The sequence below is a fragment of the Musa acuminata genome, chromosome BXJ3-7 (genome assembly GCF_036884655.1).
Source record: "Musa acuminata AAA Group cultivar baxijiao chromosome BXJ3-7, Cavendish_Baxijiao_AAA, whole genome shotgun sequence".
NCBI classification, from domain to species: Eukaryota; Viridiplantae; Streptophyta; class Magnoliopsida; order Zingiberales; family Musaceae; genus Musa; species Musa acuminata.
In genome coordinates, this window is record NC_088355.1 from 39,307,634 (window position 1) to 39,376,059 (window position 68,426).

The 68,426-nt window shown below is 40.9% G+C and overlaps 10 protein-coding genes and 5 non-coding genes across 15 annotated transcripts in view; 5 read left to right on the plus strand and 10 right to left on the minus strand.

Moving 5' to 3' along the window:
• Nucleotides 1–2,034: 2,034 nt before the first annotated feature.
• LOC135643400 (CBS domain-containing protein CBSX6-like) lies at nt 2,035–6,316 on the minus strand. Its single transcript, XM_065160293.1, has 2 exons — nt 5,709–6,316; nt 2,035–3,156 (listed from the first exon to the last, which is right to left on the minus strand). Exons 1-2 carry the CDS (start codon nt 6,035–6,037, stop codon nt 2,283–2,285), a joined length of 1,203 nt encoding a protein of 400 aa, XP_065016365.1. The 5' UTR covers nt 6,038–6,316; the 3' UTR covers nt 2,035–2,282.
• Nucleotides 6,317–12,957: 6,641 nt separating this feature from the next.
• On the plus strand, nt 12,958–16,037 carry LOC103992993 (uncharacterized protein At3g27210). Its single transcript, XM_018828601.2, has 4 exons — nt 12,958–13,237; nt 13,328–13,541; nt 14,926–15,009; nt 15,120–16,037. The coding sequence occupies exons 2-4, from the start codon at nt 13,376–13,378 to the stop codon at nt 15,566–15,568; spliced, it is 699 nt and encodes a 232-aa protein (XP_018684146.2). The 5' UTR covers nt 12,958–13,237; nt 13,328–13,375; the 3' UTR covers nt 15,569–16,037.
• Nucleotides 16,038–16,264: 227 nt separating this feature from the next.
• On the minus strand, nt 16,265–16,337 carry TRNAR-ACG (transfer RNA arginine (anticodon ACG)). The gene has a single exon. It is a non-coding gene; the product is annotated as a tRNA-Arg (tRNA).
• A 2,044-nt stretch (nt 16,338–18,381) lies between these two features.
• On the minus strand, nt 18,382–20,602 carry LOC103975196 (triacylglycerol lipase 2-like). The gene is made up of 9 exons (XM_009390103.2): nt 20,429–20,602; nt 20,224–20,334; nt 19,968–20,108; nt 19,786–19,896; nt 19,508–19,651; nt 19,338–19,378; nt 19,099–19,178; nt 18,820–18,915; nt 18,382–18,712 (listed from the first exon to the last, which is right to left on the minus strand). The coding sequence occupies exons 1-9, from the start codon at nt 20,600–20,602 to the stop codon at nt 18,390–18,392; spliced, it is 1,221 nt and encodes a 406-aa protein (XP_009388378.2). The 3' UTR covers nt 18,382–18,389.
• Nucleotides 20,603–23,579: 2,977 nt separating this feature from the next.
• TRNAR-ACG (transfer RNA arginine (anticodon ACG)) lies at nt 23,580–23,652 on the plus strand. The gene has a single exon. It is a non-coding gene; the product is annotated as a tRNA-Arg (tRNA).
• Nucleotides 23,653–25,369: 1,717 nt separating this feature from the next.
• On the minus strand, nt 25,370–27,478 carry LOC135642951 (triacylglycerol lipase 2-like). Its single transcript, XM_065159431.1, has 9 exons — nt 27,299–27,478; nt 27,103–27,213; nt 26,859–26,999; nt 26,682–26,792; nt 26,404–26,547; nt 26,233–26,273; nt 26,069–26,148; nt 25,804–25,899; nt 25,370–25,695 (listed from the first exon to the last, which is right to left on the minus strand). The coding sequence occupies exons 1-9, from the start codon at nt 27,476–27,478 to the stop codon at nt 25,370–25,372; spliced, it is 1,230 nt and encodes a 409-aa protein (XP_065015503.1).
• Nucleotides 27,479–31,608: 4,130 nt separating this feature from the next.
• Nucleotides 31,609–33,906, minus strand: LOC135642952 (triacylglycerol lipase 2-like). The gene is made up of 9 exons (XM_065159432.1): nt 33,733–33,906; nt 33,528–33,638; nt 33,272–33,412; nt 33,090–33,200; nt 32,812–32,955; nt 32,642–32,682; nt 32,403–32,482; nt 32,124–32,219; nt 31,609–32,016 (listed from the first exon to the last, which is right to left on the minus strand). The coding sequence occupies exons 1-9, from the start codon at nt 33,904–33,906 to the stop codon at nt 31,694–31,696; spliced, it is 1,221 nt and encodes a 406-aa protein (XP_065015504.1). The 3' UTR covers nt 31,609–31,693.
• Nucleotides 33,907–36,883: 2,977 nt separating this feature from the next.
• Nucleotides 36,884–36,956, plus strand: TRNAR-ACG (transfer RNA arginine (anticodon ACG)). Its single transcript has one exon. It is a non-coding gene; the product is annotated as a tRNA-Arg (tRNA).
• Nucleotides 36,957–38,673: 1,717 nt separating this feature from the next.
• LOC135642953 (triacylglycerol lipase 2-like) lies at nt 38,674–40,782 on the minus strand. Its single transcript, XM_065159433.1, has 9 exons — nt 40,603–40,782; nt 40,407–40,517; nt 40,163–40,303; nt 39,986–40,096; nt 39,708–39,851; nt 39,537–39,577; nt 39,373–39,452; nt 39,108–39,203; nt 38,674–38,999 (listed from the first exon to the last, which is right to left on the minus strand). The coding sequence occupies exons 1-9, from the start codon at nt 40,780–40,782 to the stop codon at nt 38,674–38,676; spliced, it is 1,230 nt and encodes a 409-aa protein (XP_065015505.1).
• A 4,130-nt stretch (nt 40,783–44,912) lies between these two features.
• Nucleotides 44,913–47,210, minus strand: LOC135642954 (triacylglycerol lipase 2-like). Its single transcript, XM_065159435.1, has 9 exons — nt 47,037–47,210; nt 46,832–46,942; nt 46,576–46,716; nt 46,394–46,504; nt 46,116–46,259; nt 45,946–45,986; nt 45,707–45,786; nt 45,428–45,523; nt 44,913–45,320 (listed from the first exon to the last, which is right to left on the minus strand). Exons 1-9 carry the CDS (start codon nt 47,208–47,210, stop codon nt 44,998–45,000), a joined length of 1,221 nt encoding a protein of 406 aa, XP_065015507.1. The 3' UTR covers nt 44,913–44,997.
• A 2,977-nt stretch (nt 47,211–50,187) lies between these two features.
• On the plus strand, nt 50,188–50,260 carry TRNAR-ACG (transfer RNA arginine (anticodon ACG)). The gene has a single exon. It is a non-coding gene; the product is annotated as a tRNA-Arg (tRNA).
• A 1,717-nt stretch (nt 50,261–51,977) lies between these two features.
• Nucleotides 51,978–54,086, minus strand: LOC135642955 (triacylglycerol lipase 2-like). The gene is made up of 9 exons (XM_065159436.1): nt 53,907–54,086; nt 53,711–53,821; nt 53,467–53,607; nt 53,290–53,400; nt 53,012–53,155; nt 52,841–52,881; nt 52,677–52,756; nt 52,412–52,507; nt 51,978–52,303 (listed from the first exon to the last, which is right to left on the minus strand). Exons 1-9 carry the CDS (start codon nt 54,084–54,086, stop codon nt 51,978–51,980), a joined length of 1,230 nt encoding a protein of 409 aa, XP_065015508.1.
• Nucleotides 54,087–58,215: 4,129 nt separating this feature from the next.
• Nucleotides 58,216–60,505, minus strand: LOC135642956 (triacylglycerol lipase 2-like). The gene is made up of 9 exons (XM_065159437.1): nt 60,332–60,505; nt 60,135–60,245; nt 59,879–60,019; nt 59,697–59,807; nt 59,419–59,562; nt 59,249–59,289; nt 59,010–59,089; nt 58,731–58,826; nt 58,216–58,623 (listed from the first exon to the last, which is right to left on the minus strand). The coding sequence occupies exons 1-9, from the start codon at nt 60,503–60,505 to the stop codon at nt 58,301–58,303; spliced, it is 1,221 nt and encodes a 406-aa protein (XP_065015509.1). The 3' UTR covers nt 58,216–58,300.
• Nucleotides 60,506–64,610: 4,105 nt separating this feature from the next.
• Nucleotides 64,611–64,683, minus strand: TRNAR-ACG (transfer RNA arginine (anticodon ACG)). The gene has a single exon. It is a non-coding gene; the product is annotated as a tRNA-Arg (tRNA).
• Nucleotides 64,684–67,660: 2,977 nt separating this feature from the next.
• Nucleotides 67,661–68,426, plus strand: part of LOC135642957 (triacylglycerol lipase 2-like) — a 2,298-nt gene continuing 1,532 nt past the window's right edge. Inside the window, exons 1-4 of the mRNA XM_065159438.1 lie at nt 67,661–67,834; nt 67,929–68,039; nt 68,155–68,295; nt 68,367–68,426. The exon at nt 68,367–68,426 is cut by the window's right edge and continues 51 nt beyond it. Of these exons, the coding sequence (XP_065015510.1) occupies nt 67,661–67,834; nt 67,929–68,039; nt 68,155–68,295; nt 68,367–68,426 (486 nt within the window). The remainder of the gene's footprint in view (nt 67,835–67,928; nt 68,040–68,154; nt 68,296–68,366) is intronic.

Genomic DNA, 68,426 nt, shown 5'->3' on the forward strand with positions numbered 1-68,426 from the left:
CTTTCTTGCTTCTCCCTCTCTCTCTCTCTCTCACACACACACTTTCTCTTTCCATTACCTAAAGGTTTCCTTTATGTAGAGGACAATTGGAAACTTGGTACAATGAGAACTACTGAAAACCATGTCCAGTATTCGGCCACTTTTGAGTCCTTTGATGAATCCATGGACATTAAATGCTTGGAAAATGCCCTCCTCACGTTCCCCACAAGGGAGAACGTGAAGAAGAGTATGCAAGCATGGGAAGATATTTTCTTCGAACGAAATCCGATCTCTACTCTGTTCTCATGATGTCTCCACATGCAAAGCATGGCAAGAACTCCAGTGAAGATACTGGTTGAAATCTTGAGCAAGAAAAATGCTCCAAACAAAATGAGAGAGAGAGAGGCGTCAGGAAATTTCCAAGGACTCCATTCATGGAAAGTGACAAGCTAATAGATTGGGTCCAGCAATCACCTCCTTTGTCATTGCAAGAAGTTGTGTCCCCATATCAGCCATGAAGGGTATCGCTATTGTCACGGTTGCCGGCTGTATACTTTCGGACTTGATAGATCTAACATATGCACCACAAGAAACCATGCTGCTCATTTGATCATAATGGACAGTGTAAATTTTCTTAATTGAAACTCAGAGGAGCAGCAAGCCATCAGTGGTCTGCAAGCTAAGGAGATCTTGGTGGAGGAAGATTCTGCCACTGTTATGTTGTCTGATTGAAGAAGTTTTGTGGATTCATTCCAATATATGCTTCTGCAATCAGAGAAACACTTGGTGTTTTGAAGGAATTGTTGTGAGCTCTTAGGCTCCCCACCTTTCCCTCTCCAAAAAGGATGACAAAGATTAAGCATGAGAGATGGTCATGTGTTACCTAGAAAACAATTACAATGCCATTAAACATTAGTGCTTATAAATCTCAACTGATTAAATAGAAGCATGGACAAAATAAATACCAAAGGTTGAAATGAAGTGCCTTTTTTTTTTTCTTCCAGATTTGAGACATTTGTTGGTGAATGGCTAGGACATAAATCATGTGCCATTAATAAAATTGAACTTTAGTTCCTACTTTACCTACTTATGCATGAAATCAACTGGAGTTTTGACTTTGGCAGCCTTTTAGACAAGCATGTGTGTGACTGAGGGATTCAGTGAATCAAGCAAGGTGACTCACACAACAAGAATTGATCTAACTTGAGAGAGAGAGAGAGAGAGAGAGATGATGATGATGAGCAAGTCTGCTAACTTTCTAAGCAAGCCTTCTCTCCAATTTGCATCTCTTGCATTCCAAGTGAAGGCTGATAGTCAAGTCAGCTAAACTAAGAATCCTGCCTAACAATGCAGATAGTTCCAATTTGATTGACTCTTGGCAATTTATTGTCTGGGAAATGTACATGCAATGGGAGGATACCTTCCAGAAGATTTTATGGTTGCCCTCCAAAAGTAGAATCAGGAGTGGTTTAGCAGTTTTTGGTGCTTTGACCATTTGTTAGTGCCAAGTGGAACTTCCAACAAGAAAAGAGCCCCTATTTCCAATTTATTCACTTTTTTATTTATGATCCTTTCCACATATCTGTCCTCTCAAATTTTAAGACATCATATTTGCCATTTTCAAGTTTTAATATAGAATATGTATACATGATATGAAAATTATTGAGCTTGGAAGGAATATATCTGTAGTTGTACCCTTCTTAAACTACAAAGTCTCCTCTACACACCATTTGTCTTGTGTCACACAGTTTGGATAACCAAAAAGAACCTTCTAACTTTATAATTGCCTTTGTTACAACAACACTAAGCAGTTATTTGCTTTGTCATAAGCAAGATCTTGTGCCACCCAAATCCTTTGTTACAAGTAAAATCTTGGTCCATCATTTGCTTCACAGCAACCAAAGTCACAGTAGATTGGACAACTCCAGCTAATAATTTCTTCCAATGAAGTTAAACGTCACTCAGGTTTTGCAAAAGGAATCCAATGTTTTGTCTCACAATCAGCTGAACAATGTCAAAAGTAATAGTAGATGTAGAATGTTTGAACACAAGGAGTAAAACAGCAAGAGAGCAAAGATTTCCTCTCACGATAACAATTTCACTGAACATGTCATACTACAAATCAAAGGCAGAGGAAACAGTGAACAGATTAAAGAAAGCTTCAGTAGCAGTAATAAACAACTCAATTACATAAGTAGAATTCAAAAAAGAAGTGCTTGAAATCTTTCAAGAGGGCCAACTACATGCAAACTGTATACAAACACAAATATGACCAAACAACCACAAGGAGGGAGGAAACAGATTCAAGGTGGTGGGAACTTAGTGACTGCATTCAGAATGTCGGTGTACGAGACAATGCCGACCAGGATGTCATCCTCCATATCAGCATCCGTTACCCACACGTGGGTGGCCCTGTGGGACAGCATCTGGGCCATGATGGCAGCCAACGAACTTGTATGCTTGCATGTCAACGGTGCACTCCTCCCCCGGTACATGCTCCTCAGTCTGCCTACTGGCATCTGGTTCACCTGATTATTGAAGAACCCAATACTCCTGCTGCTGAACTTCCTAGGCCTTGAGGAGACTCCAGGTCCAGAACCATCTGTTGGTGAGTTGATAGGGAAATCAGGCACTGAAGCTCGTGTCGTGCCGTAGTCATCTGCTCCTATAACAAATTGCCCAGCTGACAAATTTGCCATAGCCCATGCAGCAGCCAAGTAATCACATTTCCATAACTTATATGCAGATATATCTCCAATTATCTTGTGAGTGCCATCAGAGTTTGTCTCTATAACTGCAATCGCACATGGGTCATGAGGAATCTTATAGATGGCTTCAAAGGCTGGCGAGGAGGCTTCGATAAAAGAGTAGGTTGTGCTGATGGCTCCGAGAGATGCAATAGAAGATAGAGGAAGGGGGGCTAGAGCACCAAGGCAGCCAATTATAAAACGTACTACATCTTCCCGAGAAAGGCAGCAAAACTTATTGTCAGGGAGAGCAGAAGATGATGGTTGATCACTGTTGCTTACTCCACCTAAGGATGAGCTCTGAATGTTCTTAAGCCATTTACCATTATAAAGGATGGAGAAACGCTTGCTGAAGCCTTTCCACATGATGCTTTTGCGCACAAGGAGGCATCTCACCCCTTGCTTCATCATCTCCAGTGCATCAATTAACCTACCAACAGGTCAAAGAAAGAATATAGAGCAGCAAGGTAGTTTTTGAACGGGAGATTAGAAAACAATGGAAATCAAAAGCGACAGATAGGGCAGCAAGGTAGTTTTTGACTCTTATCAGATTCCTCGTAACCTGGATTCTGTGAAAATCATATTCTAGAATCCTAGAAATTGCACTATTATTTAGGGCAATGCATCTTCAAGTTGAATGAAAGTATTGCTAGACAATCGGTAGCTTATAGTTTTCGAGTGCAGAAGAGCACCACAAACTTGTGTTCTTCAAAGAATTCTCTTGATGGCACAATGTGGGATATTGAAGAAAACATGAGATCAGTTAGTACCTAGCCATTAACCTAAACTAAAAAAAACACTGCCGAAACTATGGGTATGATTAAGTGAGTAGCTTAAAATTACAAGACAGGTACAAACTACTGCAAATCTTATTTGTAATTTAATTAATACCTTGGAGAAATGACATAAAAAAAGAATACTTAATCACTAATACTTACGGTGCATACTACATCTCGTTCTCTTCTTTTATATTCTTGCAAATCTTGTTTGACTTGTTTATATTTCAGTTCCAATCCTTAATTTTCAAGTCAAACAAGATTTGTTTGTAATTAATTTTCAAGGTACTAACTACTGAAAACTAAATTCATACTTACAGTGCCTAACACACCTCGTTCTCTTCTTTTATTTTCTTGCAAATCTTGTTTGACTTGTTTGTATTTCAGTTCCAATCCCTTGTCCTTTTGCTAACTCAATCAGAAATGCCAATGTTTCCTACAAAAAACTTAAGGCTTTTGTTTGACAAATGGTGTTTATTCGATTAACTCCAACTATATTTCAAGTGCAGGGAGCCCAATATGGTTGTATCCCGATGTGTAGTTATGTGGATCCAACTAGTTAAGATAACACTCGTATTTGTTTTCAATTGTCATGGCATCTGGAAAGGATGATTTGAGATATCCAAGGAACAGTGTGGTCTGCCCCCAAGTTTTGGAGAAAGGACAGGAAAGTGAATTCAGTGTCGATAGGTTCAAATGGTTTTGACATATGTAGGCGCTTATGTATGGATATTAGCAGCTTCTTCCAAGTTCTAATTTGTTTACCCTGGGATAAGCTGTGGAGGTTTAATGCTACAAAGACCAGCACATATACCTTTAAGTAGTTCAACCTAGTTTGGTTTTCAATTACCATATCAAGAGCATGGGTCTAACGGAACCTTCCTCATCTTCCTCACTATGGTGTGGAGAGTTTTCAACAGAGATTTTTCTTATTTTTTACCTTCAAGTAGTTCAACCTAGTAGGGTTTCAGTTACCCTATCAAAAGCTTGGGTTTAACTAAACCTTCCACATCCTCCTTGCTAATGTGATAGTTCTTATAGGTTATTGAGTTTTTCAATTGTCAACAAGTCTCCAATATACATCTGGTTGTGTACTAACACCCAAGGGAGATATTCTTCCTTAGGACATGCACCCTGCACTAAGAGTGATGATATGTTCAAATTATTGAACTTGTCTGACAAAGCAAAATATCTTTTAAACACACCTTTCACATGCAAACTTTTCATATTTTCACAATATTTTGTGGTAAAAGATCTGTCCTAAGAGATGTAAAATTTGCAGTTCGTTGCATTATTGCTGTGTGGGTTTTACAGTGTGAAATTTGTCTCTACATGAAATTTATGAAGTCAATTAGATACTATTTGTTGCTAAGAATTTTTTTTCTCTCTATCATTTTAAACTAATTTGTTTGATAATGAGAATACTGTAAAATCATATGAATACAATTTTATTTGACAATAGTCCGAATAAACATTCGCATCAAGTGATTGTTCACATCAATTTTCTTGTTGGTACAACTAACATTCAATACGAATATTTTTCTCTAAAAAAAAAAGGATGAACCCAGTGTGCGGGATCTGGGGAGGGTCGACGTATGCAACCTTGCCTTAAAATCAACTTATTTTCTTTCTCATCAAAAATAATATTGTGCATACTATTTTATAAGCTAACTTCTTATTAAGAGTTTTCACGAGCCAAAATTTTGGTTCAACCTCTTTCTTCTTCTGGACTTAGTTTTGCATTCCAAAAGAACACCACAGTCCACACTGTGTTATGTAGATTACGTGGTCCATTATGCACTCAATCATGTCTTGGACTTTTGTACAAAAGCCCTCTAATTTAAAAGGTAGTAGATAAAGAGAACATAACCAAATGGTCAATATGCCGTACCAGCAAAATTAGAGGACTGGAAGACAAATAAGTACATGGATTCTCTTCACCCAATCATCACGCCAGTAGTAGATGGGTACTTTTTCATCAGGATAGCATCAACAAAATATATAGGATTGGCTATAGCCCTAAATAATTTACCCCAAACAATTCCAATTGCAGCAGCGATCAGATTTTAGTCAAATAGCCCTAATATCCACCAGCAAGAAAGGATTCACGAGATGCCTAAATAAAGAACAAGATCGCCCAAAGTGTAGATTCAAGAAATCAATCAAACCCCCAATGAAGAGTAAAGACGCGGTTCAAGAGTCGTACCTTGTTCCGGGATCCACCTCCTTCAACAGGCCGGGGTTGGGCGTCACCACCTCCGCGACGGGCGTCCTCATGGCCTTCTCCGGGTCGGCGCCGGAAAGCGCGAGGAAGGCCACTACGTCCGACGAGTTCAGCATCCCGACGAACCGCTCGGCCGGAGGGCGCGCTGCCGCGGCGGCGGGCTTCGTCCGCCAGACAGTGATCGCGCCCTCGGCGGAGTTCCCGATGGCGCTGACGGCCGCCTCGACCGTCTCCGCCTCGGAGAACTCGACCAGCTCGGGCTTGCCGAGGGTGAGGTCGCCGACGACGTGATGGAGGAAGACTAGGGCCATCGATCGGACTAGTGGCGCGTGCCGGGGGTTAGGAAAGAGAGTGGAGGAGGGTGAGGTGGAGGCGGAGGAAGCCGACGATGGGCTTCGACCGGGTGCAGGGAAGCGGGCCGGCTACTGGTTCGGGGCGGGTACGAGCACCACCGGCCGATCTAGCGAAGGCGACGGCAGCGGCCATGGAAAGGAGGAAAAGCCCATCAAATATACAAAATAGGAGGAGGAGGAGGAGGAGGTGGTGGAGGTGGAGGCGCAGGCTGAGGCGGAGATGGAGGTGAAGGTGAAGAAGAGGACCGTCTCTCGATGAGAAAATGAACTAAAATAGAAGAATTATATTATATTATAAGGACGATTTCCTTATAAAAATATTTACTGTTGCCTTTTCTTTCTTTCTATCTACCTCTATATTTAAGTTTAGTATATATATGTAAAATTCAAAAACGCATGTATGTATATATATATATATATATATATATATATATATATATATATATATATATATAATTATGCAAGTGGTGGTAGGTACAAATAGTAAAATTGAATTATGAGAGCTGAAATGAATGATATAGACCGTTACCAACAACTTATAAATGAATATAACTATGTTTTTTAGAAATAATAAGATCAAATCTAAATTAGCAAAAAAAAAATGATAAAAAGACTCTTGATAGGACATATTTTGACATCGTCCACGTGGATCCAGGCAGACAAATATGACGATGCAGACGTGGAACCTCAAGTACGATGTGGCGCACAACACATACGTGGCGGGCAGTCGCTTGCTGCCCTCTCCGTACGAACGACATCATCACAGTACAATCATCCCGGAAAGCTCGAGATGGCGTCGCGCTGCGTCGATCCGTGCAGGTTGGTCGACGCTCATACAGAAGCCTAAGTTGGTCGCCCGAGGAGCCAATCGTAGTAAATTGACCCCGTACGATCAATTCATCCTCACATGTATAAAAACTAACCCTCCATAATAAGGAAGGATAGACACTTCGAACACTCAACTCTCTCTCATTCCATCAAAAGTTAACTTAAGCTTCGGAGGGATCGAGTCGGGAAATCTCCCTCTCGACCTCGACCTACGTGCATGAACCCAGCGACTGAGAAGCATGCCACTCGCCAAGAGAGAAGATGACACTCGGGGGACGAGACTTGAACCCGACTCGATCCGACGCTCGCCCTCGCTACTCGAGCATCCACATGGGTAACCTTGTACACCTTGGCCACGACGTAAAGGTTCATTAACTAACTCTAATTGATACTTTTGTCATGTCATGAAATCTAACCAAAAATTATTCTACTTGAGCGATGAGTTTCCTTATATAGATCAAGATTGAACCGAGACCGGACAATATCAAGCCCAATTTTATCATTAGGGCATGCTTCAAATGGTCGCCCTAGCAAAGATGTCCCACTTCCCACCTACGACACTTTTACTAGACTTGAACGACTGTTGATATGCTTGTTCTCCGGCCAAATGTCCCACTTCCCACCTACGACACCTTTACTAGACTCGAACGACTGTTGATATGCTTGTTCTCCGGCCAAACTCTGCTTCAACAGCGGTGGTTCTTCAATGACCTCAGTTTGGAAGTTTTTCTCGGCTTAACACAGTAGAGTAGGTTGACGCTGTATCCGAAATGATGCACTCTATCATTCCCTTCATCTCTCAATAACCTCAACGATAACCTCAACTGCCGATCACTATTGAAGTAACTCAATTGGAAGTCACACCCATTCCTATAGAATTCTTGTAGCCTTTCACACCTTCCGTCGTTGGTGGTGTCCCCCGTTCTCGTATGATTGAGGTCAGTGGACCTAGTCATTTACAATCGATCGATGACACTTGAATCGAAAGCCTAGTCGATGGATTTCACTAATCACATCGTACGAACACAGAAATAATAGATGGGTTAATAATGCTTAGAGAAAATGCATTGAGAATTTGATGGTAGCACTGATGTAAGCAACCTTCCATACTTAAATGGTTCTATATGACATATCCTATGCTTTGATGTGTCATTATTTCCTCTCATCTATAGTCGTTTAGTCTATTTTTCCTAACTAGCCAGAGAGTTGGAGCAACATATTGTCTCCAAGTTTGCTGATGAGGCCCAAGGGATCACTGGCACATCCTTTGGTGCTCATACAAGCCTTCATGTTTGGTGTAGGTTGAGAATCAATCCACCTCCTTCCCCGTAACGTGCAAATCAATAAAGTGTTATCCAAGTCCCCATCTCAAGATGAGGTGTGATAAGGGATAGAAAAAGATAATGGCCGAACCATTCAAACCGAACAACACATACTCCATGCTCGTCTTATCGGAGGGGGTCTAATCTATTGGGACCATCTCGACTACGAATAGACTTGACATTATACAATGCATCTCGAATTAGGGAGAAGTTACTACTACATTCGCAAAGCATGATAAAATGAAGTATCGTCGGTTTCATAGACATGACACGGAGGATTGCGTCGATCTAAATGAGCACATTGAGGAGCACGTTTCCCGTAGATCTATGAAAGAGGATGAATGAGGTCAATTGTCCTCTTCTCTAGATGTTTCTGTAAATTTAACCATAATGAATCTTGTCATATTGGATACTGGATCTCCATCCAACTACCTATTGGATTAGTGGATTTCTACCAAATAATCTTTCATTGGCTCTTATCCACAAAATCTAATAATTCATGAGCTTACTGGATATCCAAAAAGATAAGGGCTCGAATATCTTATATCTAAATCTCTACTCGTTACAACACCTACCATATGTATGTGACTCTCTAAGCCCGGCTCGAATATCTTATATCTAAATCTCTACTCGTTACAACACCTACCATATGTATGTGACTCTCTAAGCCCAATATTAAGCTGGTTATGAGTCATACCTATCAGAACATTTTTTGACTCAGTGAATTATTATCTCCATAATAATTCATTTGACTCATCGACTACGGATGTACTAGGCTACTACACCGTAGTCTCCAAATGATATAGGAGAATCTAATCTATTAGACCTGTTTATCCCTTAGTTACCATATGTTTATATTTCCTCATCCATCTAATATCTCAAAGACACTATGTCAGACATGATGTTATCAGGTATATACGGAATCTAGTCAAGTCTCGCTTTAATCAGATTCTCCTAGAGAACTCTTTCTCTCCCAATCCGAATGACTCTGATTAGGGATTTGCTTGAGCAAGAATACATAGAATCTTTCTCTCATGACACTGAAAGTAGATAGTCCTCTATCGACACTCAATTGTCCTCGTAAGATTGGCTGTTATGAAACCAACCACTTTCATCATATGGACGAGTATATAGTACACCAGTTTATTCGATTATCTCGATGTCCCTCTCAAGTAACTTACGATCAAGATTATTTATGATTTATGTTTAAAGACGAATCGATTTCATTATCGTGATCTTATTACGATCCAATTCTCACTTCGTAGATCCATGAACATTATAATATGTACAATAAGTAATCTAAAGTAAAAAATAATAATAATAAATTATAATAAATAAAATGAATGTCAATCATATAATATATGTCATTAGTGATTAACTTACAATATACCTATCAGTATCATTGTCACCCCATTTTGAAGGAATCATGCAGCTCGGTAAGAATAAAATTTTGACTCTCTCGTCTACTCGTAAATAAAATGAGGTCATTTCCTAACTTGAGGAGAAGAAGATCACTTAAAGATCCAAAAGACACGGAGCCTAGGAAGGTGGAGAGGCAAAGGACTCATGAAGGTTCTAAGCACATGTGAGGCTTCTTCTCCAATTCCCACTGAGACCCTTTATGGCTTGAGATTGACACTTCGTTTACCAAATGTCTTTTCACCTTTGTGTCCTTAGTTTTACTGTTCAATCGACCAATCCGCTCAAAGGCCATCATCTCATCCAAAGGTTGACTTGTGCTCCGATGGTTCACTAACTAGCACATGATTTTTTGACTCGATTGCCAAATCAGATCTTGTTATCGAGTCAATCGTCCAGATGAAGATGATTTGATACACTCTCTTTATTGAGTTTACTTTATGTGTCCTCCTTAGGTTAAACATCGAAGATCTAATAAATTAAATATGATTACTCTAATATTAATATCGATAATTAACTTGTTAGGCCAATGAAATTACTATCCTTTGAGATCCCTCCTAGAGAGTCTGAAGTATACTTTTGGAGGGTAAAGATAAATAATGAAAAAAATATTTATCTTCAATCGAAACTCTACGTATACCATCCAAATCAATTATTAAGTATAAAATGTTTCGACCAATATTCTCATCATGTCAATGAAATTCAAATATAATATTTTTTATTATAGAAAATGTTCTCTTAATCGTAAGCAACTGGAGGATCATATCGGGAACCTACTTTCAATATCAATCTTTGTGCAACAGAAATATGTCGAGACCAGACCATCTATAATAATCAAAAGGACCAGTTATACAAGAGGACCAGCTATAAAAAGCAAAATTAGGTATAATAATCAAGATTTAATCATTCTCTCAGGAGTTAAGCTGCTCATTGAAGTGACCATGTCGAGAGCCCACTTCCGATATCAATCGTTTTACAAGAGAAATATGTCGGGACCAGACCATTTATAATAATCAAAAGGACCGGTTGTACAAGAGGACTAGTTATAAAAAATAAAATTAGGTATAATAATTGAGGTTTAATCCTTCTCTCGAGACCTAAGATGCTCATTCAAGTGACCATGTCAGGAGCCCACTTCCGATATCAAACGTTGTGTAAGAGGAGTATGTCGGGACCGGACCTTCTTGGGAGCTCATAATTTCCTATGCAAATCAAGCTTGAATTAAACTAAGTTAGGTCAATATTAAGTCGATCACTAACATCTAACCTCGTCAGATTATAATATTAGAGTCATTTGAGAGATAACAAGGAGTTTTTTTTCCATCTCACACCACCTCCAAAATCCAACATATCAATATGAATACTCAACAGATAATTTTTTTTATATGTCCATTGATATCCTAAGGATATCAATGGATCCTTAGGATTGCTAAGGGACAGCTCGAAGAGAGAGCAGAAACTACATGTGGAGATCCTAAGGATTGCTAAGTGGAATTGATGAGTGTCTGATTGGAAAACCATGGAAAAGAGAAGAAAAGAAAGCCAATGATCAATTTCAGCCATCTGCTTGTAGTTTTGCTTGCTCTTCTTATTCTGCTGCTACTGATCTCCACTGAGACTTCCTCCTCAATGGCCATCAGGAATGAGAGGTCAGTCCCAAGTGCTACTCTCCAGTCCCCAGTCCCCCAAGCTGCACATGCTCTACAGCAATCCTGTCTGCTAGTTGGTGTGATCTTGAATGCATGAAGTGCAAGTGTGGGAGCCCAGAGAGAAGGCTTGGTGTGTCTCTGTCTTCTCAACCATTGATCTGGGATCATCCACAGACCTCGGAGAAATGACACCAAAAAGAATGTAATATTTTGTTGATATGACACTTGTGCTCATTCGTCACATCATCATCTTCAAGCTGATGAATCAACTTTAATTTCTTTCTTTGCCTTTTCATTACTTTGACTGTTAATTCTTTACTTTGGTATCTTCCACCATGTGGTATACTCTGAGTTCAGTTTGTTTGACTATTCTCATTCCTTAGTTCTACTGTTTAGTTCTCATGATCATCGTGGATCATCCATCCATCATGATCTTTGTGCTTAGTTATCATCCTAGTTCCTCATCTAAACATTTGAGAATCTTAGTGTATCTTTGAGAATCTTTTCATCTAGGAATCAACTTTCCAAAAAAACTTTAAGGTCGATGCTTTGATGTCATAATCTTAATCTTGGATTTATTCAAGTACTTCGTATGAAATCTCTATTACAAGTATTATCCGACAAGACTCCTTCGACGCTTAAGTTAACGATCAAAATAAAATTTATGAAATATTCATGAATTTAGTACCGTACGTTATAAAAAAAAATCTTACGAGCATTCTTTCTTTGTCATTTTCTCGCTGACTAGGTTTGGATCAAACCAAACCTTCCACACAAAGGCCAAGGCCACTCCAGCTTCTAGCCATATCTTTTCATCCCTGATTTGATGCATGCAAATGCCTGAAATCAAGGCTAGAGAGCCTGCAACTACTGAATCCAGAGAGGCTATGAGCTGATCAAGTCTCCCATTTCTTGTCATCCACATTTCAATAATCAGACAAAATGTGTGCAAGCTTCAGAAAAGAGAAGAAAGATCTTGTCTGCTGCTGAGGTTGTAATTAATGGCTACAAGAAGGATGGGGAGAACTCTGCCTGACGGCAAAGGGTTGGAACATGAGGTGCTTGTTGAAATGAAAAGGACTGATATCTAACTCTCGAGATATGTATGCTACTCAAACTGAATGCAGAAATCACTCTCATCCATAAAAATAATTGCCGTCTCCACCGCACAATGATGAAGATCTCAGAAAAACAGAGAGATATACATACTTGTTGAGAAGTACAAGATGAATTGTGGCCCATAAATGTCGATGGTTGATCACTGCAGTCATCTTCACAAAGGACTGCAACTCTGTGATGGAGATTTGAGGCACTTTTTCCGGTTAGGACAGCGGACCATGATAGATCTTCTAACACTACCAAATAAAATATTTCTAACAGGACAACATAACAATCACTTCAACCAAACAATCCAAGTCTTGCATCCAAAAACATCTTTTTACTTCCGAAATAACTTTCTAAGTCGTTTGATCGTTCTAAAAGTTCCTTATTCAATCATATAAACAATTTTGTTGCTTTTAGACTCTTATCATTCACGATGGAATCGCCAATCAGTAGAACACTGTTTCTTGCTTTCTTGATAGATGGATTGGTGCATGGGAAAGTGGGAAAGGAGAAGGAGACAGCTCTGTTGGTGCACATGGAAATCCTCCATCAGCATCATGCAAACGAATGCAATGAGACAAGAACAGGTCCTACCTAGTCATGGTAGGGCCATGCATTGCATTGATTCCAATCCCATGTGAAGTGCATCAAGCCGGCCTTCAACGAGGGGCCTCCGTTGGGTGGACTCGCACTTCTCCCCTGTTCCACGAGCAAAGAACCAAAAAAGAGACCTTTGCTTCTGCTTCCTGCCTACTCCGCTCTCTCTTTCTGGAAATGCCTCAGAGGTGCAGAGCAAGAGGGCTTGTGGTTTTTTTGTCGTGCCTTCACTAAGTCTGGTAGCAAATCGCCGCTACCCTTGTCATCCTTTTACACCTACTTTTCTTTGCCTTTCGATTCGTTTTTTCTTTTCCTGCTGGTACTGGCAGGAAACAGAACCTTTGCGAGGCTGTGATGAGAAAGGTTCGATCTTGAAGATGGGAGCCTGCACTTCGTTCCAGAAAGGTCCGGATTCCCCAATGAGATGTCGTCTGGGTCTTGTTTCTAGGGCCAAGAGGATCTTCGTCTCGTCGCCCGCCAAGGACAGGACTTTGAATGGGGGGAGTCCGGTTGATCGATTTGGTTTCCAGAGCTCAGGCTTTGGTATGGTATCCTATTGGCATCAAGTCCTTTTTATCTGCTTTTAGATCTTCTTAGGTCCTTTTTTGTGTGATAAAAGTCGAACCTTGTCTTCATCAATTGATACCAGTTTGTTCTTTCTTTGTTCATCTCATTAATTTTAATCTTCTTGCTTCGATTGATAGATGGTAATTTGTGTTTATGGTGCAAAGAAAGACAACAATTTTAACTGTACATGGCTAATGGGAAATCGATTGTTTTTGTGATCTTTTCTGACTGCACACAACTTCAATATTTCGATCATTGTATAGTTTACTTATAGAATTTCGATAATCAACGAACTCTGTGTTCACTGAGATCTTTGGACAAGGTTATCTGCTAACTTGCCCAGGTTGGTGTTTCTGTATGCACAGTGTCAGAAGAGCATTTCTTCCTAATATTCTCTTTCTTGCATGTGGTATAAGTTGAATCAGGTGCTAATGAATCCATAGCAATAGTGACCTTTGATATCTGACTACTTGTTGATGTTGCTTTCTTTTAGATAAATCACCTCCTATGTAGATTGATATGGTTTCTGACCTTTCACCTCAAAACATGCACCAAACTTATGTGCAAGTCTATGGTAGTTGAAGTGTTTGTCTTAGGAAAATTCAGTTAGTGGAAGTTTGTGATGTGCAACAAAATTAGTATACTGATCTTGTCGCATTGGACAGCTTAAGTTTCACTGTAAACCGATAACTGATGTTGGATGCTGATATGCGACAAGCTTGGTTTGTTTTCATATTCTCTGTGGTCAATTTGTCAGCCATATTCTCATAACTAAGAAGTTCTGTTATTTTATAGCATCAACTCATGTTTTGTACTGAATAATACTCATCTTTCAATCACTCTCATTATCATGAAAGAAAATAAAATTCTCATCGTGCTCAACCCAGGCCTTCATTTTATCTTTCCTAGAAACTCATGTCTTGGTGATTTCTGTCTCATTTTAACAACTGAATTCTATTCCATCGGATCATTTTTTTAAGCCATAGCTTGTTTTTTCAGAATAACATTTCTTCTTTCCTTTTCTTCTCTTTGCTTCTAGTCAAAGGGAGGTGAGTGTAATTTTAGATAACAACGCCTTTACAAGAATCAAGCAAACTACAAAATGTGTGGCTAATTTTGTAGGTTTACCATAAACAATAGTTATAGCTAATGCGATGCGTTTTGAGTTTTTTTAGTTTGCAATCATGACTTTAGTCCATGTTCCTCGACTGAACTATAAACAAATGGTGCCTTGAAGAATACTAAGATGGACCTTTTCTATATAAATTTGATATCATAAGTTGTATTAATCTTGTTGATTCAACTCTTTCATTAGCTATCTTTATTGTTCCATTGACGAATACTTGTTTTTGTGGATTAGAAAGCAGTAAAGAAGATGTCTTTTTTGATTCACGAGCATGGTTAGAATCTGACTGTGAAGATGATTTCTTAAGTGTAAATGGAGGTATGACCTCTGCAATTACAGAGCATGTAATTTTCTTCTACATTAGTTATTTCTCAAGATATCATTGCTAATTTTCTTGTAATTTATGATGAATAATTTTCTTCATGCAGAATTCACTCCTTCCCGAGGCAGTACTCCAAATCATCAAATAAACTCACCTGTCACCCCTCAATTTGACAACCACTTTCCATCTGAAAAATATCCAGACTCAAATTCGGAACCCTCTCCAACCGGTAGAAAGAAACTCGCTGAACTTCTACATGAGACCTTGCAAAGTGAGCAAGTCAATGCGCCCAATGCTGCTGAAGCAAGAGTAGACAGCAATGTGAAGCCAGACATAAACAAAACCAACACCGACCAACCTCAAAACTCGGAAAATGCAACTCTGTACCATTCTGGAGCATGTTCAATCTGCAGCAGTGAGGTGACACCAAATAGAGATCCGAAGAGAAGGAAAGAGAAAACCTGGAAAACTAGGCATTGTTGCTTGCCAAGCCTGCAGAGCTTTGGCTTTGATGAGAGGAGGCACGAGATGAGTCCTGGACGCTGCACCGTGTGATATCACCGTCGCACTGTTGATACTGGCATCGATCATCTGAGGGAGCCATTTGCAGGTTTCTGCGACTTGAGCGACGCTAGTTACCTCCAATATCTAAATTATATCAAACTATGTCAGCATGATATAGAACTCGAGAGAAGTGTTTTGCGGATTTGGATCACGATACATAGTTGTACACTAAGAGGCAGTAGGTCTCGATGGTCCTCATTGTAATAATACATGCATCCGAAGAGGATCGGTGAACAGAATCTCCTTGTACTGAGGAAGATGACAGGAAGGAAGCAACAAGCGCCAAGGAAGTGGTGTTACATTGGAACAGACTCTCCTGAGCCTATACATTGTTTTCCTGTAGCTGATATTTTTCTTCAAGGAATATGTACATAGATGAAAACAAGATGTATAAACAATCATCCATAGCTGCTCTGTGTACACATGAAGTTCAAGTGATGATGTCCATTGTCTCTCATAATTTGCTGCATTGAGATCTTGCAAACCCTATGGCCTATGCTGCATTGAGCAGCTGCGAAGTCCTTGAAAGGCCTGCTTGAACGTCTCAAATCATGGTGCTGCCACACCATGAATCTATATGGCCAGGTAAGAACCCAGCTTTTATTTAAATAAAAAATATATTTAATTTAATCCAAAAATAGATGTATTTTCACTAAAAATAATTAATAAAATAAAATTGACTTCAAACGACTCTGCTGGGGATCGAACCCAGAATCTCTGGTTCCGTAGACCAGCGCCTTATCCATTGGGCCACAGAGTCGGAGATGCTAAGTTATCTACAGTTTCTATATATGTTTTAAATCTAATAAACCAAGCAAAACTTTTGTCGCTTTTTTGATATATTCTTATGGAATAATATAACTTAACTTTGTGGAAAGTATTCTTATGATAGTATAATGATATGTGATAAAAATAAATGAGTTGACGTTTCTGTTCTTTGTTACATCACGAGAAACTGGTCACGACTTCTCTAATTAGCTTTTATGCTACAGAACTGTGTACAGTTTATGTTAAGAAAAAGTTCATTTAAACATGTTTTATTGTTTTGAATGAATGTTAATTGGACGCTATTTGATCTCCAAATTGTTATTATGCATGCAAACTTAACATGGAAATTATAGTGTGTCCTCTTAAACGGTCCCCAACACCGTTTCCCACATTAATCTCCCCTATCACAAGCTTTAAAAGATTCTTCTTGGCTTTCGGGTGCTTCCCTTTTGCCTTCTCCGTATTCTCCTCGGTGTGTGTTCAATTCCTTTTCTTGACTGTCACTTCTATCACTCTTGCTATCGTGACATAGTAAGTTTTGAAGAAGCTCAATTCAATATTTATCTAGGGATAGAGATCGATGGTGTATTTTATTATCGTCAAATGGTTGTCGAAAGAAATTTTGAGTACTGCCACTTCTTGTCATAATTCATTAGTGTATTCTTACACGGATTGATCCCTTTCTTTGTATGTAGTGTCACTTCCTCCATCATTTTTCAAGATACCCCATAGGGTAGAATTCTTCCTATATAAGTCTTTTGGATTGTGTTTATGACATATTTTTATCCTTATTAGTTTGAAGATAGGATTTCAACCATACGAACATGTTTGGTCAACATGAGTCACTCAAGCATCACCCTATCCTTGCTACTATAGTCATAAAGATTAAAAACTATCAAGTTGATCTATCCATTATGGGTGCATGAAAATGTAGATTATTTTTAGATAACACATTGGTACTCTCGGTAGGTAGAATTTGGGAAGTAGGTAGAATTTTGAAGAAGCTCAGACCAATATTTATCTAGGCATGGAGGCCAATGGTGTATTTCATTATCGTCAAATGGTTGTCGAGGGAAATTTTGAGTGCCACCACTTATTGTCAGAACTCAATAGTGTATTCTTACGGATTGATCCCTTTGTTAATATATGTAGTGTCATCTCCTCCATCTTTCTTCGAGATACACCATAGGGTAGAATTCTTCTCGTACAAGACTTTTAAATCATGTCTATTGTATGTCTTTATCGTTATTTTATCATTATTTGTTCGAAGATAGGATTTCAACCATTCGATTATGTTTGGTCAACATGAGTGCTCAAGCATCATCCTATCCTCTCTACTGTAGTTATATAGATTGAAATAAGTATCAAGTTGACCTATTTATGGGTGCATGAAAACATATGTTGTTTTTAGAAAACACGTTAGTGCTCTCGGTAGATAGAATTTGGGAAGTAGGTAGTTAGCATTGCGGACTTCTCACGGTAGTTATATGAAGCATTGGGTTGCGGGAACATGAGGAAGAAGTTTGTGACCGGAAGAATTTGGCTCCAGCAGCAGTGCAAAATGCTTCACTCTCTTTTCTCCTTGCTACTTTGAGACAACAAAACTGTGGCCGATTGACTATTTGCTAAAGGCCTTTTTTTTATTCCACTTTAGATGGGGGCACACCCCTTATTTTTGAGAGAGAGGTGAGCCTTATGTTTTTAGGGTTAAAAAACTTTTCTACGATTTTTCTTATTTGGTTTCTTATATTAAGAAACATATCTTTGAATTAAACCTTATACGACTGTCAAGCAATTTGGCGATGTCATTTGCCAAGGTAGAAGCAATAGCTTCATAAAAAAATACTATACACCGACATGTATTTTTATTGGAAAACTAACTCATTCCTCACCCTCCACACGCACCAAAGAAGACATGTAGCAAAAACAGCACTAGAGATCAACCCAGATTTATCACCAATCTACTCGTGTTATGATGGATATTCTTTCGATTGATGAGGCATCGGATGCGATACCACTTAGTGGAACACCGGGAAGAAGCCCATCAACTGTGTTTGCCGAAGAATGCGATGAGGCCGTCGTAGACGACCTGCTTGGCATTCACCCCCATCACGAAGTCCAGATGTGCGTACTCCTTCACCAGCTGAGCCACGAGCTTGTCGGCGTCATGGTTGCGGAGATCTTTCAACAGCAGCTGCACGTCCTTGACGTCCGACAGCATGTCACCGCCGCCGTAGCTGAGCAGCAGCGGCAGGTGGTGTGGAATGTTGGGCATGTGGTACTCGGGTGGGCTGCTCTGCCCATACGCAACCATGTTGGCCATACTGCTCCCGTAGTCGTATTTTGTTATCACTCCACTTCTGATCGCTGTGAGTGGTCAAAGAAAGTTTTACATACTCTTTTGTGAGAAAGAAATCTAAGTAGCTCAAATATATGAATGATATTTTGGATTTGTATCAGACTGACTGACTGACTCTGTAAAAAATGGACGAGTGTCCTCACGGATGTCGGCTGGAGTTCATACTTCAAGTACATGTCAACAGTGGAGTAATTGAGGCAGCAGTTTGGCCCTACATCCAAAGTGAGTGTGTGTGTGTGTGTGTGTGTGTGTGTGAGTGCAGAATAAGGAAGGAAAAGCCATTACACATATGTAAATTAATTGAAAGACTACAATAATAAATACATATATGATTAAAGTCAAATCAAACATATGTTGCGGGCGGAATATTATCAGCGGAATAATTTGTGCGTACCTGTGAATGATGCCATAAGGTCGTAGCAGTTCACGCCCGGCATAGCGCAGACGAACTCCAAATAATTGGTTCCGACTGCCCTGCTTATCCATTAGGGAAGACAGTTGAATTAGAAGGAAGAGCTTTAACGATAACATCACTCAATGTATGGTCGGTCGGTCATGTCGATAAGGCCTCTGATGCTTTTGTCAGCACATTTTCTTTTGACAACAACAAGAGGGATGTGTTAGTTTACGTACCCTTTAGGATCAAATTCTCCCACTCCAAGTGCTCCCAACATCTGCAAGAAAAAGCAAGAAAGCTATGACACACCTCTGGACGTAGGTAAATTAGAAGAAGATACTGTGTGTAGCTTCCTCCCTCCCTTGATGACAGAAAAATTCAAAGAGTGTTGTGAACTCGTTCTTACTTCTCCTGAGAATGCGCTGCCTGCAGCTCTCCCGATTGGAGTTGTCATGTAAGTCAGATAGGCCACCGGAGTCAAAAGGGCAGCTGACTTGATCTTATCCACCAGCTTCCCCTCGGAGAATGCTGATAGAGCTGTCAGAGTTCCCTGTAGCATCATCCAACGTCAGTCAGTTGTTGTAGTTGTAGTGGTGGCAGTAAGTAGCAGAACATACATGAAAAGTAATTCAAAGTGGAAGGAAGAATGACATGTTTGGCATTAAAGTACGAAAAGTCTCCTACCATGGAGTGACCAACATAGTGCAGCTTCCGCCCAGTTTTCCGGAATACAAAACCCACAGTGGCAGGCAAATCAAAGCTGGCCAACTCATCCCATGACCACGCCCAATAAGCCTGCGAGACAACAACAGGATGATGAACCTGCTCAAGACTTCATAATCAGCATTGTAGAGAAGATGACCAACCGGGTTTGATGTATCGAGAGACTCATGGCGACGGCTCCACCTGGTGCCCCTGCCGTGTGTGATCCAGACATCGAATCCGTTGTCTGCAAGTACGAAAGCCAGTGATTGTTGAGGTGGATTCAGAAGCCATGTCATCCCGTCCTGCCATCATTCATCCATCATGCGTCGATAATCAGAAGAAGAATGACGAAGACGACAACGTACTGTACGTACATGCATGCATGGCAACACATGCAGATTGCTCGAGGAAACGTACCATGAGGACTCCATGTTGGAGCAGCACAGGCTGCCTCTTCCCCGCGCTGCCGCCTCCTCTTCCTTGTGGGATCCTGTGCATTGTCAGTATGTACCCATCTTGCGTCTTCACCTGCAAGGGACGCAACGCAGCAAGCTTCAACCACTCATGCCATGCCCGCATCAATCATCCATCCATCCATCCACATTTATCTGCCCTCGGCTACCTCATATTCTTGGCACTCGTAACCCTGAGGGCTCACCACGGCGGTGCACACGCCGTCATCCGCAGCCTCGAGACTCTGCAGCAGCTGCCGTCGTCCGTGAGCTCCGGCCAGCTCGCAATGGAAGCCCATGGAGAGGACGAAGGTGATGACGAGAAGCCAGCAACGGAATCCCATGTTGGAGGTAAGCCAAGGATGAGATCACCTACTTCACCAAGGATTGGCCTTGTTATAGTGAGGAGGGTGAGGAGGAAGTCGGTGAAGGATGAAACCTCGTTCATGGCCTTCTTATAGGGCGGAGGAGGAGGAAGGAGATGGAGAGGGTGATCTGTGCAGGCAGTTGAAGGGTGGTGATGCGTGATCTTCGCTACTTGTTACTGACATTGTTATGGCCTTTCACAACTACATGTAACTGTACAAAAGTAGAAAAATAGATTGTTGTTGTGTGCAATACAAGAAGTCGAACTAAATTTAAACTCTTCACCTCTAATGTGAATGACATGCCGTTTAAAAAGGCCCGCATAACATATTATTAGGCAAATTCATGCAAACGTGATAGAAGAACATTGAGATCACGGAAAATGTCACAAGAGATTGTGTCTTCGGAATGAAAATAAAAGATACTATTGGTAATGGATCATGATGACACTCTAATTTTAGCTGTGAACCATTTGTTTCTTTTTATTCAAAACTTTTTATTGGTGATAGGTTGACGATATTCCTACCTAGTGAACATGTATAGTGCATGCTCTGAGTGTCACGATAGGGTATATTATGTATGCCTCACCGATAGAATAGGATACCTTATGCCTCAATGATTTGATATATCATGTATGTCTTGCTATGTACGAGGCCTAATAAAGCAGATGCTCTGAGTGTCACAAGCATGTATCAGACGGATCCAGGCTTGGAGCACTGGAAAACAGTAAAGTGTATCCTTAAGTACTTGAGAAGAACTAAGGATCTTTTACTGGTATATGAAGGTAATAGCTTCAAGGTTGAAGGCTACACGGACTCGAGTTTCTAGTCCGATATCATTGATAGCAAGTCGAATTTGGGGTATACGTACACTATAAATGGAGGAGTAATATGCTGAAAGAGTTCAAAGCAAGATACTATTGCTGACTCGACTACAGAGGCGGAATACAATGTTAGTTTGGATGAAGATATTTATAACAGATCTGAGAGTCGTGCCAAGCAGCGAGGAGCCTATTCCTGTATATTGTGACAACAACGGGGCGATTGCTTAAGCGAAAGAACCAAGTCTCATCAGAAGTCTAAGCATGTTCTAAGGAGGTTCCACCTGATCAAAGAGAACGTGAGCCGAGGAGATGTAGTAGTGGAAAGAGTTACATCCAAAGATAACTTTGCAAATCCATTGACAAAACCATTGTCACATATTATCTTTAAGCGTCACTAGGGTCAGATGGGGATCAGACACATAGGTGATCGACTTTAGGTCAAGTGGGAGAGTGCTAGTCATAGGTGCCCTAGAAGCCAATTACGTGAGTGATGACACGTATAACTCGACACGCAGTCTTTTTACTTAATATTATTATTTGATATTTTATCACTTTATATTATTTGTAGCTTGAATACATTGTGATGTCTATGGATCTATGTAATGAGAATCGGATCGTGATAAGATCACGATAATGAGACTGATTCACCTTTAAACATAGATCCTAAATAATCCTGGTCATAGGTTGCTCGAGACAGACATTGAGATAACCTGATAGGTTGGTATCTTATATACCCATCTATATGATGGATGCAGCTGATCTCATAGCTACTCGTGTGGGGACACTAAGGATACATTATAGATGCTCATATGAGAATAAGTTCATTAATTCATCTGATAGCACTATACCCGGTATACAATCTTAGGGATATTAGATGGATGAGAGACTATATGTATACAGTAATCGAGGATAGACTAGTCCAATGGATTGGATTCCCCTATATCGTCCGGGGACTACGACGTAGTGGCATAGTACATCCACAGTCGATGAATTGAGTGAATTATTATGGAGATAATAATTCACTGAGCCAGAAGGAGTTTTGACATGTATGATTCACGACCAACTTGATATTGGGCCTAAAGGGTCACATACATATAGTAGGCATTGCAATGAGTAGAGGTTCGGATATGAGATATCCATCGGAGCCCATATCTTATTGGATATCCAATAAGCCTATGAATTATTGATTCTATAGATGAGATCCAATAAGAGCCTATGAGAGATTATTGAATAGAGATCTAATAATCTAAGGGGCTTGGATAGTCGGATGAAGATCCAATACCTAATAAGGCAAGATCCATTAGGGTTAAGTTGATAGAGGACCTCTATAAATAGGAGGGAACTAGTGGTTCATGAGCTAGAGCCTTTTTGGTTACCTCTCCTATTCTCCTCCCCTTCTCCTCATTAGAGAAAGCTTGGAGTTTTGAGGGGCATCGTCGTAGCCCTACTTTGTGGATCACCACTACAAAGGAGGTCGCTTGACCTCCTTCACTCTCTCATAAAGATCTATAGGGATTCAGGGATATATGATCTCTCTAGGTAACATAATCTTTCGTATATGCAGTTTTCGGTTTTTGCGTATCAATCTTCGCACGACGACGAACACATATTTGGGAATTTGAAGATTTTATTTTTTTGTTCTTCTGTTGTATATGTGATGTCGCCCTCAGATTTCCTTACGGTCAGTTCCCTATAAATACATGTATTCTTGTAAAGAATAACAAAAATTTGAAAGTGAATTTTAATAAAACAACTACTTTGCTTTTTTTACAACAAAGAACAGAAATGTCAATTCATTTATTTTAATCATATATTATTATAGTGTCATAAGAATACTTTTTACAAATTTAAGTTATATTATTCTATGAGATTTTTAATGAGGTTTCAAACCTTTAAATCACATGTAAAAACATTATCGATACAAGATAAGAATTATTTTACTATGAGAAAGGAAGCATTCGTTGAGAATCGTAGAAGACTAAAGGTCGATAAATAAATAATATATAAAAAAAACAGCTAAACATTTGCTTGGTTTAGTATTTTTTATTAACATCTTCGAAAGAAAATTAAAATTTTCATTATCGTAATAAAATTACTAATGTAGAATGTGTTTAAATCTTACAAATATTGTCGACTCTGTGGCCCAATGGATAAGGCGCTGGTCTACGGAACCAGAGATTCTGGGTTCGATCCCCAGCAGAGTCGATGAAATTAATTTAAGTCATTAATTTTTTTTTAGTGAAAATACATCTATTTTTGGATTAAATTAAATACATTTTATTTAAATAAAAGCTGTCTTCTTACCTGGCCATATAGATTCATGGTCTGGCAGCACTATGATTTGAGATGTGCAAGCAGGCCTTTCAAGGACTTCGCAGCTGTTCAATGCAGCATAGGCCATAGGGTTTGCAAGATCTCAATGCAGCAAATTATGAGAGATAATGGACATCATCACTTGAGCTTCTTGTATACACACAGCAGCTACCAACCAACCATTCGATGCTAGTCAATCATTAGAAGTTGTTTATCGATACTTTTTTTTTTCTATCGTTTTGGCATTATAATGAGGATCGATGTATCACAGGAGCACTATCCAATAGACGCTTTGAATGAGTGACCTAACAAGGATGCTCAGATCTCCATCGATAGCACTTTTGCCTTTGCCTAACAAGGATGTCCACCCCAACGGTAGTAGATGACTTCTCGATCCTACCAATATAGACTTCTAAAGATAACTTGACATATGTCAGAGGGCACCACCTTGTCGATCTATTTGTTGGCGATCATAATTTTGAATGTGCACTATTGATTTATGCTCATTTCTACGTCTTTGAAGATCCAATCCAGTGGATATGGCTTTAGATAAGGAATGATCTTGAGTCCAAGTTTTTACGATTAACTTATCGAGATTAAATTCTTTTGGATTTCAATGTTAATGATTGCATTGATGATATCTTGTTTCACTTGGATCTTGAGAGTGAATAATTCTTCTCAAACTTTTGGATCGAGGGTTGGATTCAAATATCTAACATTTGGTCTAGCCATAAGTGATAGACTCGATTGCAAGTGTGAAACGAGTGCTAGTTTGGTTTGATCTTCTTCTACGGTAGCAGTTGCCTTATATCGATTCTGATTGTTCTCCTTCCATTCTTCAGAAAGAGTTTAGGATGATCCTTCTAATATTTCTCCTGTGTATGGCCTATAATCATATAGTGAACACAAAACAAATACATTAAAATAAGTATCAAAATTAATCTATCAATTAGTTTAACACATTAGCACTGATCGAGCCTTCGCAGGTGGGTATGTTGATGTGAAACACAATACGAAAGGGTCGACTCCTTGCTGCAATGTTTCGCTTAGCAATGTATTATTTGCAATGTTTCTTGCTTGGGACTACGGTAACCAGCTTTCCTCGTGGCTACCCATATTTGGTTTCTTATTATAAGAAACTTATCTTCGAATTAAACCTTGCCTACAACAATCAAGCAATTTGGCCATGTTATTTGCCAAGGTAGAGGCAACAGCTTTATAAAAAAAATACTATACACCAACATGCATTTTTATTGGAAAACAAACTCATTCCTCACCCTCCACACGCACCAAAGAAGACATGTAGCACTATAGATCAACCCAAATTTATCACCAATCTACTTGTGTTATGATAGATACTGTTTCGATTGACGACGACTCATCGGATGTGATGCCACTTAGTAGAAGCTGAAACGGTGGAAAAGGGATATAGCATGGATGCCGATTCGATTGGTTAAACATATGATTTATTATACGGAGATATATGATTTATTTCTCTTTCATCTCCCTTCGTACATGAATCTCCCGCGGAGTGAGTGCACAAAGAATGTCAAGTCGGCAGCAATCGCGTATAGTTATAATATTAAGCACTGCAGCGGGAAGAAGCCCATCAACTGTGTTTGTCGAAGAATGCGATGAGGCCGTCGTAGACGACCTGCTTGGCATTCACCCCCATCACGAAGTCCAGATGTGCGTACTCCTTCACCAGCCGAGCCACGAGCTTGTCGGCGGCGTCATGGTTGCTGAGATCATTCAACAGCAGCTGCACGTCCTTCACGTCCGACAGCATGTCCCCGCCGCCGTAGCAGAGCAGCAGCGGCAGGTGGTGTGGAATGTTGGACAAATGGTACTCGGGTGGGCTGCTCTGCCCATACGCAGCCATGTTGGCCGTACTGCTCCCGTGGTCGTATTTTGTTATCACTCCACGTCTGAATGCTGGGAGTACTCAAAGACAGGTAGGTATACATACACTCTCTTTGTGAGGAAGAAATCTAAGTAGCTAAGGTATACATAATATTTTAGATTTGTATCAGACTGACTGACTCTGTGAAAAATGGACGAGTGTCCTCACGGATGTAGGCTGGAGTTCATACTTCAAGTACTTGTCAACAGTGGAGTCATTGAGGCAGCAGTTTGGCCCTACATCCAAAGTGAGTGTGTGGGTGTGCGTTGCAGAATAAGGAAGGAAAAGCCAATACACATATATGTAAATTAATTGAAGACTACAATAATAAATACATATATGATTAAATTCAAACCAAACTTATGTTGCCGGCGGAATATTATCACCGGAATAATTTGTACGTACCTGTTAATGATGCCATAAGGTCGTAGCAGTTCACCCCCGGCATAGCGCAGACCGACTCCAAAAACTTGGTTCCGACTGCCCTGCTTATCCATATTAGGGAACACACTTGAATTAGAAGAGCACATTTTCTTTTGACAACAAGAGGGATATGTTAGTTTATGTACCCTTTAGGATCAAATTCTGCCACTCCAAGCGCTCCCAACATCTGCAAGAAAAAAAAACAAGAAAGCTATGACACAGCTCTGGACGTCGGAAAATTAAAGAGGAAGATAATGAATGATGTAGCTCCCTTGATGAGAAAAATCAATCGAGTGTCGTGAACTCGTCGTTCTTACTTCTCCTGCGAATGCGCTGGCTGCAGCTCTTCCGATCGTAGTTGTCATGGAAGTCAGATAGGCCACCGGAGTCAAAAGGGCAGCTGACTTGATCTTATCCACCAGCTTCCCCTCGGAGAATGCTGATAGAGCTGTCAGAGTTCCCTGTAGCATCATCCAACGTCTGTCAGTTGTTGTAGTTGTAGTGGTGGCAGTAAGTAGCAGAACATACATACGAAGTAATTCAAAGTGGAAGGAAGAATGACATGTTTGGCATTAAAGTACGTAAAGTCTCCTACCATGGAGTGACCAACATAGTGCAGCTTCTGCCCAGTTTTCCGGAATACGAAACCCACAGTAGCAGGCAAATCATAGCTGGCCAACTCATCCCATGACCACGCCCAATAAGCCTACCCGACAAACAAAAGGATGATGCTCAATACTTCATAATCAGCAACGTAGAGAAGATGACCAACCGTGTCTGATGTTTTGAGAGACTCATGGCGACGGCTCCACCTGGTGCCCCTGCCGTGTGTAATCCATACATCGAATCCGTTGTCTGCAAGTACGAAAGGCAGCGATTGTTGAGGTGGATTCAGTAGCCATGTCAACCCGTCCTGCCATCATTCATCGATCGTCAATCATCATCATCAGAATGACGAAGAAGACAACGTACCCTGCATGCATGGCAACACATTCAGATTGCTTATGGGAACGTACCGAGAGGACTCCATGTTGGAGCAGCACCGGCTGCCTCTTGCCCGCGCTGCCGCCTCCTCTTCCTTGTGGGATCCTGTGCATGGTCAGTATGTACCCGTCTTGCGTCTTCACCTGCAAGAGACGCAACGAGCTTCAACCACTCATGCCATGCCCGCATAAATCATCAATCCATCCACGTTTATCTGCACTCCGCTACCTCATATTCTCGGCACTCGTAACCCCGAGGGCTCACCACGGCGGTGCACACCCCATCATCCGCCGCCTCGAGGCTTTGCACCAGCTGCCGTCTTCCGTGAGCTCCAGCCAGCTCGCCCTGGAAGCCCGTGGAGAGGACGAAGAAGATGACGAGACGCCAGTTAAAGCAACGGAATCCCATGTTGGAGGTAAGCGAAAGGTGAGATCACCTCCTTCACCAAGGATTGGTCTTCTTACGGGGAGAAGGATGAGGAGGAAGTGGATGAAGGATGAGACCTCGTTCATGGCCTTCTTATAGGGCGGAGGAGGAGGAGGAGGAAGGAGATGGCGAGGATGATCTGTGCAGGCAGTTGAAGGGTGGTGATATGTGATTCTCGCTACGTGTTAACAGCTCTCAAAAACTGGCATTTAATCCACCCAAATCTTATTCTATCAACACTTTAAGACATAAAAAGTCATATAATTTTCATATTCCGTTGGTCTAATTTTGTTGTTTTTGTTGTTGTTGTTAATGGTTTGTTGTTGTGACCTTTTTTCACAACTACATGTAACTCCACAAATATTGAAAATTAGATTGCGGTTGTGTGAAATAAAAGAAATTGAGGTAAATTTAAACTCTTCATATTTTTCAGTGAACCATTAGTTTACTTTTATTCCAATTTATTATTGATGATAGGGTGATATTCCTATCCAGCCCTACTCGTGGTAGCCACGTTAGTAGAAAATGACAATGCCAAGCCACTGAAAATATGCCATGTCGGTCGAATCCAAATATTTTTTATGCATTATAAATATTTCCCTATCCATAAGAACAAATCTATATAAGTCAGCTTCGAACACATTTATCGAGGTTTGATTGCTTTCCATCTCTATTACTCATGTCACCTCGAGAATTTAACTAAGCAATCGGAGGGATCATATCGAAAATCTCATTCGACCTTCATTTTTTATAGTTTGCAACCACCTCAAGCATTTGGTAGCTTCTCAAACGAACTTGATCCTTTATATTTCCCTATCTTTTATAGAAACAACTTGCTGCACTTGGTTTTTGCCCTATGCTTCCAACTTATAAGACAACTTTGATGTCTCATCGAGTGATAGTAGACTTTTCCTCGATGATAGTGTCCTCTTCGAGGGGCTTCTCTTAATCGATCACCAAATCTTTGATGGATGGTAGCATCTCGCTTGGCTCATCATCTAGCATTGAAGGCTTGAACAACATTAAGTTCTCAATATTCACAATTGAGTATATCTCCATGGAGGGCGATAACTTGAGTTGGCATGTATTGTCTCCGATCCTCTTCAAGACTTTGAACGATCCATATTGGATGAGCTTTAACTTCTTTGCTTCACCTTTGAATCGTTCATTCCTAATATATGGCCATGCAAGGTCTCCTTCATAGAATCATCCTTTGACACATTGTCGATCGTGTCATTCTTTATATTTCTATTGGCTTCGCTAAAGTTGCTTCTCAACCTCTTCATGCACCTTGCGAATGTTCTTTAAAAAATTTCGGGCTTGTTGAATTGCATTGCTTTTATGGGAGGTAGTTGATTCTAATTCTATCGTAAATAGCAAAACAAAAAGTCCTTGACATAAATAACCCAAACATATCTCTTAATGGTGACTTGCTAGTAGAACTATGCACTACCCGATTGAAAGCAAACTGATGGTATGGTAAGCTTTCATCTCATTTCTTTAGGTGTCAGAGTTGTATCCTCAAAGGCGTTGAACCATAGTGTAGTTCACTACCTCGTTTTGGCCATCAGCTTATGGATGGAAGGCTGTGCTCCTCTTCGATTTAGTATCTATAGTGGTTCAAAGTGAACTCCAAAAGCTGCTCGAGACATGCCCGTCATGATCTAACACGATTGAACTTGTAAGGTCAAAATGTGTCCACATGTGTTAGAAGAATAATCGGGCTATTCCTTTGATTATTGTCTTCTTGTAAGGCATGAGCCCCACCATTTTTGAAAACCTATCGACCACCACAAATAGATAGTCGTGTCCCCATTTCATCATAGGTAGACCTCTTAAGAAGTCCATAGATATGCTCTCCCATGATCATGATGGAACGGGCAATGGAGTATACAACCCCGATTTTCGTTTAGTTGGTTTTGAAGTGCTACAAAGGATGCATCCTCATATGAATTGAGCCAAGTCCTGCTACATCTAGGGCTAATAAACATATAATTACAAGTTCTCCAAGGTTTTGCTCATGCTAAAGTTTCCTACGACTTTTGTGTAGGAAAATCTAGGAGCGACATCACATGTGCAACGGAAGAACCGAAAACAAAAATCCTCAAATTTTTCATAAATTATGTTTGTCATCGTATGAAGATTGGTATACAAAATTCACAAAATTGAAAACTACGTATATGAAAGATTGTGTCACATAGGGAGATCGTATATCCCTGAATCCCTACAGATCTGTAGGAGTGGGTGAAGGAGGTCAAGCATTCTCCTCTCTAGTAGTGATCCACACTTTAGGGCAGCCACGATGCTCCTCAAATCTCCAGGCCTACTATTTGAGGAGGAGAAGGGGAGAGGAGAATAGGAAGTGACAACTAAGAGAAGCTCTAGCATATAAATCTTTGGTTCAATCCTATTTATAGAGCCCCCTGTCAACTTAACCCTAATGGCTCTTGCCCTATTGGGTATTGGATCTCCATCCAACTATCCAAGCATCTTAGATTAGTGGATCTCTATCCAATAATCTATTATTTACTCTTATCGGATCTCATTTATAGGATCCAAAAATTCAGGAGTTTATTGGATATCCAATAAGATAGGGGCTCTAGCGGATATCTCATATATGAACTTCTATTTGTCGTAATGCCTACCATATGCGTGTGACCCTTTAGGTCCAATATCGAGCTAGTCATGAATCATATCGGTTAAAACTCTTTCTTGCTTGGTAAATTATTATCTCTATAATAATTTACTTAACTCAACGACTACGGACGTACTAGACCACTATGTCATAGTCCCCAGACGATGTAGGAGAATCCAATCCATTGGACCTGTCTATCATCAGTTATCCTATACCTATAGTCCCTCATCCATCTAATATATCAAAGACTGTATACTAGACATGGTACTATCCGGCCCAAACAGTTTCTACTCGAGTCTCGCTCTAATCAGATTCTCCTGAAAAACTCTTTCTCTCACAATTCGAATGACCATAGTGAGGGATTTGTCTGAGCAAGAACACATAAGATATTCCTTTTATAACACTGAGAGTGGATGATCCTCTATTGACATTCAATAGCCTTCATAAAATTGGCTACCACTCTCGATAACTGGTTGTGCTATATTTAAAACATCTAGACCTATAAGTTTGGTATCTAAGAGTGGAATACTCGCACAGGATATCCTTGATGTCCCAAGTCTAATAACCAAATATTCTCGTATAAGTCTTTTGAATCGTGTCCATGATATATCTTTATCATTATTGGTTCGGAAAAACGATTTCAATCATGCGAACATGTCTGGTCAACATAAGTCGTTCAAGCATCACCCTATCCTTGTTACTATAGTTATATATATTAAAATAAATATCTCATCATGGGTGCGTGAAAATGTAGATTGTTTTTAGACAACACATCGGTACTTTTAGGCAGGTAAAATTTGGGAAGTAGGTAGTCAGCATTGTGGACTTCTCACAATAGTTATACGAAGAAGTTTGTGACCGGAAGAAGTTGGCTCCAGCAGCAGTGCAAAATTCTTCACTCTCTTTTCTCCTTGCTACTTTGAGACAACAAAACTGTGGCCGATTGACTATTTGCTAAAGGCCTTTTTTTATTCCACTTTAGATGGGGGGCACAACCCTTATTTTTTAGAGAGAGGTGAGCCTTATGTTTTTAGGGTTAAAAAACTTTTCTATGATTTTCTTTATTTGGTTTCTTATACTAAGAAACATATCTTTGAATTAAACCTTAACTACGACTGTCAAGCAATTTGGCGATGTCATTTGCCAAGGTAGAAGCAATAGCTTCATAAAAAAATACTATACACCAACATGCATTTTTATTGGAAAACTAACTCATTCCTCACCCTCCACACGCACCAAAGAAGATATGTAGCAACAACAGCACTAGAGATTAACCCAGATTTATCACCAATCTACTCGTGTTATGATAGATATTCTTTCGATTGACGACGAGGCATCGGATGCGATACCACTTAGTGGAAGCCGAAACGGTGGAAAAGGGTTATAGCATGGATGGTGATTCGACTGGTTAGACATATGATTTATTATATGGAGATATATGATTTATTTCTCTTTCGCCTCCCTTTCTACATGAATCTCTCACAGAGTGAGTACACAAAGAATGTCAAGTCAACAGCAATCGCGTATAGTTATAATTAAGCACCGCACCGGGAAGAAACCCATCAACCGTGTTTGCCGAAGAATGCGATGAGGCCGTCGTAGACGACCTGCTTGGCATTCACCCCCATCACGAAGTCCAGATGTGCGTACTCCTTCACCAGCTGAGCCACGAGCTTGTCGGCGTCATGGTTGCGGAGATCTTTCAACAGCAGCTGCACGTCCTTGACGTCCGACAGCATGTCACCGCCGCCGTAGCTGAGCAGCAGCGGCAGGTGGTGTGGAATGTTGGGCATGTGGTACTCGGGTGGGCTGCTCTGCCCATACGCAACCATGTTGGCCATACTGCTCCCGTAGTCGTATTTTGTTATCACTCCACTTCTGATCGCTGTGAGTGGTCAAAGAAAGTTTTACATACTCTTTTGTGAGAAAGAAATCTAAGTAGCTCAAATATATGAATGATATTTTGGATTTGTATCAGACTGACTGACTGACTCTGTAAAAAATGGACGAGTGTCCTCACGGATGTCGGCTGGAGTTCATACTTCAAGTACATGTCAACAGTGGAGTAATTGAGGCAGCAGTTTGGCCCTACATCCAAAGTGAGTGTGTGTGTGTGTGTGTGTGTGTGTGTGAGTGCAGAATAAGGAAGGAAAAGCCATTACACATATGTAAATTAATTGAAAGACTACAATAATAAATACATATATGATTAAAGTCAAATCAAACATATGTTGCGGGCGGAATATTATCAGCGGAATAATTTGTGCGTACCTGTGAATGATGCCATAAGGTCGTAGCAGTTCACGCCCGGCATAGCGCAGACGAACTCCAAATAATTGGTTCCGACTGCCCTGCTTATCCATTAGGGAAGACAGTTGAATTAGAAGGAAGAGCTTTAACGATAACATCACTCAATGTATGGTCGGTCGGTCATGTCGATAAGGCCTCTGATGCTTTTGTCAGCACATTTTCTTTTGACAACAACAAGAGGGATGTGTTAGTTTACGTACCCTTTAGGATCAAATTCTCCCACTCCAAGTGCTCCCAACATCTGCAAGAAAAAGCAAGAAAGCTATGACACACCTCTGGACGTAGGTAAATTAGAAGAAGATACTGTGTGTAGCTTCCTCCCTCCCTTGATGACAGAAAAATTCAAAGAGTGTTGTGAACTCGTTCTTACTTCTCCTGAGAATGCGCTGCCTGCAGCTCTCCCGATTGGAGTTGTCATGTAAGTCAGATAGGCCACCGGAGTCAAAAGGGCAGCTGACTTGATCTTATCCACCAGCTTCCCCTCGGAGAATGCTGATAGAGCTGTCAGAGTTCCCTGTAGCATCATCCAACGTCAGTCAGTTGTTGTAGTTGTAGTGGTGGCAGTAAGTAGCAGAACATACATGAAAAGTAATTCAAAGTGGAAGGAAGAATGACATGTTTGGCATTAAAGTACGAAAAGTCTCCTACCATGGAGTGACCAACATAGTGCAGCTTCCGCCCAGTTTTCCGGAATACAAAACCCACAGTGGCAGGCAAATCAAAGCTGGCCAACTCATCCCATGACCACGCCCAATAAGCCTGCGAGACAACAACAGGATGATGAACCTGCTCAAGACTTCATAATCAGCATTGTAGAGAAGATGACCAACCGGGTTTGATGTATCGAGAGACTCATGGCGACGGCTCCACCTGGTGCCCCTGCCGTGTGTGATCCAGACATCGAATCCGTTGTCTGCAAGTACGAAAGCCAGTGATTGTTGAGGTGGATTCAGAAGCCATGTCATCCCGTCCTGCCATCATTCATCCATCATGCGTCGATAATCAGAAGAAGAATGACGAAGACGACAACGTACTGTACGTACATGCATGCATGGCAACACATGCAGATTGCTCGAGGAAACGTACCATGAGGACTCCATGTTGGAGCAGCACAGGCTGCCTCTTCCCCGCGCTGCCGCCTCCTCTTCCTTGTGGGATCCTGTGCATTGTCAGTATGTACCCATCTTGCGTCTTCACCTGCAAGGGACGCAACGCAGCAAGCTTCAACCACTCATGCCATGCCCGCATCAATCATCCATCCATCCATCCACATTTATCTGCCCTCGGCTACCTCATATTCTTGGCACTCGTAACCCTGAGGGCTCACCACGGCGGTGCACACGCCGTCATCCGCAGCCTCGAGACTCTGCAGCAGCTGCCGTCGTCCGTGAGCTCCGGCCAGCTCGCAATGGAAGCCCATGGAGAGGACGAAGGTGATGACGAGAAGCCAGCAACGGAATCCCATGTTGGAGGTAAGCCAAGGATGAGATCACCTACTTCACCAAGGATTGGCCTTGTTATAGTGAGGAGGGTGAGGAGGAAGTCGGTGAAGGATGAAACCTCGTTCATGGCCTTCTTATAGGGCGGAGGAGGAGGAAGGAGATGGAGAGGGTGATCTGTGCAGGCAGTTGAAGGGTGGTGATGCGTGATCTTCGCTACTTGTTACTGACATTGTTATGGCCTTTCACAACTACATGTAACTGTACAAAAGTAGAAAAATAGATTGTTGTTGTGTGCAATACAAGAAGTCGAACTAAATTTAAACTCTTCACCTCTAATGTGAATGACATGCCGTTTAAAAAGGCCCGCATAACATATTATTAGGCAAATTCATGCAAACGTGATAGAAGAACATTGAGATCACGGAAAATGTCACAAGAGATTGTGTCTTCGGAATGAAAATAAAAGATACTATTGGTAATGGATCATGATGACACTCTAATTTTAGCTGTGAACCATTTGTTTCTTTTTATTCAAAACTTTTTATTGGTGATAGGTTGACGATATTCCTACCTAGTGAACATGTATAGTGCATGCTCTGAGTGTCACGATAGGGTATATTATGTATGCCTCACCGATAGAATAGGATACCTTATGCCTCAATGATTTGATATATCATGTATGTCTTGCTATGTACGAGGCCTAATAAAGCAGATGCTCTGAGTGTCACAAGCATGTATCAGACGGATCCAGGCTTGGAGCACTGGAAAACAGTAAAGTGTATCCTTAAGTACTTGAGAAGAACTAAGGATCTTTTACTGGTATATGAAGGTAATAGCTTCAAGGTTGAAGGCTACACGGACTCGAGTTTCTAGTCCGATATCATTGATAGCAAGTCGAATTTGGGGTATACGTACACTATAAATGGAGGAGTAATATGCTGAAAGAGTTCAAAGCAAGATACTATTGCTGACTCGACTACAGAGGCGGAATACAATGTTAGTTTGGATGAAGATATTTATAACAGATCTGAGAGTCGTGCCAAGCAGCGAGGAGCCTATTCCTGTATATTGTGACAACAACGGGGCGATTGCTTAAGCGAAAGAACCAAGTCTCATCAGAAGTCTAAGCATGTTCTAAGGAGGTTCCACCTGATCAAAGAGAACGTGAGCCGAGGAGATGTAGTAGTGGAAAGAGTTACATCCAAAGATAACTTTGCAAATCCATTGACAAAACCATTGTCACATATTATCTTTAAGCGTCACTAGGGTCAGATGGGGATCAGACACATAGGTGATCGACTTTAGGTCAAGTGGGAGAGTGCTAGTCATAGGTGCCCTAGAAGCCAATTACGTGAGTGATGACACGTATAACTCGACACGCAGTCTTTTTACTTAATATTATTATTTGATATTTTATCACTTTATATTATTTGTAGCTTGAATACATTGTGATGTCTATGGATCTATGTAATGAGAATCGGATCGTGATAAGATCACGATAATGAGACTGATTCACCTTTAAACATAGATCCTAAATAATCCTGGTCATAGGTTGCTCGAGACAGACATTGAGATAACCTGATAGGTTGGTATCTTATATACCCATCTATATGATGGATGCAGCTGATCTCATAGCTACTCGTGTGGGGACACTAAGGATACATTATAGATGCTCATATGAGAATAAGTTCATTAATTCATCTGATAGCACTATACCCGGTATACAATCTTAGGGATATTAGATGGATGAGAGACTATATGTATACAGTAATCGAGGATAGACTAGTCCAATGGATTGGATTCCCCTATATCGTCCGGGGACTACGACGTAGTGGCATAGTACATCCACAGTCGATGAATTGAGTGAATTATTATGGAGATAATAATTCACTGAGCCAGAAGGAGTTTTGACATGTATGATTCACGACCAACTTGATATTGGGCCTAAAGGGTCACATACATATAGTAGGCATTGCAATGAGTAGAGGTTCGGATATGAGATATCCATCGGAGCCCATATCTTATTGGATATCCAATAAGCCTATGAATTATTGATTCTATAGATGAGATCCAATAAGAGCCTATGAGAGATTATTGAATAGAGATCTAATAATCTAAGGGGCTTGGATAGTCGGATGAAGATCCAATACCTAATAAGGCAAGATCCATTAGGGTTAAGTTGATAGAGGACCTCTATAAATAGGAGGGAACTAGTGGTTCATGAGCTAGAGCCTTTTTGGTTACCTCTCCTATTCTCCTCCCCTTCTCCTCATTAGAGAAAGCTTGGAGTTTTGAGGGGCATCGTCGTAGCCCTACTTTGTGGATCACCACTACAAAGGAGGTCGCTTGACCTCCTTCACTCTCTCATAAAGATCTATAGGGATTCAGGGATATATGATCTCTCTAGGTAACATAATCTTTCGTATATGCAGTTTTCGGTTTTTGCGTATCAATCTTCGCACGACGACGAACACATATTTGGGAATTTGAAGATTTTATTTTTTTGTTCTTCTGTTGTATATGTGATGTCGCCCTCAGATTTCCTTACGGTCAGTTCCCTATAAATACATGTATTCTTGTAAAGAATAACAAAAATTTGAAAGTGAATTTTAATAAAACAACTACTTTGCTTTTTTTACAACAAAGAACAGAAATGTCAATTCATTTATTTTAATCATATATTATTATAGTGTCATAAGAATACTTTTTACAAATTTAAGTTATATTATTCTATGAGATTTTTAATGAGGTTTCAAACCTTTAAATCACATGTAAAAACATTATCGATACAAGATAAGAATTATTTTACTATGAGAAAGGAAGCATTCGTTGAGAATCGTAGAAGACTAAAGGTCGATAAATAAATAATATATAAAAAAAACAGCTAAACATTTGCTTGGTTTAGTATTTTTTATTAACATCTTCGAAAGAAAATTAAAATTTTCATTATCGTAATAAAATTACTAATGTAGAATGTGTTTAAATCTTACAAATATTGTCGACTCTGTGGCCCAATGGATAAGGCGCTGGTCTACGGAACCAGAGATTCTGGGTTCGATCCCCAGCAGAGTCGATGAAATTAATTTAAGTCATTAATTTTTTTTTAGTGAAAATACATCTATTTTTGGATTAAATTAAATACATTTTATTTAAATAAAAGCTGTCTTCTTACCTGGCCATATAGATTCATGGTCTGGCAGCACTATGATTTGAGATGTGCAAGCAGGCCTTTCAAGGACTTCGCAGCTGTTCAATGCAGCATAGGCCATAGGGTTTGCAAGATCTCAATGCAGCAAATTATGAGAGATAATGGACATCATCACTTGAGCTTCTTGTATACACACAGCAGCTACCAACCAACCATTCGATGCTAGTCAATCATTAGAAGTTGTTTATCGATACTTTTTTTTTTCTATCGTTTTGGCATTATAATGAGGATCGATGTATCACAGGAGCACTATCCAATAGACGCTTTGAATGAGTGACCTAACAAGGATGCTCAGATCTCCATCGATAGCACTTTTGCCTTTGCCTAACAAGGATGTCCACCCCAACGGTAGTAGATGACTTCTCGATCCTACCAATATAGACTTCTAAAGATAACTTGACATATGTCAGAGGGCACCACCTTGTCGATCTATTTGTTGGCGATCATAATTTTGAATGTGCACTATTGATTTATGCTCATTTCTACGTCTTTGAAGATCCAATCCAGTGGATATGGCTTTAGATAAGGAATGATCTTGAGTCCAAGTTTTTACGATTAACTTATCGAGATTAAATTCTTTTGGATTTCAATGTTAATGATTGCATTGATGATATCTTGTTTCACTTGGATCTTGAGAGTGAATAATTCTTCTCAAACTTTTGGATCGAGGGTTGGATTCAAATATCTAACATTTGGTCTAGCCATAAGTGATAGACTCGATTGCAAGTGTGAAACGAGTGCTAGTTTGGTTTGATCTTCTTCTACGGTAGCAGTTGCCTTATATCGATTCTGATTGTTCTCCTTCCATTCTTCAGAAAGAGTTTAGGATGATCCTTCTAATATTTCTCCTGTGTATGGCCTATAATCATATAGTGAACACAAAACAAATACATTAAAATAAGTATCAAAATTAATCTATCAATTAGTTTAACACATTAGCACTGATCGAGCCTTCGCAGGTGGGTATGTTGATGTGAAACACAATACGAAAGGGTCGACTCCTTGCTGCAATGTTTCGCTTAGCAATGTATTATTTGCAATGTTTCTTGCTTGGGACTACGGTAACCAGCTTTCCTCGTGGCTACCCATATTTGGTTTCTTATTATAAGAAACTTATCTTCGAATTAAACCTTGCCTACAACAATCAAGCAATTTGGCCATGTTATTTGCCAAGGTAGAGGCAACAGCTTTATAAAAAAAATACTATACACCAACATGCATTTTTATTGGAAAACAAACTCATTCCTCACCCTCCACACGCACCAAAGAAGACATGTAGCACTATAGATCAACCCAAATTTATCACCAATCTACTTGTGTTATGATAGATACTGTTTCGATTGACGACGACTCATCGGATGTGATGCCACTTAGTAGAAGCTGAAACGGTGGAAAAGGGATATAGCATGGATGCCGATTCGATTGGTTAAACATATGATTTATTATACGGAGATATATGATTTATTTCTCTTTCATCTCCCTTCGTACATGAATCTCCCGCGGAGTGAGTGCACAAAGAATGTCAAGTCGGCAGCAATCGCGTATAGTTATAATATTAAGCACTGCAGCGGGAAGAAGCCCATCAACTGTGTTTGTCGAAGAATGCGATGAGGCCGTCGTAGACGACCTGCTTGGCATTCACCCCCATCACGAAGTCCAGATGTGCGTACTCCTTCACCAGCCGAGCCACGAGCTTGTCGGCGGCGTCATGGTTGCTGAGATCATTCAACAGCAGCTGCACGTCCTTCACGTCCGACAGCATGTCCCCGCCGCCGTAGCAGAGCAGCAGCGGCAGGTGGTGTGGAATGTTGGACAAATGGTACTCGGGTGGGCTGCTCTGCCCATACGCAGCCATGTTGGCCGTACTGCTCCCGTGGTCGTATTTTGTTATCACTCCACGTCTGAATGCTGGGAGTACTCAAAGACAGGTAGGTATACATACACTCTCTTTGTGAGGAAGAAATCTAAGTAGCTAAGGTATACATAATATTTTAGATTTGTATCAGACTGACTGACTCTGTGAAAAATGGACGAGTGTCCTCACGGATGTAGGCTGGAGTTCATACTTCAAGTACTTGTCAACAGTGGAGTCATTGAGGCAGCAGTTTGGCCCTACATCCAAAGTGAGTGTGTGGGTGTGCGTTGCAGAATAAGGAAGGAAAAGCCAATACACATATATGTAAATTAATTGAAGACTACAATAATAAATACATATATGATTAAATTCAAACCAAACTTATGTTGCCGGCGGAATATTATCACCGGAATAATTTGTACGTACCTGTTAATGATGCCATAAGGTCGTAGCAGTTCACCCCCGGCATAGCGCAGACCGACTCCAAAAACTTGGTTCCGACTGCCCTGCTTATCCATATTAGGGAACACACTTGAATTAGAAGAGCACATTTTCTTTTGACAACAAGAGGGATATGTTAGTTTATGTACCCTTTAGGATCAAATTCTGCCACTCCAAGCGCTCCCAACATCTGCAAGAAAAAAAAACAAGAAAGCTATGACACAGCTCTGGACGTCGGAAAATTAAAGAGGAAGATAATGAATGATGTAGCTCCCTTGATGAGAAAAATCAATCGAGTGTCGTGAACTCGTCGTTCTTACTTCTCCTGCGAATGCGCTGGCTGCAGCTCTTCCGATCGTAGTTGTCATGGAAGTCAGATAGGCCACCGGAGTCAAAAGGGCAGCTGACTTGATCTTATCCACCAGCTTCCCCTCGGAGAATGCTGATAGAGCTGTCAGAGTTCCCTGTAGCATCATCCAACGTCTGTCAGTTGTTGTAGTTGTAGTGGTGGCAGTAAGTAGCAGAACATACATACGAAGTAATTCAAAGTGGAAGGAAGAATGACATGTTTGGCATTAAAGTACGTAAAGTCTCCTACCATGGAGTGACCAACATAGTGCAGCTTCTGCCCAGTTTTCCGGAATACGAAACCCACAGTAGCAGGCAAATCATAGCTGGCCAACTCATCCCATGACCACGCCCAATAAGCCTACCCGACAAACAAAAGGATGATGCTCAATACTTCATAATCAGCAACGTAGAGAAGATGACCAACCGTGTCTGATGTTTTGAGAGACTCATGGCGACGGCTCCACCTGGTGCCCCTGCCGTGTGTAATCCATACATCGAATCCGTTGTCTGCAAGTACGAAAGGCAGCGATTGTTGAGGTGGATTCAGTAGCCATGTCAACCCGTCCTGCCATCATTCATCGATCGTCAATCATCATCATCAGAATGACGAAGAAGACAACGTACCCTGCATGCATGGCAACACATTCAGATTGCTTATGGGAACGTACCGAGAGGACTCCATGTTGGAGCAGCACCGGCTGCCTCTTGCCCGCGCTGCCGCCTCCTCTTCCTTGTGGGATCCTGTGCATGGTCAGTATGTACCCGTCTTGCGTCTTCACCTGCAAGAGACGCAACGAGCTTCAACCACTCATGCCATGCCCGCATAAATCATCAATCCATCCACGTTTATCTGCACTCCGCTACCTCATATTCTCGGCACTCGTAACCCCGAGGGCTCACCACGGCGGTGCACACCCCATCATCCGCCGCCTCGAGGCTTTGCACCAGCTGCCGTCTTCCGTGAGCTCCAGCCAGCTCGCCCTGGAAGCCCGTGGAGAGGACGAAGAAGATGACGAGACGCCAGTTAAAGCAACGGAATCCCATGTTGGAGGTAAGCGAAAGGTGAGATCACCTCCTTCACCAAGGATTGGTCTTCTTACGGGGAGAAGGATGAGGAGGAAGTGGATGAAGGATGAGACCTCGTTCATGGCCTTCTTATAGGGCGGAGGAGGAGGAGGAGGAAGGAGATGGCGAGGATGATCTGTGCAGGCAGTTGAAGGGTGGTGATATGTGATTCTCGCTACGTGTTAACAGCTCTCAAAAACTGGCATTTAATCCACCCAAATCTTATTCTATCAACACTTTAAGACATAAAAAGTCATATAATTTTCATATTCCGTTGGTCTAATTTTGTTGTTTTTGTTGTTGTTGTTAATGGTTTGTTGTTGTGACCTTTTTTCACAACTACATGTAACTCCACAAATATTGAAAATTAGATTGCGGTTGTGTGAAATAAAAGAAATTGAGGTAAATTTAAACTCTTCATATTTTTCAGTGAACCATTAGTTTACTTTTATTCCAATTTATTATTGATGATAGGGTGATATTCCTATCCAGCCCTACTCGTGGTAGCCACGTTAGTAGAAAATGACAATGCCAAGCCACTGAAAATATGCCATGTCGGTCGAATCCAAATATTTTTTATGCATTATAAATATTTCCCTATCCATAAGAACAAATCTATATAAGTCAGCTTCGAACACATTTATCGAGGTTTGATTGCTTTCCATCTCTATTACTCATGTCACCTCGAGAATTTAACTAAGCAATCGGAGGGATCATATCGAAAATCTCATTCGACCTTCATTTTTTATAGTTTGCAACCACCTCAAGCATTTGGTAGCTTCTCAAACGAACTTGATCCTTTATATTTCCCTATCTTTTATAGAAACAACTTGCTGCACTTGGTTTTTGCCCTATGCTTCCAACTTATAAGACAACTTTGATGTCTCATCGAGTGATAGTAGACTTTTCCTCGATGATAGTGTCCTCTTCGAGGGGCTTCTCTTAATCGATCACCAAATCTTTGATGGATGGTAGCATCTCGCTTGGCTCATCATCTAGCATTGAAGGCTTGAACAACATTAAGTTCTCAATATTCACAATTGAGTATATCTCCATGGAGGGCGATAACTTGAGTTGGCATGTATTGTCTCCGATCCTCTTCAAGACTTTGAACGATCCATATTGGATGAGCTTTAACTTCTTTGCTTCACCTTTGAATCGTTCATTCCTAATATATGGCCATGCAAGGTCTCCTTCATAGAATCATCCTTTGACACATTGTCGATCGTGTCATTCTTTATATTTCTATTGGCTTCGCTAAAGTTGCTTCTCAACCTCTTCATGCACCTTGCGAATGTTCTTTAAAAAATTTCGGGCTTGTTGAATTGCATTGCTTTTATGGGAGGTAGTTGATTCTAATTCTATCGTAAATAGCAAAACAAAAAGTCCTTGACATAAATAACCCAAACATATCTCTTAATGGTGACTTGCTAGTAGAACTATGCACTACCCGATTGAAAGCAAACTGATGGTATGGTAAGCTTTCATCTCATTTCTTTAGGTGTCAGAGTTGTATCCTCAAAGGCGTTGAACCATAGTGTAGTTCACTACCTCGTTTTGGCCATCAGCTTATGGATGGAAGGCTGTGCTCCTCTTCGATTTAGTATCTATAGTGGTTCAAAGTGAACTCCAAAAGCTGCTCGAGACATGCCCGTCATGATCTAACACGATTGAACTTGTAAGGTCAAAATGTGTCCACATGTGTTAGAAGAATAATCGGGCTATTCCTTTGATTATTGTCTTCTTGTAAGGCATGAGCCCCACCATTTTTGAAAACCTATCGACCACCACAAATAGATAGTCGTGTCCCCATTTCATCATAGGTAGACCTCTTAAGAAGTCCATAGATATGCTCTCCCATGATCATGATGGAACGGGCAATGGAGTATACAACCCCGATTTTCGTTTAGTTGGTTTTGAAGTGCTACAAAGGATGCATCCTCATATGAATTGAGCCAAGTCCTGCTACATCTAGGGCTAATAAACATATAATTACAAGTTCTCCAAGGTTTTGCTCATGCTAAAGTTTCCTACGACTTTTGTGTAGGAAAATCTAGGAGCGACATCACATGTGCAACGGAAGAACCGAAAACAAAAATCCTCAAATTTTTCATAAATTATGTTTGTCATCGTATGAAGATTGGTATACAAAATTCACAAAATTGAAAACTACGTATATGAAAGATTGTGTCACATAGGGAGATCGTATATCCCTGAATCCCTACAGATCTGTAGGAGTGGGTGAAGGAGGTCAAGCATTCTCCTCTCTAGTAGTGATCCACACTTTAGGGCAGCCACGATGCTCCTCAAATCTCCAGGCCTACTATTTGAGGAGGAGAAGGGGAGAGGAGAATAGGAAGTGACAACTAAGAGAAGCTCTAGCATATAAATCTTTGGTTCAATCCTATTTATAGAGCCCCCTGTCAACTTAACCCTAATGGCTCTTGCCCTATTGGGTATTGGATCTCCATCCAACTATCCAAGCATCTTAGATTAGTGGATCTCTATCCAATAATCTATTATTTACTCTTATCGGATCTCATTTATAGGATCCAAAAATTCAGGAGTTTATTGGATATCCAATAAGATAGGGGCTCTAGCGGATATCTCATATATGAACTTCTATTTGTCGTAATGCCTACCATATGCGTGTGACCCTTTAGGTCCAATATCGAGCTAGTCATGAATCATATCGGTTAAAACTCTTTCTTGCTTGGTAAATTATTATCTCTATAATAATTTACTTAACTCAACGACTACGGACGTACTAGACCACTATGTCATAGTCCCCAGACGATGTAGGAGAATCCAATCCATTGGACCTGTCTATCATCAGTTATCCTATACCTATAGTCCCTCATCCATCTAATATATCAAAGACTGTATACTAGACATGGTACTATCCGGCCCAAACAGTTTCTACTCGAGTCTCGCTCTAATCAGATTCTCCTGAAAAACTCTTTCTCTCACAATTCGAATGACCATAGTGAGGGATTTGTCTGAGCAAGAACACATAAGATATTCCTTTTATAACACTGAGAGTGGATGATCCTCTATTGACATTCAATAGCCTTCATAAAATTGGCTACCACTCTCGATAACTGGTTGTGCTATATTTAAAACATCTAGACCTATAAGTTTGGTATCTAAGAGTGGAATACTCGCACAGGATATCCTTGATGTCCCAAGTCTAATAACCAAATATTCTCGTATAAGTCTTTTGAATCGTGTCCATGATATATCTTTATCATTATTGGTTCGGAAAAACGATTTCAATCATGCGAACATGTCTGGTCAACATAAGTCGTTCAAGCATCACCCTATCCTTGTTACTATAGTTATATATATTAAAATAAATATCTCATCATGGGTGCGTGAAAATGTAGATTGTTTTTAGACAACACATCGGTACTTTTAGGCAGGTAAAATTTGGGAAGTAGGTAGTCAGCATTGTGGACTTCTCACAATAGTTATACGAAGAAGTTTGTGACCGGAAGAAGTTGGCTCCAGCAGCAGTGCAAAATTCTTCACTCTCTTTTCTCCTTGCTACTTTGAGACAACAAAACTGTGGCCGATTGACTATTTGCTAAAGGCCTTTTTTTATTCCACTTTAGATGGGGGGCACAACCCTTATTTTTTAGAGAGAGGTGAGCCTTATGTTTTTAGGGTTAAAAAACTTTTCTATGATTTTCTTTATTTGGTTTCTTATACTAAGAAACATATCTTTGAATTAAACCTTAACTACGACTGTCAAGCAATTTGGCGATGTCATTTGCCAAGGTAGAAGCAATAGCTTCATAAAAAAATACTATACACCAACATGCATTTTTATTGGAAAACTAACTCATTCCTCACCCTCCACACGCACCAAAGAAGATATGTAGCAACAACAGCACTAGAGATTAACCCAGATTTATCACCAATCTACTCGTGTTATGATAGATATTCTTTCGATTGACGACGAGGCATCGGATGCGATACCACTTAGTGGAAGCCGAAACGGTGGAAAAGGGTTATAGCATGGATGGTGATTCGACTGGTTAGACATATGATTTATTATATGGAGATATATGATTTATTTCTCTTTCGCCTCCCTTTCTACATGAATCTCTCACAGAGTGAGTACACAAAGAATGTCAAGTCAACAGCAATCGCGTATAGTTATAATTAAGCACCGCACCGGGAAGAAACCCATCAACCGTGTTTGCCGAAGAATGCGATGAGGCCGTCGTAGACGACCTGCTTGGCATTCACCCCCATCACGAAGTCCAGATGTGCGTACTCCTTCACCAGCTGAGCCACGAGCTTGTCGGCGTCATGGTTGCGGAGATCTTTCAACAGCAGCTGCACGTCCTTGACGTCCGACAGCATGTCACCGCCGCCGTAGCTGAGCAGCAGCGGCAGGTGGTGTGGAATGTTGGGCATGTGGTACTCGGGTGGGCTGCTCTGCCCATACGCAACCATGTTGGCCATACTGCTCCCGTAGTCGTATTTTGTTATCACTCCACTTCTGATCGCTGTGAGTGGTCAAAGAAAGTTTTACATACTCTTTTGTGAGAAAGAAATCTAAGTAGCTCAAATATATGAATGATATTTTGGATTTGTATCAGACTGACTGACTGACTCTGTAAAAAATGGACGAGTGTCCTCACGGATGTCGGCTGGAGTTCATACTTCAAGTACATGTCAACAGTGGAGTAATTGAGGCAGCAGTTTGGCCCTACATCCAAAGTGAGTGTGTGTGTGTGTGTGTGTGTGTGTGTGAGTGCAGAATAAGGAAGGAAAAGCCATTACACATATGTAAATTAATTGAAAGACTACAATAATAAATACATATATGATTAAAGTCAAATCAAACATATGTTGCGGGCGGAATATTATCAGCGGAATAATTTGTGCGTACCTGTGAATGATGCCATAAGGTCGTAGCAGTTCACGCCCGGCATAGCGCAGACGAACTCCAAATAATTGGTTCCGACTGCCCTGCTTATCCATTAGGGAAGACAGTTGAATTAGAAGGAAGAGCTTTAACGATAACATCACTCAATGTATGGTCGGTCGGTCATGTCGATAAGGCCTCTGATGCTTTTGTCAGCACATTTTCTTTTGACAACAACAAGAGGGATGTGTTAGTTTACGTACCCTTTAGGATCAAATTCTCCCACTCCAAGTGCTCCCAACATCTGCAAGAAAAAGCAAGAAAGCTATGACACACCTCTGGACGTAGGTAAATTAGAAGAAGATACTGTGTGTAGCTTCCTCCCTCCCTTGATGACAGAAAAATTCAAAGAGTGTTGTGAACTCGTTCTTACTTCTCCTGAGAATGCGCTGCCTGCAGCTCTCCCGATTGGAGTTGTCATGTAAGTCAGATAGGCCACCGGAGTCAAAAGGGCAGCTGACTTGATCTTATCCACCAGCTTCCCCTCGGAGAATGCTGATAGAGCTGTCAGAGTTCCCTGTAGCATCATCCAACGTCAGTCAGTTGTTGTAGTTGTAGTGGTGGCAGTAAGTAGCAGAACATACATGAAAAGTAATTCAAAGTGGAAGGAAGAATGACATGTTTGGCATTAAAGTACGAAAAGTCTCCTACCATGGAGTGACCAACATAGTGCAGCTTCCGCCCAGTTTTCCGGAATACAAAACCCACAGTGGCAGGCAAATCAAAGCTGGCCAACTCATCCCATGACCACGCCCAATAAGCCTGCGAGACAACAACAGGATGATGAACCTGCTCAAGACTTCATAATCAGCATTGTAGAGAAGATGACCAACCGGGTTTGATGTATCGAGAGACTCATGGCGACGGCTCCACCTGGTGCCCCTGCCGTGTGTGATCCAGACATCGAATCCGTTGTCTGCAAGTACGAAAGCCAGTGATTGTTGAGGTGGATTCAGAAGCCATGTCATCCCGTCCTGCCATCATTCATCCATCATGCGTCGATAATCAGAAGAAGAATGACGAAGACGACAACGTACTGTACGTACATGCATGCATGGCAACACATGCAGATTGCTCGAGGAAACGTACCATGAGGACTCCATGTTGGAGCAGCACAGGCTGCCTCTTCCCCGCGCTGCCGCCTCCTCTTCCTTGTGGGATCCTGTGCATTGTCAGTATGTACCCATCTTGCGTCTTCACCTGCAAGGGACGCAACGCAGCAAGCTTCAACCACTCATGCCATGCCCGCATCAATCATCCATCCATCCATCCACATTTATCTGCCCTCGGCTACCTCATATTCTTGGCACTCGTAACCCTGAGGGCTCACCACGGCGGTGCACACGCCGTCATCCGCAGCCTCGAGACTCTGCAGCAGCTGCCGTCGTCCGTGAGCTCCGGCCAGCTCGCAATGGAAGCCCATGGAGAGGACGAAGGTGATGACGAGAAGCCAGCAACGGAATCCCATGTTGGAGGTAAGCCAAGGATGAGATCACCTACTTCACCAAGGATTGGCCTTGTTATAGTGAGGAGGGTGAGGAGGAAGTCGGTGAAGGATGAAACCTCGTTCATGGCCTTCTTATAGGGCGGAGGAGGAGGAAGGAGATGGAGAGGGTGATCTGTGCAGGCAGTTGAAGGGTGGTGATGCGTGATCTTCGCTACTTGTTACTGACATTGTTATGGCCTTTCACAACTACATGTAACTGTACAAAAGTAGAAAAATAGATTGTTGTTGTGTGCAATACAAGAAGTCGAACTAAATTTAAACTCTTCACCTCTAATGTGAATGACATGCCGTTTAAAAAGGCCCGCATAACATATTATTAGGCAAATTCATGCAAACGTGATAGAAGAACATTGAGATCACGGAAAATGTCACAAGAGATTGTGTCTTCGGAATGAAAATAAAAGATACTATTGGTAATGGATCATGATGACACTCTAATTTTAGCTGTGAACCATTTGTTTCTTTTTATTCAAAACTTTTTATTGGTGATAGGTTGACGATATTCCTACCTAGTGAACATGTATAGTGCATGCTCTGAGTGTCACGATAGGGTATATTATGTATGCCTCACCGATAGAATAGGATACCTTATGCCTCAATGATTTGATATATCATGTATGTCTTGCTATGTACGAGGCCTAATAAAGCAGATGCTCTGAGTGTCACAAGCATGTATCAGACGGATCCAGGCTTGGAGCACTGGAAAACAGTAAAGTGTATCCTTAAGTACTTGAGAAGAACTAAGGATCTTTTACTGGTATATGAAGGTAATAGCTTCAAGGTTGAAGGCTACACGGACTCGAGTTTCTAGTCCGATATCATTGATAGCAAGTCGAATTTGGGGTATACGTACACTATAAATGGAGGAGTAATATGCTGAAAGAGTTCAAAGCAAGATACTATTGCTGACTCGACTACAGAGGCGGAATACAATGTTAGTTTGGATGAAGATATTTATAACAGATCTGAGAGTCGTGCCAAGCAGCGAGGAGCCTATTCCTGTATATTGTGACAACAACGGGGCGATTGCTTAAGCGAAAGAACCAAGTCTCATCAGAAGTCTAAGCATGTTCTAAGGAGGTTCCACCTGATCAAAGAGAACGTGAGCCGAGGAGATGTAGTAGTGGAAAGAGTTACATCCAAAGATAACTTTGCAAATCCATTGACAAAACCATTGTCACATATTATCTTTAAGCGTCACTAGGGTCAGATGGGGATCAGACACATAGGTGATCGACTTTAGGTCAAGTGGGAGAGTGCTAGTCATAGGTGCCCTAGAAGCCAATTACGTGAGTGATGACACGTATAACTCGACACGCAGTCTTTTTACTTAATATTATTATTTGATATTTTATCACTTTATATTATTTGTAGCTTGAATACATTGTGATGTCTATGGATCTATGTAATGAGAATCGGATCGTGATAAGATCACGATAATGAGACTGATTCACCTTTAAACATAGATCCTAAATAATCCTGGTCATAGGTTGCTCGAGACAGACATTGAGATAACCTGATAGGTTGGTATCTTATATACCCATCTATATGATGGATGCAGCTGATCTCATAGCTACTCGTGTGGGGACACTAAGGATACATTATAGATGCTCATATGAGAATAAGTTCATTAATTCATCTGATAGCACTATACCCGGTATACAATCTTAGGGATATTAGATGGATGAGAGACTATATGTATACAGTAATCGAGGATAGACTAGTCCAATGGATTGGATTCCCCTATATCGTCCGGGGACTACGACGTAGTGGCATAGTACATCCACAGTCGATGAATTGAGTGAATTATTATGGAGATAATAATTCACTGAGCCAGAAGGAGTTTTGACATGTATGATTCACGACCAACTTGATATTGGGCCTAAAGGGTCACATACATATAGTAGGCATTGCAATGAGTAGAGGTTCGGATATGAGATATCCATCGGAGCCCATATCTTATTGGATATCCAATAAGCCTATGAATTATTGATTCTATAGATGAGATCCAATAAGAGCCTATGAGAGATTATTGAATAGAGATCTAATAATCTAAGGGGCTTGGATAGTCGGATGAAGATCCAATACCTAATAAGGCAAGATCCATTAGGGTTAAGTTGATAGAGGACCTCTATAAATAGGAGGGAACTAGTGGTTCATGAGCTAGAGCCTTTTTGGTTACCTCTCCTATTCTCCTCCCCTTCTCCTCATTAGAGAAAGCTTGGAGTTTTGAGGGGCATCGTCGTAGCCCTACTTTGTGGATCACCACTACAAAGGAGGTCGCTTGACCTCCTTCACTCTCTCATAAAGATCTATAGGGATTCAGGGATATATGATCTCTCTAGGTAACATAATCTTTCGTATATGCAGTTTTCGGTTTTTGCGTATCAATCTTCGCACGACGACGAACACATATTTGGGAATTTGAAGATTTTATTTTTTTGTTCTTCTGTTGTATATGTGATGTCGCCCTCAGATTTCCTTACGGTCAGTTCCCTATAAATACATGTATTCTTGTAAAGAATAACAAAAATTTGAAAGTGAATTTTAATAAAACAACTACTTTGCTTTTTTTACAACAAAGAACAGAAATGTCAATTCATTTATTTTAATCATATATTATTATAGTGTCATAAGAATACTTTTTACAAATTTAAGTTATATTATTCTATGAGATTTTTAATGAGGTTTCAAACCTTTAAATCACATGTAAAAACATTATCGATACAAGATAAGAATTATTTTACTATGAGAAAGGAAGCATTCGTTGAGAATCGTAGAAGACTAAAGGTCGATAAATAAATAATATATAAAAAAAACAGCTAAACATTTGCTTGGTTTAGTATTTTTTATTAACATCTTCGAAAGAAAATTAAAATTTTCATTATCGTAATAAAATTACTAATGTAGAATGTGTTTAAATCTTACAAATATTGTCGACTCTGTGGCCCAATGGATAAGGCGCTGGTCTACGGAACCAGAGATTCTGGGTTCGATCCCCAGCAGAGTCGATGAAATTAATTTAAGTCATTAATTTTTTTTTAGTGAAAATACATCTATTTTTGGATTAAATTAAATACATTTTATTTAAATAAAAGCTGTCTTCTTACCTGGCCATATAGATTCATGGTCTGGCAGCACTATGATTTGAGATGTGCAAGCAGGCCTTTCAAGGACTTCGCAGCTGTTCAATGCAGCATAGGCCATAGGGTTTGCAAGATCTCAATGCAGCAAATTATGAGAGATAATGGACATCATCACTTGAGCTTCTTGTATACACACAGCAGCTACCAACCAACCATTCGATGCTAGTCAATCATTAGAAGTTGTTTATCGATACTTTTTTTTTTCTATCGTTTTGGCATTATAATGAGGATCGATGTATCACAGGAGCACTATCCAATAGACGCTTTGAATGAGTGACCTAACAAGGATGCTCAGATCTCCATCGATAGCACTTTTGCCTTTGCCTAACAAGGATGTCCACCCCAACGGTAGTAGATGACTTCTCGATCCTACCAATATAGACTTCTAAAGATAACTTGACATATGTCAGAGGGCACCACCTTGTCGATCTATTTGTTGGCGATCATAATTTTGAATGTGCACTATTGATTTATGCTCATTTCTACGTCTTTGAAGATCCAATCCAGTGGATATGGCTTTAGATAAGGAATGATCTTGAGTCCAAGTTTTTACGATTAACTTATCGAGATTAAATTCTTTTGGATTTCAATGTTAATGATTGCATTGATGATATCTTGTTTCACTTGGATCTTGAGAGTGAATAATTCTTCTCAAACTTTTGGATCGAGGGTTGGATTCAAATATCTAACATTTGGTCTAGCCATAAGTGATAGACTCGATTGCAAGTGTGAAACGAGTGCTAGTTTGGTTTGATCTTCTTCTACGGTAGCAGTTGCCTTATATCGATTCTGATTGTTCTCCTTCCATTCTTCAGAAAGAGTTTAGGATGATCCTTCTAATATTTCTCCTGTGTATGGCCTATAATCATATAGTGAACACAAAACAAATACATTAAAATAAGTATCAAAATTAATCTATCAATTAGTTTAACACATTAGCACTGATCGAGCCTTCGCAGGTGGGTATGTTGATGTGAAACACAATACGAAAGGGTCGACTCCTTGCTGCAATGTTTCGCTTAGCAATGTATTATTTGCAATGTTTCTTGCTTGGGACTACGGTAACCAGCTTTCCTCGTGGCTACCCATATTTGGTTTCTTATTATAAGAAACTTATCTTCGAATTAAACCTTGCCTACAACAATCAAGCAATTTGGCCATGTTATTTGCCAAGGTAGAGGCAACAGCTTTATAAAAAAAATACTATACACCAACATGCATTTTTATTGGAAAACAAACTCATTCCTCACCCTCCACACGCACCAAAGAAGACATGTAGCACTATAGATCAACCCAAATTTATCACCAATCTACTTGTGTTATGATAGATACTGTTTCGATTGACGACGACTCATCGGATGTGATGCCACTTAGTAGAAGCTGAAACGGTGGAAAAGGGATATAGCATGGATGCCGATTCGATTGGTTAAACATATGATTTATTATACGGAGATATATGATTTATTTCTCTTTCATCTCCCTTCGTACATGAATCTCCCGCGGAGTGAGTGCACAAAGAATGTCAAGTCGGCAGCAATCGCGTATAGTTATAATATTAAGCACTGCAGCGGGAAGAAGCCCATCAACTGTGTTTGTCGAAGAATGCGATGAGGCCGTCGTAGACGACCTGCTTGGCATTCACCCCCATCACGAAGTCCAGATGTGCGTACTCCTTCACCAGCCGAGCCACGAGCTTGTCGGCGGCGTCATGGTTGCTGAGATCATTCAACAGCAGCTGCACGTCCTTCACGTCCGACAGCATGTCCCCGCCGCCGTAGCAGAGCAGCAGCGGCAGGTGGTGTGGAATGTTGGACAAATGGTACTCGGGTGGGCTGCTCTGCCCATACGCAGCCATGTTGGCCGTACTGCTCCCGTGGTCGTATTTTGTTATCACTCCACGTCTGAATGCTGGGAGTACTCAAAGACAGGTAGGTATACATACACTCTCTTTGTGAGGAAGAAATCTAAGTAGCTAAGGTATACATAATATTTTAGATTTGTATCAGACTGACTGACTCTGTGAAAAATGGACGAGTGTCCTCACGGATGTAGGCTGGAGTTCATACTTCAAGTACTTGTCAACAGTGGAGTCATTGAGGCAGCAGTTTGGCCCTACATCCAAAGTGAGTGTGTGGGTGTGCGTTGCAGAATAAGGAAGGAAAAGCCAATACACATATATGTAAATTAATTGAAGACTACAATAATAAATACATATATGATTAAATTCAAACCAAACTTATGTTGCCGGCGGAATATTATCACCGGAATAATTTGTACGTACCTGTTAATGATGCCATAAGGTCGTAGCAGTTCACCCCCGGCATAGCGCAGACCGACTCCAAAAACTTGGTTCCGACTGCCCTGCTTATCCATATTAGGGAACACACTTGAATTAGAAGAGCACATTTTCTTTTGACAACAAGAGGGATATGTTAGTTTATGTACCCTTTAGGATCAAATTCTGCCACTCCAAGCGCTCCCAACATCTGCAAGAAAAAAAAACAAGAAAGCTATGACACAGCTCTGGACGTCGGAAAATTAAAGAGGAAGATAATGAATGATGTAGCTCCCTTGATGAGAAAAATCAATCGAGTGTCGTGAACTCGTCGTTCTTACTTCTCCTGCGAATGCGCTGGCTGCAGCTCTTCCGATCGTAGTTGTCATGGAAGTCAGATAGGCCACCGGAGTCAAAAGGGCAGCTGACTTGATCTTATCCACCAGCTTCCCCTCGGAGAATGCTGATAGAGCTGTCAGAGTTCCCTGTAGCATCATCCAACGTCTGTCAGTTGTTGTAGTTGTAGTGGTGGCAGTAAGTAGCAGAACATACATACGAAGTAATTCAAAGTGGAAGGAAGAATGACATGTTTGGCATTAAAGTACGTAAAGTCTCCTACCATGGAGTGACCAACATAGTGCAGCTTCTGCCCAGTTTTCCGGAATACGAAACCCACAGTAGCAGGCAAATCATAGCTGGCCAACTCATCCCATGACCACGCCCAATAAGCCTACCCGACAAACAAAAGGATGATGCTCAATACTTCATAATCAGCAACGTAGAGAAGATGACCAACCGTGTCTGATGTTTTGAGAGACTCATGGCGACGGCTCCACCTGGTGCCCCTGCCGTGTGTAATCCATACATCGAATCCGTTGTCTGCAAGTACGAAAGGCAGCGATTGTTGAGGTGGATTCAGTAGCCATGTCAACCCGTCCTGCCATCATTCATCGATCGTCAATCATCATCATCAGAATGACGAAGAAGACAACGTACCCTGCATGCATGGCAACACATTCAGATTGCTTATGGGAACGTACCGAGAGGACTCCATGTTGGAGCAGCACCGGCTGCCTCTTGCCCGCGCTGCCGCCTCCTCTTCCTTGTGGGATCCTGTGCATGGTCAGTATGTACCCGTCTTGCGTCTTCACCTGCAAGAGACGCAACGAGCTTCAACCACTCATGCCATGCCCGCATAAATCATCAATCCATCCACGTTTATCTGCACTCCGCTACCTCATATTCTCGGCACTCGTAACCCCGAGGGCTCACCACGGCGGTGCACACCCCATCATCCGCCGCCTCGAGGCTTTGCACCAGCTGCCGTCTTCCGTGAGCTCCAGCCAGCTCGCCCTGGAAGCCCGTGGAGAGGACGAAGAAGATGACGAGACGCCAGTTAAAGCAACGGAATCCCATGTTGGAGGTAAGCGAAAGGTGAGATCACCTCCTTCACCAAGGATTGGTCTTCTTACGGGGAGAAGGATGAGGAGGAAGTGGATGAAGGATGAGACCTCGTTCATGGCCTTCTTATAGGGCGGAGGAGGAGGAGGAGGAAGGAGATGGCGAGGATGATCTGTGCAGGCAGTTGAAGGGTGGTGATATGTGATTCTCGCTACGTGTTAACAGCTCTCAAAAACTGGCATTTAATCCACCCAAATCTTATTCTATCAACACTTTAAGACATAAAAAGTCATATAATTTTCATATTCCGTTGGTCTAATTTTGTTGTTTTTGTTGTTGTTGTTAATGGTTTGTTGTTGTGACCTTTTTTCACAACTACATGTAACTCCACAAATATTGAAAATTAGATTGCGGTTGTGTGAAATAAAAGAAATTGAGGTAAATTTAAACTCTTCATATTTTTCAGTGAACCATTAGTTTACTTTTATTCCAATTTATTATTGATGATAGGGTGATATTCCTATCCAGCCCTACTCGTGGTAGCCACGTTAGTAGAAAATGACAATGCCAAGCCACTGAAAATATGCCATGTCGGTCGAATCCAAATATTTTTTATGCATTATAAATATTTCCCTATCCATAAGAACAAATCTATATAAGTCAGCTTCGAACACATTTATCGAGGTTTGATTGCTTTCCATCTCTATTACTCATGTCACCTCGAGAATTTAACTAAGCAATCGGAGGGATCATATCGAAAATCTCATTCGACCTTCATTTTTTATAGTTTGCAACCACCTCAAGCATTTGGTAGCTTCTCAAACGAACTTGATCCTTTATATTTCCCTATCTTTTATAGAAACAACTTGCTGCACTTGGTTTTTGCCCTATGCTTCCAACTTATAAGACAACTTTGATGTCTCATCGAGTGATAGTAGACTTTTCCTCGATGATAGTGTCCTCTTCGAGGGGCTTCTCTTAATCGATCACCAAATCTTTGATGGATGGTAGCATCTCGCTTGGCTCATCATCTAGCATTGAAGGCTTGAACAACATTAAGTTCTCAATATTCACAATTGAGTATATCTCCATGGAGGGCGATAACTTGAGTTGGCATGTATTGTCTCCGATCCTCTTCAAGACTTTGAACGATCCATATTGGATGAGCTTTAACTTCTTTGCTTCACCTTTGAATCGTTCATTCCTAATATATGGCCATGCAAGGTCTCCTTCATAGAATCATCCTTTGACACATTGTCGATCGTGTCATTCTTTATATTTCTATTGGCTTCGCTAAAGTTGCTTCTCAACCTCTTCATGCACCTTGCGAATGTTCTTTAAAAAATTTCGGGCTTGTTGAATTGCATTGCTTTTATGGGAGGTAGTTGATTCTAATTCTATCGTAAATAGCAAAACAAAAAGTCCTTGACATAAATAACCCAAACATATCTCTTAATGGTGACTTGCTAGTAGAACTATGCACTACCCGATTGAAAGCAAACTGATGGTATGGTAAGCTTTCATCTCATTTCTTTAGGTGTCAGAGTTGTATCCTCAAAGGCGTTGAACCATAGTGTAGTTCACTACCTCGTTTTGGCCATCAGCTTATGGATGGAAGGCTGTGCTCCTCTTCGATTTAGTATCTATAGTGGTTCAAAGTGAACTCCAAAAGCTGCTCGAGACATGCCCGTCATGATCTAACACGATTGAACTTGTAAGGTCAAAATGTGTCCACATGTGTTAGAAGAATAATCGGGCTATTCCTTTGATTATTGTCTTCTTGTAAGGCATGAGCCCCACCATTTTTGAAAACCTATCGACCACCACAAATAGATAGTCGTGTCCCCATTTCATCATAGGCAGACCTCTTAAGAAGTCCATAGATATGCTCTCCCATGATCATGATGGAACGGGCAATGGAGTATACAACCCCGATTTTCGTTTAGTTGGTTTTGAAGTGCTACAAAGGATGCATCCTCATATGAATTGAGCCAAGTCCTGCTACATCTAGGGCTAATAAACATATAATTACAAGTTCTCCAAGGTTTTGCTCATGCTAAAGTTTCCTACGATTTTTGTGTAGGAAAATCTAGGGGCGACATCACATGTGCAACGGAAGAACCGAAAACAAAAATCCTCAAATTTTTCATAAATTATGTTTGTCATCGTATGAAGATTGGTATACAAAATTCACAAAATTGAAAACTACGTATATGAAAGATTGTGTCACATAGGGAGATCGTATATCCCTGAATCCCTACAGATCTGTAGGAGTGGGTGAAGGAGGTCAAGCATTCTCCTCTCTAGTAGTGATCCACACTTTAGGGCAGCCACGATGCTCCTCAAATCTCCAGGCCTACTATTCGAGGAGGAGAAGGGGAGAGGAGAATAGAAAGTGACAACTAAGAGAAGCTCTAGCATATAAATCTTTGGTTCAATCCTATTTATAGAGCCCCTGTCAACTTAACCCTAATGGCTCTTGCCCTATTGGGTATTGGATCTCCATCCAACTATCCAAGCATCTTAGATTAGTGGATCTCTATCCAATAATCTATTATTTACTCTTATCGGATCTCATTTATAGGATCCAAAAATTCAGGAGTTTATTGGATATCCAATAAGATAGGGGCTCTAGCGGATATCTCATATATGAACTTCTATTTGTCGTAATGCCTACCATATGCGTGTGACCCTTTAGGTCCAATATCGAGCTAGTCATGAATCATATCGGTTAAAACTCTTTCTTGCTTGGTAAATTATTATCTCTATAATAATTTACTTAACTCAACGACTACGGACGTACTAGACCACTATGTCATAGTCCCCAGACGATGTAGGAGAATCCAATCCATTGGACCTGTCTATCATCAGTTATCCTATACCTATAGTCCCTCATCCATCTAATATATCAAAGACTGTATACTAGACATGGTACTATCCGGCCCAAACAGTTTCTACTCGAGTCTCGCTCTAATCAGATTCTCCTGAAAAACTCTTTCTCTCACAATTCGAATGACCATAGTGAGGGATTTGTCTGAGCAAGAACACATAAGATATTCCTTTTATAACACTGAGAGTGGATGATCCTCTATTGACATTCAATAGCCTTCATAAAATTGGCTACCACTCTCGATAACTGGTTGTGCTATATTTAAAACATCTAGACCTATAAGTTTGGTATCTAAGAGTGGAATACTCGCACAGGATATCCTTGATGTCCCAAGTCTAATAACCAAATATTCTCGTATAAGTCTTTTGAATCGTGTCCATGATATATCTTTATCATTATTGGTTCGGAAAAACGATTTCAATCATGCGAACATGTCTGGTCAACATAAGTCGTTCAAGCATCACCCTATCCTTGTTACTATAGTTATATATATTAAAATAAATATCTCATCATGGGTGCGTGAAAATGTAGATTGTTTTTAGACAACACATCGGTACTTTTAGGCAGGTAAAATTTGGGAAGTAGGTAGTCAGCATTGTGGACTTCTCACAATAGTTATACGAAGAAGTTTGTGACCGGAAGAAGTTGGCTCCAGCAGCAGTGCAAAATTCTTCACTCTCTTTTCTCCTTGCTACTTTGAGACAACAAAACTGTGGCCGATTGACTATTTGCTAAAGGCCTTTTTTTATTCCACTTTAGATGGGGGGCACAACCCTTATTTTTTAGAGAGAGGTGAGCCTTATGTTTTTAGGGTTAAAAAACTTTTCTATGATTTTCTTTATTTGGTTTCTTATACTAAGAAACATATCTTTGAATTAAACCTTAACTACGACTGTCAAGCAATTTGGCGATGTCATTTGCCAAGGTAGAAGCAATAGCTTCATAAAAAAATACTATACACCAACATGCATTTTTATTGGAAAACTAACTCATTCCTCACCCTCCACACGCACCAAAGAAGATATGTAGCAACAACAGCACTAGAGATTAACCCAGATTTATCACCAATCTACTCGTGTTATGATAGATATTCTTTCGATTGACGACGAGGCATCGGATGCGATACCACTTAGTGGAAGCCGAAACGGTGGAAAAGGGTTATAGCATGGATGGTGATTCGACTGGTTAGACATATGATTTATTATATGGAGATATATGATTTATTTCTCTTTCGCCTCCCTTTCTACATGAATCTCTCACAGAGTGAGTACACAAAGAATGTCAAGTCAACAGCAATCGCGTATAGTTATAATTAAGCACCGCACCGGGAAGAAACCCATCAACCGTGTTTGCCGAAGAATGCGATGAGGCCGTCGTAGACGACCTGCTTGGCATTCACCCCCATCACGAAGTCCAGATGTGCGTACTCCTTCACCAGCTGAGCCACGAGCTTGTCGGCGTCATGGTTGCGGAGATCTTTCAACAGCAGCTGCACGTCCTTGACGTCCGACAGCATGTCACCGCCGCCGTAGCTGAGCAGCAGCGGCAGGTGGTGTGGAATGTTGGGCATGTGGTACTCGGGTGGGCTGCTCTGCCCATACGCAACCATGTTGGCCATACTGCTCCCGTAGTCGTATTTTGTTATCACTCCACTTCTGATCGCTGTGAGTGGTCAAAGAAAGTTTTACATACTCTTTTGTGAGAAAGAAATCTAAGTAGCTCAAATATATGAATGATATTTTGGATTTGTATCAGACTGACTGACTGACTCTGTAAAAAATGGACGAGTGTCCTCACGGATGTCGGCTGGAGTTCATACTTCAAGTACATGTCAACAGTGGAGTAATTGAGGCAGCAGTTTGGCCCTACATCCAAAGTGAGTGTGTGTGTGTGTGTGTGTGTGTGTGTGAGTGCAGAATAAGGAAGGAAAAGCCATTACACATATGTAAATTAATTGAAAGACTACAATAATAAATACATATATGATTAAAGTCAAATCAAACATATGTTGCGGGCGGAATATTATCAGCGGAATAATTTGTGCGTACCTGTGAATGATGCCATAAGGTCGTAGCAGTTCACGCCCGGCATAGCGCAGACGAACTCCAAATAATTGGTTCCGACTGCCCTGCTTATCCATTAGGGAAGACAGTTGAATTAGAAGGAAGAGCTTTAACGATAACATCACTCAATGTATGGTCGGTCGGTCATGTCGATAAGGCCTCTGATGCTTTTGTCAGCACATTTTCTTTTGACAACAACAAGAGGGATGTGTTAGTTTACGTACCCTTTAGGATCAAATTCTCCCACTCCAAGTGCTCCCAACATCTGCAAGAAAAAGCAAGAAAGCTATGACACACCTCTGGACGTAGGTAAATTAGAAGAAGATACTGTGTGTAGCTTCCTCCCTCCCTTGATGACAGAAAAATTCAAAGAGTGTTGTGAACTCGTTCTTACTTCTCCTGAGAATGCGCTGCCTGCAGCTCTCCCGATTGGAGTTGTCATGTAAGTCAGATAGGCCACCGGAGTCAAAAGGGCAGCTGACTTGATCTTATCCACCAGCTTCCCCTCGGAGAATGCTGATAGAGCTGTCAGAGTTCCCTGTAGCATCATCCAACGTCAGTCAGTTGTTGTAGTTGTAGTGGTGGCAGTAAGTAGCAGAACATACATGAAAAGTAATTCAAAGTGGAAGGAAGAATGACATGTTTGGCATTAAAGTACGAAAAGTCTCCTACCATGGAGTGACCAACATAGTGCAGCTTCCGCCCAGTTTTCCGGAATACAAAACCCACAGTGGCAGGCAAATCAAAGCTGGCCAACTCATCCCATGACCACGCCCAATAAGCCTGCGAGACAACAACAGGATGATGAACCTGCTCAAGACTTCATAATCAGCATTGTAGAGAAGATGACCAACCGGGTTTGATGTATCGAGAGACTCATGGCGACGGCTCCACCTGGTGCCCCTGCCGTGTGTGATCCAGACATCGAATCCGTTGTCTGCAAGTACGAAAGCCAGTGATTGTTGAGGTGGATTCAGAAGCCATGTCATCCCGTCCTGCCATCATTCATCCATCATGCGTCGATAATCAGAAGAAGAATGACGAAGACGACAACGTACTGTACGTACATGCATGCATGGCAACACATGCAGATTGCTCGAGGAAACGTACCATGAGGACTCCATGTTGGAGCAGCACAGGCTGCCTCTTCCCCGCGCTGCCGCCTCCTCTTCCTTGTGGGATCCTGTGCATTGTCAGTATGTACCCATCTTGCGTCTTCACCTGCAAGGGACGCAACGCAGCAAGCTTCAACCACTCATGCCATGCCCGCATCAATCATCCATCCACATTTATCTGCACTCGGCTACCTCATATTCTTGGCACTCGTAACCCTGAGGGCTCACCACGGCGGTGCACACGCCGTCATCCGGAGGCTCGAGGCTCTGCAGCAGCTGCCGTCGTCCCTGAGCTCCGGCCAGCTCGCAATGGAAGCCCATGGAGAGGACGAAGGTGATGACGAGAAGCCAGCAACGGAATCCCATGTTGGAGGTAAGCCAAGGATGAGATCACCTACTTCACCAAGGATTGGCCTTGTTATAGTGAGGAGGGTGAGGAGGAAGTCGGTGAAGGATGAAACCTCGTTCATGGCCTTCTTATAGGGCGGAGGAGGAGGAAGGAGATGGAGAGGGTGATCTGTGCAGGCAGTTGAAGGGTGGTGATGCGTGATCTTCGCTACTTGTTACTGACATTGTTATGGCCTTTCACAACTACATGTAACTGTACAAAAGTAGAAAAATAGATTGTTGTTGTGTGCAATACAAGAAGTCGAACTAAATTTAAACTCTTCACCTCTAATGTGAATGACATGCCGTTTAAAAAGGCCCGCATAACATATTATTAGGCAAATTCATGCAAACGTGATAGAAGAACATTGAGATCACGGAAAATGTCACAAGAGATTGTGTCTTCGGAATGAAAATAAAAGATGCTACTGGTAATGGATACACTCTAATTTTAGCATTGAACCATTTGTTTCTTTTTATTCAAAACTTTTTATTGGTGCTTCAGTATATTAGGATAACTAGAATTAAAATTATTAAAAATATGAGAAAATTCGATCGAGGTATTAATAATAAGTAATGTATTATGTACCTTATCGACTTCTTCTCCTATAACTATTGAAATTTTATTTGCTTTAGAGTTTTAAGCTTCTTCTTCGTTAAAACTAATATTATAAGTTATGATCAATTTCTTTGTTATATGATAATAAAGTTTGAAACCTTGTGTTTGTTAAATCTCATATTGATGATGAAACCAATTGATAATTGTGTTTATGTTTTAATCCGCGTTTTGAGTGACGTAGGATATTTCGATCATGATGAGATAATTAAAGCAGGAAAAATCATGTTGGGCAAGTGGAACATGTCAGAAGATTGGACGTCGGACCGATGGATCGGTCGACGAATCGACAGAAGGCTTCAAGCCGTGGATTCGGACATCGGGCCAAGAAGAGCGGATATTGCGCTAAGGATATCGTAGCTGTGGAGTCAACTGGTCGATTGGGCAATAGGCCGCAAGAGAGGACAATGCGCCGAAGAATTGGACGAAGCGTCGAGGGACCAATGACATGCTAGACAACTTGATTAATGCTTAGTATTAATTGTCTAGATCGAAATATGTTTTACATGTGTAGGATTAACTACGATAGCAAGGCATGGAGCAAAATGAAGTCCCAGAGTCAAGGATGCGATTACGTTGGGAGTTCGAGAGTTCGTTGGAAGTCCGGACGTTCGTCGAAAGTTCTGGAGGAACCAGTCGAGAAGTCTCAGAGCTTGCTAGAGAAGCTCGCCGGCCGGAACTCACCAAGAAGATCATCGTGAAGTCCAGAAGTTTGCCGGGAGTCCGCCAGAACATTGTCGAGAGATTATCGGAAGTTCGTCGAAAGCTCGCCGGAAGAATAGACTTACGGACTTTGTTTAGCTTAGAATATCTCTTAGGAATTGTAGTTAGCACATAATTGGGCTTGAATTGGGCCAACCCAATTATGGGCTAGCTAGGCCCATGTAAGAACTATGTTGAGCCCAATAAGAAGCCCAAACAGTGCCTCAAGAAGCCTCACCGTCGTGGCATAGTCTTCAAGACTGTGTCAGGCGATGGTACCACTAGTCTGGGCAATTGTACCACCCCCGACAGGGTGCCAGGTGGTGGTACCGCCAGTCTGAGCGATGGTACCGCCTAGCACTGTGCCCCAGGTGGTGGTACCACCCAGGGCAATGTCAGTCAGTCAGTCTGGGCAGTTTTTACCGCTGCACTAATTCACCCCCCGTCTTAGTGCCGACCCCGATCCTAACAGGGTTTCATTACTATACCCTATAAGTAAACATTTAATACTTTTATCATCAAGTTCTTTTTTTTTCTATAGGAATATAAAAGCAACTTACATTTGTCTTTCTTTTTAATCATGCTTGATAGGATATTTTTCCTTGTACTATACTAGTAGGAAAATGGTTTAATAAGTATACTATTATAGTCATAGCTACTACCCAAAACTCTTTTGGTAATATTTTTCCTTTAAGTAAATACCTAATAGTCTCAACTACAACTCGGTTCGTCCATTTTACTAATCCATTTTGTTGAAGGATATAACGTGCTGTCAGTTCCTTATAAATACAAAGGAAGTAATACTACCTACACCATGAAAGGGATCGATCCATGTAAGAATACACCAGTGAGTTCTAATAATAAGTGATGGCAATCTGAATTTCTCTTGACGACCACTCGATGGTGATGAAATACATCATTGGCCTCCATACCTAAATAAACATTAAACCGAGCCTCCTCAAAACTTACTATATCACAATAGCGAGCATGATGATAGGGAAAAAGAATTGAATATACACCGAGAAAAATGTGGAGAATGCAAAAGAGAAGCACCAGAAAGCCAAGAAGAATCTTAAGAGTGGTAAAGCTACTTATTCTTTTAAATTTTTTTTTTTTTTTTTGCAATCACTATAAGATTATAGGTCATACACGAGAGAAGTACTAGAAGGATTATCCTAAACTCTTCCTAAAGAAGTGGAAGAAGAATAATCATAATCGATATAAGGCGACGGCTACCGTAGAAGATGATCAAACCAAACTAGCACCCGTTTCACACTTAGAATTGAGTCTATCACTAATGGCTACACCAAATGTTACGTATTCAAATCCAACCCTCAATCCAAAAGTTTAAGGAGAATTATTCGAAACAAGAGATCATCAATGCGATTGCGATCATTAACACTAAAAGCCTAAAGAATTTAATCTTGGTAAGTTAAGTAAAATGTCGAAAGCCATATCCACAAAGATGTCGAAATGAGCATAAAACAATAGTGCACATTCAAAATTATGATCATCAGTAAATATATCGACGATGTGACATACAAGATGGTACCCTCTGACATATGTCAAGATATATTTAGAAGTCTATATTGGTAGGATCGAGAAGTCATCTACGGTTGGCCCCAACAATACATATTCCTAAAGGATGAAAATAAGTTTATCATTAAGAAGGATCGAAGTTGACAGCCAATCGACCTAGTACCACCCAAGCAAAGAGGCCAATGAACACGTGTGGCTAATCCAGATCGATCCGAATAAGGTCAAAGCGATCGTTGTGGCTAATTCTATAACATTTAAGCCCGTTTCAGTAAGGAATTCAAGGGGAAAAAGACAGCAAAAGAACTCATTGTGCTGGACAAAAGAGAGATATAAACGACAATGATGTAGCATATAATGCAGTTAACATTGATTTCAGGTAAATAGATGTGACAGCTATGATCATGAAAAATACCAAGGATTCGTAGTAGTTGGAAAATAAGTAATCCTAGGCAGCTTTAATAAAAGAGGTAAATAGACTTGATGGAAAGAAAATGATTATTTCTATTTTCAGAAAATAAATTACTGACCAACAAAAAAGATAGACATATGGATATCAACGAGAATAATACATTTTATTATTGATGGAGTTTAGGCAAAAGCGAATGCATTGATGGAGGAAAACATCAATGGTCATGACCAAAAACGTTATTGATGGAGATCTGACCATCTTTGTTAGTGTTGGGCTGATGGCCCATATTCAGCCCATGTGGGTTTTATCAGCCCACAGCTCACACCCCCTCTTAACCTAACCCTAATTAAGATTAGAAGCAGATTAAAGCTATAAAAAGGCAGCAACGAGGCAGATCTTTGTAGCGACGAGATACAAGGCAGAAGAGGAAGAGAAAGAAAGGGAAGAAGACAAGGACAACGCAGAGAGACTGTTCACAATCATCTAGCAGTGTTCTCATCTCAGGTTAGATCAAATCTACAGTAGGCTGCTCTTGCTTTGATTACTTGGGAGGTTTTAGATATTGTGGGCAGTAACGTGATCCTTGTATCCCAGTTATTCTCTTGGTTTTTACCCTTCACATTGAAGGGGTTTTCCACGTATATCTTGGTGTTCTGTTTGAGTATTTGTTCCTATACAAAGGTTATTCCTGTTTATATCCCCATCAGTATTCTAGTACCAAAATGATAGAAAAAAACATCGATAAAAAGCCTCTAATGATTAAATCGTAAAATAGATATACTTTTACTCAGAAAATAGAAACTAAAATTGATTGTAAGCGACTCTGCTGGGGATCGAACCCAGAATCTCTGGTTCCGTAGACCAGCGCCTTATCCATTGGGCCACAGAGTCGACAATATTTGTAAGATTTAAACACATTCTACATTAGTAATTTTATTACGATAATGAAAATTTTAATTTTCTTTCGAAGATGTTAATAAAAAATACTAAACCAAGCAAATGTTTAGCTGTTTTTTTTATATATTATTTATTTATCGACCTTTAGTCTTCTACGATTCTCAACGAATGCTTCCTTTCTCATAGTAAAATAATTCTTATCTTGTATCGATAATGTTTTTACATGTGATTTAAAGGTTTGAAACCTCATTAAAAATCTCATAGAATAATATAACTTAAATTTGTAAAAAGTATTCTTATGACACTATAATAATATATGATTAAAATAAATGAATTGACATTTCTGTTCTTTGTTGTAAAAAAAGCAAAGTAGTTGTTTTATTAAAATTCACTTTCAAATTTTTGTTATTCTTTACAAGAATACATGTATTTATAGGGAACTGACCGTAAGGAAATCTGAGGGCGACATCACATATACAACAGAAGAACAAAAAAATAAAATCTTCAAATTCCCAAATATGTGTTCGTCGTCGTGCGAAGATTGATACGCAAAAACCGAAAACTGCATATACGAAAGATTATGTTACCTAGAGAGATCATATATCCCTGAATCCCTATAGATCTTTATGAGAGAGTGAAGGAGGTCAAGCGACCTCCTTTGTAGTGGTGATCCACAAAGTAGGGCTACGACGATGCCCCTCAAAACTCCAAGCTTTCTCTAATGAGGAGAAGGGGAGGAGAATAGGAGAGGTAACCAAAAAGGCTCTAGCTCATGAACCACTAGTTCCCTCCTATTTATAGAGGTCCTCTATCAACTTAACCCTAATGGATCTTGCCTTATTAGGTATTGGATCTTCATCCGACTATCCAAGCCCCTTAGATTATTAGATCTCTATTCAATAATCTCTCATAGGCTCTTATTGGATCTCATCTATAGAATCAATAATTCATAGGCTTATTGGATATCCAATAAGATATGGGCTCCGATGGATATCTCATATCCGAACCTCTACTCATTGCAATGCCTACTATATGTATGTGACCCTTTAGGCCCAATATCAAGTTGGTCGTGAATCATACATGTCAAAACTCCTTCTGGCTCAGTGAATTATTATCTCCATAATAATTCACTCAATTCATCGACTGTGGATGTACTATGCCACTACGTCGTAGTCCCCGGACGATATAAGGGAATCCAATCCATTGGACTAGTCTATCCTCGATTACTGTATACATATAGTCTCTCATCCATCTAATATCCCTAAGATTGTATACCGGGTATAGTGCTATCAGATGAATTAATGAACTTATTCTCATATGAGCATCTATAATGTATCCTTAGTGTCCCCACACGAGTAGCTATGAGATCAGCTGCATCCATCATATAGATGGGTATATAAGATACCAACCTATCAGGTTATCTCAATGTCTGTCTCGAGCAACCTATGACCAGGATTATTTAGGATCTATGTTTAAAGGTGAATCAGTCTCATTATCGTGATCTTATCACGATCCGATTCTCATTACATAGATCCATAGACATCACAATGTATTCAAGCTACAAATAATATAAAGTGATAAAATATCAAATAATAATATTAAGTAAAAAGACTGCGTGTCGAGTTATACGTGTCATCACTCACGTAATTGGCTTCTAGGGCACCTATGACTAGCACTCTCCCACTTGACCTAAAGTCGATCACCTATGTGTCTGATCCCCATCTGACCCTAGTGACGCTTAAAGATAATATGTGACAATGGTTTTGTCAATGGATTTGCAAAGTTATCTTTGGATGTAACTCTTTCCACTACTACATCTCCTCGGCTCACGTTCTCTTTGATCAGGTGGAACCTCCTTAGAACATGCTTAGACTTCTGATGAGACTTGGTTCTTTCGCTTAAGCAATCGCCCCGTTGTTGTCACAATATACAGGAATAGGCTCCTCGCTGCTTGGCACGACTCTCAGATCTGTTATAAATATCTTCATCCAAACTAACATTGTATTCCGCCTCTGTAGTCGAGTCAGCAATAGTATCTTGCTTTGAACTCTTTCAGCATATTACTCCTCCATTTATAGTGTACGTATACCCCAAATTCGACTTGCTATCAATGATATCGGACTAGAAACTCGAGTCCGTGTAGCCTTCAACCTTGAAGCTATTACCTTCATATACCAGTAAAAGATCCTTAGTTCTTCTCAAGTACTTAAGGATACACTTTACTGTTTTCCAGTGCTCCAAGCCTGGATCCGTCTGATACATGCTTGTGACACTCAGAGCATCTGCTTTATTAGGCCTCGTACATAGCAAGACATACATGATATATCAAATCATTGAGGCATAAGGTATCCTATTCTATCGGTGAGGCATACATAATATACCCTATCGTGACACTCAGAGCATGCACTATACATGTTCACTAGGTAGGAATATCGTCAACCTATCACCAATAAAAAGTTTTGAATAAAAAGAAACAAATGGTTCACAGCTAAAATTAGAGTGTCATCATGATCCATTACCAATAGTATCTTTTATTTTCATTCCGAAGACACAATCTCTTGTGACATTTTCCGTGATCTCAATGTTCTTCTATCACGTTTGCATGAATTTGCCTAATAATATGTTATGCGGGCCTTTTTAAACGGCATGTCATTCACATTAGAGGTGAAGAGTTTAAATTTAGTTCGACTTCTTGTATTGCACACAACAACAATCTATTTTTCTACTTTTGTACAGTTACATGTAGTTGTGAAAGGCCATAACAATGTCAGTAACAAGTAGCGAAGATCACGCATCACCACCCTTCAACTGCCTGCACAGATCACCCTCTCCATCTCCTTCCTCCTCCTCCGCCCTATAAGAAGGCCATGAACGAGGTTTCATCCTTCACCGACTTCCTCCTCACCCTCCTCACTATAACAAGGCCAATCCTTGGTGAAGTAGGTGATCTCATCCTTGGCTTACCTCCAACATGGGATTCCGTTGCTGGCTTCTCGTCATCACCTTCGTCCTCTCCATGGGCTTCCATTGCGAGCTGGCCGGAGCTCACGGACGACGGCAGCTGCTGCAGAGTCTCGAGGCTGCGGATGACGGCGTGTGCACCGCCGTGGTGAGCCCTCAGGGTTACGAGTGCCAAGAATATGAGGTAGCCGAGGGCAGATAAATGTGGATGGATGGATGGATGATTGATGCGGGCATGGCATGAGTGGTTGAAGCTTGCTGCGTTGCGTCCCTTGCAGGTGAAGACGCAAGATGGGTACATACTGACAATGCACAGGATCCCACAAGGAAGAGGAGGCGGCAGCGCGGGGAAGAGGCAGCCTGTGCTGCTCCAACATGGAGTCCTCATGGTACGTTTCCTCGAGCAATCTGCATGTGTTGCCATGCATGCATGTACGTACAGTACGTTGTCGTCTTCGTCATTCTTCTTCTGATTATCGACGCATGATGGATGAATGATGGCAGGACGGGATGACATGGCTTCTGAATCCACCTCAACAATCACTGGCTTTCGTACTTGCAGACAACGGATTCGATGTCTGGATCACACACGGCAGGGGCACCAGGTGGAGCCGTCGCCATGAGTCTCTCGATACATCAAACCCGGTTGGTCATCTTCTCTACAATGCTGATTATGAAGTCTTGAGCAGGTTCATCATCCTGTTGTTGTCTCGCAGGCTTATTGGGCGTGGTCATGGGATGAGTTGGCCAGCTTTGATTTGCCTGCCACTGTGGGT

Coding starts and splice junctions, on each gene's coding strand:
- LOC135642954 (XM_065159435.1), bottom strand. CDS start 47,210: ATGGGATTCCGTTGCTGGCTTCTCGTCATCACCTTCGTCCTCTCCATG. Junction 46,505..46,575: donor CTCTCGATACATCAAACCCG/GTTGGTCATCTT, acceptor GTTGTCTCGCAG/GCTTATTGGGCGTGGTCATG. Junction 45,987..46,115: donor GCAGCGCATTCTCAGGAGAA/GTAAGAACGAGT, acceptor TTTTTCTTGCAG/ATGTTGGGAGCACTTGGAGT.
- LOC135642951 (XM_065159431.1), bottom strand. CDS start 27,478: ATGGGATTCCGTTGCTTTAACTGGCGTCTCGTCATCTTCTTCGTCCTC. Junction 27,000..27,102: donor TCCAACATGGAGTCCTCTCG/GTACGTTCCCAT, acceptor GAATGATGGCAG/GACGGGTTGACATGGCTACT. Junction 25,900..26,068: donor CCTTATGGCATCATTAACAG/GTACGTACAAAT, acceptor CTTTGGATGTAG/GGCCAAACTGCTGCCTCAAT.
- LOC135643400 (XM_065160293.1), bottom strand. CDS start 6,037: ATGGCCCTAGTCTTCCTCCATCACGTCGTCGGCGACCTCACCCTCGGC. Junction 3,157..5,708: donor GAGGTGGATCCCGGAACAAG/GTACGACTCTTG, acceptor ACCTGTTGGTAG/GTTAATTGATGCACTGGAGA.
- LOC135642952 (XM_065159432.1), bottom strand. CDS start 33,906: ATGGGATTCCGTTGCTGGCTTCTCGTCATCACCTTCGTCCTCTCCATG. Junction 32,956..33,089: donor ACTATGTTGGTCACTCCATG/GTAGGAGACTTT, acceptor ATGATGCTACAG/GGAACTCTGACAGCTCTATC. Junction 32,483..32,641: donor GGAGAATTTGATCCTAAAGG/GTACGTAAACTA, acceptor ATGGATAAGCAG/GGCAGTCGGAACCAATTATT.
- LOC135642955 (XM_065159436.1), bottom strand. CDS start 54,086: ATGGGATTCCGTTGCTTTAACTGGCGTCTCGTCATCTTCTTCGTCCTC. Junction 53,401..53,466: donor CTCTCAAAACATCAGACACG/GTTGGTCATCTT, acceptor TTTGTCGGGTAG/GCTTATTGGGCGTGGTCATG. Junction 52,757..52,840: donor GCAGAATTTGATCCTAAAGG/GTACATAAACTA, acceptor ATGGATAAGCAG/GGCAGTCGGAACCAAGTTTT.
- LOC103975196 (XM_009390103.2), bottom strand. CDS start 20,602: ATGGGATTCCGTTGCTGGCTTCTCGTCATCACCTTCGTCCTCTCCATG. Junction 20,335..20,428: donor ACGAGTGCCAAGAATATGAG/GTAGCCGAGGGC, acceptor CGTCCCTTGCAG/GTGAAGACGCAAGATGGGTA. Junction 18,916..19,098: donor CCTTATGGCATCATTCACAG/GTACGCACAAAT, acceptor CTTTGGATGTAG/GGCCAAACTGCTGCCTCAAT.
- LOC103992993 (XM_018828601.2), top strand. CDS start 13,376: ATGGGAGCCTGCACTTCGTTCCAGAAAGGTCCGGATTCCCCAATGAGA. Junction 13,542..14,925: donor TTTCCAGAGCTCAGGCTTTG/GTATGGTATCCT, acceptor TTTGTGGATTAG/AAAGCAGTAAAGAAGATGTC. Junction 15,010..15,119: donor TTTCTTAAGTGTAAATGGAG/GTATGACCTCTG, acceptor TTCTTCATGCAG/AATTCACTCCTTCCCGAGGC.
- LOC135642956 (XM_065159437.1), bottom strand. CDS start 60,505: ATGGGATTCCGTTGCTGGCTTCTCGTCATCACCTTCGTCCTCTCCATG. Junction 60,246..60,331: donor ACGAGTGCCAAGAATATGAG/GTAGCCGAGTGC, acceptor CGTCCCTTGCAG/GTGAAGACGCAAGATGGGTA. Junction 59,563..59,696: donor ACTATGTTGGTCACTCCATG/GTAGGAGACTTT, acceptor ATGATGCTACAG/GGAACTCTGACAGCTCTATC.
- LOC135642953 (XM_065159433.1), bottom strand. CDS start 40,782: ATGGGATTCCGTTGCTTTAACTGGCGTCTCGTCATCTTCTTCGTCCTC. Junction 40,304..40,406: donor TCCAACATGGAGTCCTCTCG/GTACGTTCCCAT, acceptor GAATGATGGCAG/GACGGGTTGACATGGCTACT. Junction 40,097..40,162: donor CTCTCAAAACATCAGACACG/GTTGGTCATCTT, acceptor TTTGTCGGGTAG/GCTTATTGGGCGTGGTCATG.